This window comes from Malania oleifera, chromosome 10, assembly GCF_029873635.1.
Source record: "Malania oleifera isolate guangnan ecotype guangnan chromosome 10, ASM2987363v1, whole genome shotgun sequence".
NCBI classification, from domain to species: domain Eukaryota; kingdom Viridiplantae; phylum Streptophyta; class Magnoliopsida; order Santalales; family Ximeniaceae; genus Malania; species Malania oleifera.
Genome location: NC_080426.1, coordinates 8,254,887 through 8,326,975, shown reverse-complemented (window position 1 = coordinate 8,326,975; position 72,089 = coordinate 8,254,887). Strand labels below are relative to the sequence as shown.

Sequence of the window (72,089 nt, the reverse complement as noted above, 5' to 3'; positions counted from 1 at the left end):
TGTATATGTACTCATCATTTGCATATCACTATCATAATTTCTAAAATCCTTTCCTGAGCCTGATCAAACATATGCAAAGTATTTTACCCACGAGAATTCTTAAGGATTGGGGTGATTACCTGCCCATACAAGTAGCACCTTTCTGTTCTGATACTTTAGGCAACTAATGGTCAAAACTGAAGCATATCAAAGCACTTAACTTACTCAGTAAGCTCTCAAGTGAAAAAGTAATCTCATACTCACACAATTCATATAAAGGTTTACCAGTAAAGGCTCTTGAGAATAAGGAAAATTACTTGCCCATACAAGTAATTTCTCACTGCTCTAATACATTATGCAGCCTACTGCTACATCTGATACCTACTAGGACACTCGCCTTTCTCAACAAGCAATCGGGTGAATAGTTTTTCCCGCCCATATAAATTCATATCATACTAGCATGAATACTGATATTACAATAATACATTACTCTGTCTATCATTTATTCTGTATTTCTCATCTGTTCATGTTCTCAGCTTTGACATTTCGTAGCATTTCACTTTACGTGACTCTTTCCCATTTTACATTATTTACATTTCACATTTCATTTCCCTTTCATTTCATTTTTATTTCCATTTCATTTCCTGCATTCGTACTACAACTTCTTTTAGCTGTACATTAGTTAGTCCACATAGATATGCGCTATGCTCCTTTTAGCTGTTCATCAGTTAGTCTACAGCTTCTTTCAGCTGTTCATCTATTTCCATGGTTACTTTAACAATCACATGCAGCATAATTCATATAACATTTTCAATCTTATTCAATTTCCTATATAACCTGTATTTCATACATATAATATAATTCAATAAAAAAATTTCCATTTTACTCATGCCACACAATTTAGCAATATATATTTCAAACCTTTTTTGTAAAATAAACCAACCCTCATTTATCATTCTTATATTGAAAATATACCTTTAATTTCTTGTACAATTATCTTGAAAAATCTTTTACTTTCATCAGTCCATTTTCACATATACATATCTAATAAAATAGTCCTAGGCTCAAAATTTATAATTTAAACGATTGACATTTTAAACTCATACGAAAACATATGCATATATACATAACATAATCCATTTATTCGTTTAATTCATAAAACCTAGTTTAATATATATTCCCTCTTACCTACTTTCTTGAACTACGCCAACAAGAACCCCAAAATGATGTATGTGGCGCCCACCCAAACCCTGGATCAAAAACCCTAGTTTAATTAGATAAACCCCAAATAACCTACTATTTCAGCATTTTTCCCAACTTATAAACCTCAAATAAACATTTAAAACCCCAAAATTAAGAATCCTAACCCTTACCTCAACTTTACAGCATTTCCCGAAAAGTCCAGTTTAGAAATCTGTTTTGCTAGATATGTAGAGAATCTTCCCTAGAACACCGTTGCGGTTTTCGTTTGTCGATTTGGGTTGAATCCGAGCCAAATTTGAAGAGAGAAGGCAGAGGAAACGATTTCTACAGATAGAAAATAAAGGAAAATTGATTTCTTCGCAAAGAAGCTTCCTTGGATCCTTTTATACACGATATTGCCACGTGGCTTCGTAGACGAGAAAACAGGATTTGTCGACGAGTCACAGAAGGGACTTCGTCGACAAGAGGGTCATCGACGAAACTTAAAATCTGAAATTTGCTCACTCGAGATCTCTTTGTTGATAAGGGACTGAACTTCGTCAACGATCTCTAGAAGAACACTCGTCGACGAAGACTGGATATTCATCGATGAGATATGTTGTTCTTCCTCTTTTAAATCTTCCCTTTTCCCCTTATTCTTTATTTATCTATTCCATTTATTATTTCCCTAATTATTTAATCATTAATAATTTTTCGGGTCTTTACATTCTCCCTTCTTTAAAAAATTTTGTCCTCGAAATTTCGCTAATCATTCATTTCTCCCTTGTCAATTAGCAACATGATACTCATCTGGTGAGTATATGTTAGAAGGTTGACATTCCCTGGTGGATCTTCTTATCTGGGGTTCTGCTGCTAGAGCACCTTCAACTATTGGTTCATCATTCTAATCAACTTCCCTATTATCGCCATGCTCTTCTTGTGGCTGTGGTGGTGAATCTGGAATCAGCTCGATTGGATTCCTGAGGTCATTCTTTGGATTATCAACCTTCTCACAATCATCAATAGTTTGATCTTCAAAGAACACCACATCTCTGCTCCGGATGACTTTCATGTTCTTTGGATCCCATAATCTGTAGCCGAACTCATCAATACCATAACCGACGAAGACACACTCTTTTTTCTTTGCATCAAGTTTGGTCCTTTCATCCTGAGGAATATGGACAAAAGCTTTACAACCAAACACCTTTAAGTGTTTATAGGATACATCTTTCCCAATTCATATCCTTTCAGGAATGTCACCTATTAAAGGAACTGAAGGAGAAAGGTTGATAAGGTTAATTGCTGTCATTAACGCCTCACCTAGAAGGATTTTGGCAGCCTTGAATGAGAGAGCATGCAAATAATCTTGTTGCAGATGGTTCTATTCATTCTTTCTGCAATGCCGTTGTGTTGAGGAGCCTTGGGAACTGACTTCTCAAGCCTGATACCATGGACTCTGCAATGCTCTTCAAATGGCCCAATGTATTCACCACTGTTGTCTAAACGAACACATTTTGAGCTTTCTTCCACTTTGTCTTTCAACATTGGCCTGAAACTTCTTAAACATATTTTACACCTGGTCTTTATTTTTCAAAAGATAAGCCCATTCTTTTCTAGAGTGGTCATCAATGAATGTTACAAAATACAATGATCCACTAATACTTTTATCATTCATAAAACACACATCAGTATGAACCAGATTTAGAATATGCTTTCTCCTAAATTGGGGGTTCTTTCAAAATGCAACTCTATGTTGTTTACCAGTTAAACAATGAGTACAATTCTTTTTAGGAATTACCTGAGAAATTTGGAAGGAGCTTTTTCCCTGCAAGAATCTGGAGTCCCTTCTCATTCATATGGCCAAGTCTATTATGTTATAACTCAATGGTGACTTCATGTTCTGTAGCATTCACATCTCCTGCACAGAGTTGCTTAGCTTGAGTGTAGTATAAGTTAGCATCCTTCTTTCCTTTGTCCATCACCAAATTCCCTTTCTTGAACTTCTAGACTCCATTATCCAAATAGCTTTCATAACTCAGGTCATCAAGTTGACTTGTGAAGATTAGGTTGAGGCGAATGTCTGGGACATGTCAAGCATCCTTCAGTAATAGTTTGCATCCAACATTCATTTCTATCAACACATCTCCTTTACTAGCTACTTTGCATTTGACTTTATTTCCCATCTTAACAAATCCATAATCACCGCATTTGTAAGATGAGAAGAAGTCACTCCGTGCTGTTACATGGAATGATCCTGCAAAGTCAATTGTCCTTGTTGTGTCTTGGCAAGTGAGGTTAACGCGTCCATCTTCACACACCACGTAAGTTTCACCTTCATAAGAAGTCACAGCCGCAACTTTTGTCCTCCTTTTTCTTGTCTTCGCTGGTTTGTTTTGTCTTCCATTTCTAACAGTCCTTCTTTATATGTCCACGCTTATTACAATAAAAGCAGGTGAAGTTACCCCTTGATTTTGATCTGCCTCTGGACTTGCTTCTAGACTTGCCCATGTTCTTCTTATCACCTTGAGAATATCTACTTCTACCCCTCTCAATGATCATCGCTTTTCCTTGAGAGTGAGTGGGCAAGCCTTGCTCAGCTTTTATCTTGCCTTCTCTAGTGATGCTATCCTTCACCATACTCAAGGTTACCTTTTCGTCTGGTACTGAATTACTGAGAGCTACCACCAGTGTCTTCCAGCTATCTGACAATGAACTTAGTAGGATCAATGCTTGTGTTTCATTTGCAATAGTCAACTCCATGCTTGTCAGATTATCAATAATTTCATTGAATTTATCCAAGTGATCTGAAACATTTTGTCCATGAAATAATTTAAAATTCACAAGCCTTCTTATCATGAAGACTTTGTTCTGAGCATTCTTTGGCTCATAGATCTCTCCCAGATGTTGCCAAAGTTTATATGCATTCGTTTCTTTGGCTGTGTCACGGATTGCCCTCGGCTCAACCCACTGTCTTATAACACTGACAAGTATTCTATTGAGCTTCTTCCAATCGAACTAGCTTTTTCCGCTTGGTATGATCCCTTTGCGCTCAATAAGATGAAACAAATCTTTACAGTACAACAAATCTTCCATCATTGTCTTCTAGATGGAATAATTTGTCTCTGTAAGCTTGATTATGGAGCTGCTGCCAAGACTTGTACTTTCCTCCATTTAATATGCTCTGGTACCATACATGAACAACTATAGTAAGCAATGTTGCTACAATATAATCTCAAAAGTTAGGAACAGTTCCAGCCATGAAGGCGATATTAATACACATCAACAAAACCTACCATCTAGGTGGTATTAATACACAGCAATAAAACTTGCGATCAAGGCAGTATTAATGCATAGCGATAAAACCTACCATCAAGGTGGTATTAATACACAGAAATAAAACTTGTCATTAAGGCGGTAAACCAATAGCTCTAATACCAATTGTTGGGATATGAGTCCCACCCAAGATCAAATAACACACACACACACACAAGTAACACACAAAATTTACGTGGTTCGGCCAATTTAGCCTATGTCCATGGGAGAGGAGTAACTTCACTATATATATATATATATATATATATATATATGGGTATACAGTGAAGGAGGAGGAGGAGGATTACAAAACACTCAACTCACTCACCTTAAAGCACACTCACAACGCACACACACTTATTGTGTTTTCACTTACTCTCACTCACTTTTATTGGTGTGTATATCAATTTTACAATACTATTCTGTGTATATATTCACCACTAGAGGGCAACCATAATGAAGGAGGAGTACTCCCTTTTATAGGCGAAGAGGAGTAGAAATTATTTGCAGCAAGTCTCCTGCATCACCATACCTTCTTCCTCCTTGGAGTGTGTGCTAATCCATCAACCAAAGCCTTCCCTCCCTTTGATTTATTATTTGTTTACGTGGCTGCAGCAATCCTGTTGCCATATTTGACCACCATATGCGGTTTTCCCTCCTTTTATTATATGAGGCGAGGATTACAACACACTCAACTCACTCACTTTAATACACACTCACAATGAACTCACACTTAACAGAGGATTTTTTTTGTGTGTATCTTCACACCAGGGTGGTTTTTTTTTTTTTTATGTATTTATTCACCACCAGAGAGCAACCATAATGAAGGAGGAGTGCTCCCTTTTATAAGCGTAGAAGAGGAATCATTTGTAGCAAAAAACAAACGTCACTATTTCTTCCTTGGAGTGTGTGCCAATCAGCAACCAAAGTCTTTGCCTTTTTGATTTATTTAAGTGGCCGGTTGCAGCAATTTGGTTTGACAACCATGTGTAGCCTCCTTTTATTACATAAAGCGGGCCACAACAATTTGTTCCTCCTTGTACTTATGGGACTTTTGGAAATTATTGGAGGAGTTATAAGGTCTTCAATTCTCTATAAAGCACCATTTAGAAAATATAATCAGGTGGCAGATTTCTTAACTCGTCAAGGCGATGAAGACAACATGAGGAGATATTTTGTAGGTGATGTGCTGTCAAGTAAAATGAAAGGTCTCATTCATATGAATAAAATGAGTATTTCAAGTTTTCGTCTTTAATTGACATCATTTGATTCTCCTCTGGTTTTCCTCTGGTTTATGTTTGCTGTTGAAATCATTTTGTAGGTAATTTGTTTATGTTTGTTTTTGTTTGGTTTTGATTCCATATAGGATATTTAGATTGTTTAAGTTAGATTATGCTATTGGTTTTTTATTATTGGTTTTAATGTTTGAGATGATTTTTTTAGTTTCTTTATAAATCTCATGTGTCCTGCTTGTAACTACGGAATTCTTCCGACATAAGTAATGACTATCAATAAAATTAGGTTTCGTAAAAATAAAAAATAAAACACATTATTTTTGCAATGGCATTTGTTGATTTGACTGGTTTATGATTTTCATTTTTTGAGAACTTAAAGCATCTATGAATAGAAGAGAACCAACCAGATTGGACTGGTTTGATTTCCTTGGATACTCTTCTAGCCCCTAGCATTCTTTTTATGTCTTCAAGTGTGCAGCAAAAGTCATTCCTATATTGAAATAAATAATATATATATAAAATCAACTCAAATTTGCATCGAGGGTATTAGCCTGATAGTGCTAGGTAATGAGCAGGAACAACTCTTTAAAGGAAATTATTTTTTATGTTTTGTGATTTTCAAAATGCAAACTGAGTGGAGCTCCAGTAATATAAGGTTATTAAAAAATTCAATATTAGAGGCAACAATTAAATCCTTACTAATAGCCTTATATTACTGGAGCTCCAATGGAGCCAATGCCATGTGAAAAAAAAAAATGATGCGTTAAATCTAATAGAAAACGGAATCAAAAACCAATTTATGAAAATTAATTTTGATAAAATTGTGAATTAGTCGCGTATAATAAAATAGTAAAATTGTGATAAAATTGTTACTTATAAATTTTTATTATAAAATTCATAGTCTTTATTAATGTCAATTAAAAGAATTATAAATGAAGGTTACAAATTTAAAAAGCCAAAATACTCAAGGGACACATAAAATTTAAAATAAAAACTTAAAGTATGATAAGGATAAAATTGTCAGCCACTTTTTTTTGTCACAACATCACAACAGGATGATTGTAATACATATGTGTCTGTAGACTTTTATTTGAAACATTTAATATAAATTTCATAAATGCCTTTTTTGCTTTGATCTTGAAAATTTTCTACTTCTTGGAGTTCCAGTAAGTAACCTCTTCATTAAAAAATGTACAACTGGTATGACTGACCAAGGTTGCATAAATTTAATTTAAGTTTTAAATGTTGTGAGTGAGGTCGCAGCAACACCCTCCACCGCCATCCCCATATATTCCATTAGGTCAAACTTCTCTATCCATTAGCCTTATTATTTTTATTTCTTTAGTTGAGAAACCTAACACCCTGCATGTACAAAGAGGTCAACGTTTTTATTCCCCCGACACACATTAATGTCAATGGGAGGATGCAACGAATTAAAAGCAAACAAGAAAGTAAACACGGAAAGCAGATTTGTTGCTTGACTGCTTCAACCAAATTTTAAAATGACGTTCAAGTGGAGTTGAAATTTTGAGAAGGGATAAGCTGCGTTCACAGTTCTTCAAACCAAAAACTATATGACTGCATTTGTGTTTCAATGCATGTGTTTCAAACTCAATACATATGTAAATTCATTGTCAGGATAATAATTTGAAAACCCATGCATTTAAAAATTTTAAATTTAGAATCATAAAAAATTGCCTCACATTATAGATAATTACAATAGTAAGAATCAAGATTTCAAATTAAATTGAGAGAGAGAGAGAGAGAGAGAGCGCGCTTGGCTTTCCCATTTGGAGGAAGTAGCAGGAGGGATTTTGGCCTAACCAAGAGTGTTGCAAAGCTTGCAGCTTGTAGGAACTCCTAGGAGCTTGGACCAGTCACGAGGACATTTGGCTTGCAAATATTTTGGGATGGAAAACCCTTGGGAATAAGATTGTTATTGATTACATAGAAAGGGTCCAGCTTGGAAATTCACATCCTTCTAACTGGCCTTATGGAGCATTTTAATTATTGTAAATTCATGGTAACAGGGGGAGGAGAATGGTTGTCCATGACAGGTGGTTGTTGGGGATGTGGCTCATATTTTGAGTAGAATGCATGTATCAGAGAAAGTATTATGAAGCGAGGGACCAAGAGAGAAATGCAGCCATGAAGGCAAACCATCGACGGTTTTAGGCAGTAGCTACGAGGTGTTTCTTTTTGCTCCAAACCGTCGACGGTTTCAGTCGGCACAAGTTACGGATTTTCGAATCCGATATCAGTAGATTGGGCTAATTAGAGGGATTGCCTCCAGAGATTGCTACAGAAGTGTTCTAGATCAACTATAGGTCTTCTGTACGCATTAAATTGTTATATAATGATTATTATGTAACCCTAGATGAGATTAAGCTTGGTGTAAGTTTCATTGATAGTGAAAAATAGTTGCTGCTCCCGCGGACGTAGGCAAATTGCTGAACCACGTAAATTTCTTATGTTTTGATTGTTGCTTTTATTGATTCTCATTGTTAAGTGATTGCCTCAACGAGTGTTTGCTTGCTTGTTCCATTGATTGTTTGTGTGAGTTTGTGTGAGGTCTTCCGCTATGCACATTCAGCACTGATAATTGGTTTCTGAGGGCTGATTGTTGAGAACAACAATTGGTATCAGACCCGGGCGATTGTTGGTGTGGTGAACAACAATTGGTATTAAAGTTATTGGTTCGCAATGGCTAGGATTTCTTCTGTGAGGTTCGAGGTAGGAAAGTTCAATGGAATGGGGAATTTTGGGCTTTGGTAGAGGAGGGTAAAGGACTTCCTAGTGCAGCAAGGGATGGTGAAGGGCCTATATGGAAAGAAGCTGGAAAGCATAGACGACGTGAGTTGGAAGGAGCTAGAAGCAAAAATTGTGTTTATTATCAGATTATGTCTAGCTAATGACGTGTTGTATCACATCATTGATGAGGACTCACCGGAGGCGGTTTGGTTGAAACTGGAGCGCCGGTACATGTCCAAATCGCTTACAAACAAGTTGTATCTTAAGCAAAAGTTATATTGGCTTAAGATGGCAAAGGGTTCAAACTTGACTCAACATATCAACATATTTAATCAGATCATTAATGATCTAAGGTGAGTTGATGTGAAGTTCGAGGAGGGGGACAAAGCGTTGACGCTGCTGAATTCCCTACCTATGTTGCCTACATACAAGAATTTGGTTATAAAGCTGACTTGGGTGAAAGAAACCTTAGATTCGGAGGACATCACGAGTGCATGCTAGGGTTCCATCAAAGGAAGAAGGCTAGCGATGAGGGTTCACATGGTGAAGGGCTTGTGGCGAAGGGTAATTAGGATCGTGAGAGAGGCAAGTCCTAAAGTGAACCAAGTGGTAATAAAACTCAGTCCTAAAGGAAGAAGGACATTCAGCGTTTTAAGTGCGAGAAACAAGGGCACATCAAACCAGAAAGTCCAAAGTGGGAAAAGGGGAAGGCAAAAGCTCAAGAGGGTTCTTCCAAATCTGTGAATGTTGACTCACTTCTAAAAATGAGTAGCACTAGAGTTATCCTAAGTATAGGAGTTACGTCGTGTAATAATTAGCCCAAATAGACTAGATCGTCTCCACGGGGAATGCAGATTAGTTCTAAAGTAGTGCGAAATTGGCAAAGAAAATAAAAAAATAAATTTTACTGAACATGGTTCAGATTCTAAATCTTGAGATTTTTGAAAGTTTGTGATGGAATTGAAATGACGCAAAACCTAAACTAAAAATTTAACACGCATAAACTAACCATACAACTCACTAATTAAACAAAATTAAACTTCAACAATGACTTAAGATTAAACACCCACTCAGCACAATGATGACTTGAATGAAATATAAGGATCATGCAACATTTCAACTAAATAAAAAAAAAAAAAAAGCTAAACTAAACAATAAGTAAAGCTTAACTAAATAAATAAACTAGACCTAATAATAAATAAACTCAAGCAACTCTTAAATAAGGATAACTAGATTTAAACTAATTAAAGCTCCAAGACATTTAACATGACATTAATTAAAACAAAACGACTAAACAATCACAAAGGAAGGAGAGAGAATGAGGGAGAGACTTAAACAAATATTTAGTTTCAAAATTAACTTTAAATAAAGGCAAGGCAAACTCAATAACAAAAATACTCAACAAATATTAATTCCTACAATGACTTCAAAATAAATAAAAAAGACAAACTGAATTTAATGATATAAATAACCCAAGAAGAATTTAAATTCAACAATTACTTTAAAGAAATACTGAACTTAACAATTTAAATAATCCAAACTAGTGCTTAAATTTAAGAGAGAGAGAGAGAGAGAGAGAGAGAGAGAAATATGACTTAAACAAGCATTAATCTAATACAAAATGTTTCAACAATGAAATAAACCAACACATTAATTGACTTAAACAAATATTTAACTCCAACACTAACTTCAAATAAAAATAAACTAAGATCTTAACAATAAAAACAATTCGAATAAATGTAAAATCTAAAATAGGGAGAGAGAGAGAGAGAGAGAGAGTAGTCGTGAGTTGAAGAATCCCCTGCTGCTCCTTGCTGCCCACAGCTCTCCTGTGCAGCGCTGCCCCCTCCTCCCCAAAAAAGCTCCCACAAAACCCTATTGAAAAGCTTTCTTTTCTTTACTTTTCTTTTTCTTTCCTTTCTTTCCCTCCAGCCTCACTCTCCCAGCGCCTCACCATAAAAAAAACACGGCCAACACACCCCAATTTGCATTTTGAAAAGCCCTCCAACACACACTTGCATGGCCGGGTCACATCAAAACCCGGCCTACTTCATTTTTTTTTTCTTTTCTTGTTTCTTCTCTTTTTTTTTTTTTGTTCCACCGCTCACAAGCCCTATTTTTACCATCCTAGAGCTTGTATTTATCAAGTCTCAAAACACAAAAGTTGTATAGTACTCCCTCAGCTTTCCCCATAATTTTAAATCGTCTCAATCAGAGCTCGAACGAGAAAGTTACGCCCAAATTACGGAGTAATGCTAAAACAATCCATAAAACAGTGTATGGTAACTTCACGTCTGATTTCGACCTTGATACAATTAGTATTTCTCAAAACACAAAACATGAAAATTGTAGAGAGTTTTCTTATCTTTTTATAGCATCTTGAATAATCAGAATCGGAGGTCAGATGAGAGAGTTACGCATAGATTACAAAGCACCATCGATTTTTAGCTTCCAATAATCGTCCTGCAATAAAAAAATACCAAAAATTCATAATTTACTCAATAAAACCTAAATGTTATAAATATGACACAATGTTAATTTTTGAGATCAATTAGGAATTTAATTAAAAATATAATTCGTAATGTATAAATTAAAATACTTAATTATGCAATTTAAGCGCGCAATCAAATGTAATAGAAGAAGGGGGCTTAGGGAGCAGTGATTGTGAGATGCTTTCTGTTTCATCAGGTTCTGAATGCCTCATAGGTTCTTTGATCCTAGACTCATGATGTTCTTTTCACATGACGTCCAATAAAGCCTGGTTCACCACTTACAGATTGGTGAGTCCTGGTTCCGTTCTAATGGGAAACGATGTGGTCTACAAAGTTTTTGAAATGGGGAATATCAAGATAAAGATGTACAATAGTGTGGTAAGAACATTGTGTGGGATAAGACATGTACCTAATCTACAGAAGAACGTGATATCATTGGGTGCTTTGGATTGTAACGGGTATAGTTACAAGTCTAAAGAAAGGATGATGATGGTGTGTGATGTTGTATTGATGGTGATGAAGGGACAGAGGATAGCAGGGAATCTCTATGAACTGCTGGGTAATGCAGTTGTAGGGGGAGTTGTAGTTGAGAGATCTAAGTCAGGTAATACCGTTTTGTGTAACTTAACCACACAAAAAATGGTGGGTATTCTTAACTACATTGGTGTGGATGTTTGAAGACCGGTGAAGGCAGCATCACAGATTGGACATGGATATTTCGTGAGGTTATCACGAAAGGTCTAGGGGTATCTTATGCGGCACAAGTTGGAGATGTTTGTCAGGTGTAACTTGTGGCTGAGGTGGAGTACCAGATGGGAGGAGAGTTCCTCAATTAAGATATTATTGCTGAGTATACTAGTGTTCAAGGAGTTTTGTGAGCAAAGCATGATATATGTAGGGCTTGCAAGGGACTTCTTGGAGAAGTCAGTGAGTATAGCGTGTTTCTCGGTTAATCGATCGCTAAAGGTATCACTAGATGGGATGTAATGCCCTGGACCCACCACGTGGGGCATGTAGTGTTATGAGACCAATCATACGTCTCTGGTACCATTCACGCAGAAGGATTAATTATATAACCTCAAACAAAATACTAGACTTCTATAATTACATATGCCAACCCATAACAATTACAACCATATCCTCCATATTACATGACCAAAATAATTAAACATAAAACTATACATATACGTTCTTTTTATTTACTCACAAAACTACTCAGCCTTGGAGCTTTCTAAGCTCGATCAAGTGGAAGACCTAAAAAAATTAAATAATCGTCGGGGGTGAGACACCTCTTGGTAAGAAAGAAACAAGTTACAACAGTGCGTGACTGAAGTGTTTAATATATATAATTAAGAAATATATAAATAATCATATTTCACTATCAATAACAGCTAAGAAAAAATGCACCCTTCATCATTGTCGATTTCTTTGTCACCCAATTACATGCACACATACATCACTATTTTTACTGATAATTAGCGTCCCTGTCCTCTAGTGCTAACACCAGGGCACTCACCTTTCTCAGTAAGCCCTCGGGTTATGTATCCAGGTAAAGTCTCCAATAATAGCGAAGGTCACCCACCTATACAAGTGGCTTCCCTCTACTCTAGTATCCACAAATAATTACTAGAGTACCCACCTTCCTCAGCAAGCCCTCGGGTGGAGTATTCTACTTTACCATAAATATTTAAGTAATTAAAGTCAAACGCAACCAATAATAACCATTTCACAAAGTTCCACATGTACACACATATCACAATCAATCCACACAGGATAATTCACAATGTCTTCAATCATACCCACACAGGGTTCATATCCACATAGAATGCAACGTCCATACAAGACTATAATACACGCACAGGTTACACGGTCCACATAGGACTGGTCCACACAGGACTATTAACCACATAGGTTACACGGTTCTCACAGGGCTAATCATCACAGAGATTACAACACAAACCACTATGTTCATGGTAAATAGGTAAAACAAACTCCTCATACTACTGTCAATGTTTTACCCCCCAATATAAACGCCCATATAACAACCTCCTCATACCACTGCCAACGTTATATGACGATTATATTAGGTATGATATAACGACCTCCTCATACCACTGCCAACGCTATATCGCAATTTACATGAACCACAGCACAAATCAATAACAAACAAACCACTCAAGCACATCCACATATTTACCACAGCATACACAATCAAACAATATCCACAACCAACCAGTATTTTCAACCAAGCAGAGTTCGTAGCCCAAACAATATTCACATTCACAATAAATCATCGTTCCATAGTACTCGCAACCATTTAATTATCAAAGTTGGTTTCATGCCATACAGTTTTTCCCAATATATTATATATTCAAAAACAATATTTTCAATACCTGCATTGTTTAGAAAATTATACCTAAACAAATAGAATTTTATACCCAAAAATTAACCAGTTTAAAATTAATGAAAATCTGTTATAACGCATTTCCCCTTACTTGCTCCTCAGGATTCAGCCTAAAATCGCACAAACATGAGACCCTGTACTCCAAAAATCCTAACTTTCTCAAATCTCAGAAAAACACTCATTTAATACTTCTTAGGTTCCATATATCTCAAAATAATAATAAAACCTTAAATTATCTCACTTACCCTGGTTTTGGGATGTTTCCCAAACTTCTTAAATCAAAATTCTGCTCCGCCTATGTTACAAAGAATCTTTCAAGAGTCTCGTGGTAGCTTCCGATCATTGAACCGAGGTGAAATGGGGCTAGAAGCCTAGAGAGAAGGTGAGAGGGCCATTTTTCTAGAGAGAGAGAGAGAGGCTACATGCAGAATTCTCTCGCTGAAAATGAAAAGAATCTCTATTTATAGGCAAGGATTCATCGACGAGACACATGGACTCGTTGACGAGTTAAAGAACACCGCTCTGCCTCCCCTGACAACTTGAACGTTGCAAAGGTTACCTTCTGCTTCTTTGTGCAGTTCAGAACATCTAGGATCTTCTCGATCTCCTGGATCCAATTCTCAGCTCGAATCGGATTTACACTTCCTACGAAAACTGAATGCTTTAGTCTAGTGAACTAATCAATGGAGCATCCCATCTTAGTTGTGGGACGATCCTGCCCCTTATTCGTTCGCACCACCTCAGCCATAAGCTGCTGTGCAAAATCCCGCAATACACTCGTAGAGTCATTGCTTGCCTCATGGTCGACACCCTCACTACTACTGCCTCTCACATTGGCAGTATTGTCCTTGGATTCCATCCTGAAAAGCAATTATGAACATCCATTAGAAGATTAATGGCCTAAGTATCAACTAATACTACAATATTATAGGCTCAGTTCCCTAAATCCACATTCTTAATATTGACATACTCCAATAATTTAACATTCTCATTCTAACTTAAGTTCCGCCCTTCCACTCGGAAACAAAACCGTCAATAGATTGTTATGATTTTCTAAACCTTTCAATTGATCCAAAAAAACACAGAAGTCTGTCAATGGATTTCTGTCTCCAGGTCTACTACTAAGCAAAACTCAAATATCTTATTTCCATCCTAAACCCTGGTAAAGTCTAATCTACAGAACCTAACAACCTAAGTTCCGAGCATTTCCATAACTAGGTAATGTGAACCATATCACACTTCCGATTGGTTAAAGCTCTGATACCAACTGTAACGCCCCGACCTTTTATACAGCCCCAGAATGCTACTACACCTGTATAATACACCTATCTCTGATAAACATACATATACCACCCGCCCTGAATAGGGACATACGAGTGTTTTATACTGATATGAAATCTCATGCATAGCGGAAAACTTTAACATTCATAGGGAATCTAATAGACATAACCCGAGTTTTATAACAGTATCCTCAAAAACGTACATCCATACTTTAAACTTAATCTGTTCTTACAATCCCAAAAAAGATATTCTTAACTATGCCTGTTACATATACAAACACTTATGTAAGCTAAAAACAAAACGACCCTTCAAGTCCCTCTAGCAACTAGGACCGATGTCTTGTAGGACATGAAACAAAGGTTGTATGTTGGGGTGAGACACTTCTCAATAAGGTGGAAGATATTACATCAGTGTGTGACCATACATATTCAAACCAGTAGAAAGCAGTTACATATATAGCATATTGTCAATACTGAAATATAGAAAATATATGGATATAATCCCTACGATAGATAATTAAGTATCATTGCAAGCGAGTGTTCCCAAGATTAGGGTAGAGTACATGCCCATACACTGTACGATCCCTTCGCCTAGTACTTAAACCTGTGACTTTACCCATTTTAACTTTCAAATTATAAATATGCATATTTAGAACACTGTCCAGTTTAGATACAATAATAACAAATGCCAACACTAGCCATTGGCTTCCGGTTATGTGATTTACTATAGTCTGACTGGTACCACCTGGTCCATTAATCCACCAGTGGTCACTCCAAATCCAGCCAACTATCTCGATACCCACACTTAAAATCATATGTGTGGTTGCACTATATCCAATATATAATAAGCAACGAAACCGCGCTTAACATTGAGCTTTTTAAGGCTCTCTTATAATGGTGAGCTTTTTAGGGCTCTCATATAATGGTCAACTTTTTATGGCTCTGATAGTAACAAGCTGCGATTTCAAAAATCATATATACAATTTAAGATAAAATGAATTAACTTGTTTTAGATTCACAAATCACCTATACAATTCTATTATTTTCACAAACTCATTCAATCGTACTGTGGTATAAACCGACATACACCCTCCCGGTTTAACCTTTTTTTTTTTTTTTATATACAAAGCTCGGTATATAACTGGCACATGTTTTCTACATTTTCAAATATCAAAATGGAACTACATATCCCATAGTTCATATACGTATTTAAACAGATTCATATATTTCATTTCATATCATATGTCACACTCGTTTGGTAAAAAAACTGTTATATAGTATATAACTCGATAAATATCATTTAAATGGAAAATAAAGGGGTTCAAGCATCTCCTACGTTAACATTAATACAAACAAAGAAGTTTTTAAAAATTTGGAGATCATACGCAAAAACCCTCATTTTTACCAAAACTGTAAAATCGTAAAACCGACAATTCTACCCGATAAAACTTTGCAAATAAGCAGTCAATACGTGCATATAAACATAAGCTAACTTTTTAGTGGTTTAGTTTTCTAAAATGACTGATGTAAACAAATCCCCTTACCTATTTTCCGAATACTAAAACACAAGCTACCCGGCTCCAAAACAGCAAACTGAGCTCTCAAAACCTATAAACCGAATAATAGTAGTTCAATACAATCCTATTTACTACAGATCTACCGAACCAAAAACGAATTTAGACCCTTACCTCGATTTCAGGATGAAACCTAAAAATCCTTAAAACGAAGATCCAATTTGCTATAATCGTAGAGGTTTTCCCCCTTTATCCACGTAATAACGTCGGATCGTGGATTCGAGTGACGAACGGCGAAGGATCGAAGAGAGAGAGTTAGTTCGCCGGTTCTAGAAAGAGAGAGAGAGAGAGAGAGATCTTTTGTGATTTTTTAACCCTTAAGCAACCAAAAATGATATTTGTAGACCCCTTGACTCGGTCAAACTCGTCAACGAATGGTGCCTTCGTCGACGAGACACAGAAGGCTCTTCGTCGACGAGGAGGTTCGTCAACGAACCTTTATTCGATATTTTTCTTGTCGGTCAGGATCTCTTCATCGTCGAGGCTCTAAATTTCGGCGACAAACCGCAAAAGGGCCTTCGTCAACGAGAACCTTGGCTTCGTTGATGAAGCTTGTTAAAATTACCTTTTTACCCTTTTCCTTATTTTACGAGTTTGGGTCTTTACAGGTATGTCCAAGGCGAGGACATAGGCTGGTTTGGCCGAACCTTGATAACAAATATTGTGTGTCTCTCTCTCCCTTTACTTTCCGCACCTTAGTTTCAGTATGTGTATGCTTGTTCATGTTTTGTTATAACCATCTTGCGTGCACACATAATTAATTTAAATAAGATATGTAGCACACGTGTATGTATACACACATTGCTCACTTACTTTACATACATGTTTTATTTTGAAAGAGATATGAGATATAGTGAATCAACGTAATTGTTTAAATTAGCAAAAAAGTTTTAAATGCCCAATTCACCCCCCTCTTGGGATCACACTAATTCCAACATTTTTTCCCGTACAATTTATCAGATTATGATCGAAGCATTTAAATTGTGTGTCATGAGAATAAATGGTTATAATTGCAAAAATAAATTGGTTGGAATCTTTTGTGATATTATATAGAGAAATTGTGATTTTATGTAGAAATGTGATTTTATATAGAGTTATGATTATATGCAAAGTTGAGATTTTATACTGAGTTCTAATTACACACATTAATGTAGATTTATACCAAGTTATAAAAATGACGGTTTAATACCGAGTTATGGATATGATGTTTTGATATCGAGTTGCGAATTTGATAGTTTGATATGATCTCGTGAACGATTGGGAATTTTGGACATACTGATGTTTGTTAAAGTAATTGCAAAGAGAGGCAAAGGGGGACGGCGATACAAAACACCCTGATTCTCGAGATTTTAGCCTAAGGGCTTGCTAAATTAGGGGACGGCGATATGAAACACCTCAATCTCAATGAGTGCTTGATATGAATTGCTGAATTGGGGGACGACAACATGAAACGCCTCAATCTCAGCGAGTACTTGATATGAATTGCTGAATTGGGGGACGGCGATACGAAACGTCTCAATCTGAGCGAGTGCTTGATATGTATGGATCATGTAATTTGCAGATTTTATTTTATTTTATGAATGGGGCTTTTGAGCCAAATTATGAACTGAAAAGAAATATGTGTTGCGCAATTATATAGGTGTGAGTACAGTTTATAAATGCTATTTCATTTAAAGTTAATTAATGGATGTATTATGCTTATACTAAAGTTCTTTTACCACACACTAATAATAATTTATTCCGTCTTACTAAGAGGTGCCTAGTCCTAATAAATATTTCAACATTTCAGGATCGCCGGGAAAGCAAGCCAAGGAGTTCAGGGTCGGGGTGTAGATATTACAGATAGGGTAAGTGCTGATATGAATAAGCGTATATAAATGTTTTGAGTAATTTTTGGGTTATATTCTGTCTTGGGAAATGGTATAGTAATGGTTAGGAGGTAGTACTCCAGTATGTATAGTTTTGGAAATGTCTATTTTTGCTTCCGCGAGCAGTGGATGGATACATATGTAATATTTGAAATATTATGATATATGTTTTATGATTATTATGAAAAATGAAAAAAAAAATGGGGGCATTACAACTGTAGTATCAGAGATGTCATGTGATGATGTTATTATTATTATTATTATTATTATTATATGAGGGCATATTTTGGGGGCGTTACACATTGACTCTCCAAAAGGCACTTATCAAATAAATGTCTTTTAAAAGTAACCCTTTTCAAAAGATATAGAATTGGCTTATTCATAATAGATGTGTCTTCTAAACATTTCCTTTCATGAATGGGCGTCTCTTTGTATCTCTGTATAAAGAGATAATATTTATAATTATACTATTTTTTATTAAAAATTAAGAAATAAATAATGAAAGGATATGTATTTTGACAATAGTGTCTTTTATGTACATAAAATATTTATTATTTTTTATTAAATTAAATTTAAAATTTAAAAATTAAACCATAGAATGTGTTGCAGGGGGTGTCAAATGTTGAGTTTAAATGGTGTATCCCATTATTTAACTTGGAAATAACTTATCGAGGCTCGCTCTCTCTTCGCCCCATCCCCCCCTTCCCTATTGAACTCTGTTTCTTTTTCCCTCTTGAACTCTATTTGTCCATATCTATAGACACAAGAAATGAGAACAAAGACTCTATATATTTTGACTTGATATCTTTTCCTCATCTAATGCTTATTTGAAAGTTTATGTGATCTACTCATTTCCCAAAAGATTTAGTAACCCTTGTGAATTTATATACCAAGTAATATTCTAATCTTTCTTGTGCCTTTATTTTCCCCTTTTATTTCAATTTATTTATTTGATTCCATTGACTTTATTTTATACAGTTTGATTCTAACCAAAAAATCGTGTTTACAATTTTTTGAAGTATAATTTGTTTTATTTTTTATATTTGATTTATCATTTAAAAATAATAACATTGTGGGGAAGTTCTGAGAAATTTTTAGAGTTATAGGAAAGCATGCATGTTCCTGCATATTAAGTTCTTACCCAAACCACATCCTTGAAGATCGACAAGGTCACACCATAAACATAATCGAAAGCCTCAAATTCTCGCATCTAAAGATGGTGAAGGTAAAAATTAATGGTGACAAAGCCACGCCGAGCAATGTTGACATGGTAAAGGTATGCCAGGGCCCTTCCCCAACCTCAATTAAATTAAAAACAATAAGAGTATGAATAGTGTAAATAATTTTATAAGTATTTATTTTTATCTTTTGAAAGTAAGATATATTTTTTTTAATGGCATTTGACTTGCATTGTAACAAACATTTATTGCAATAAATATTTTTCCATAATCACTTTTTTAAGAACTATTTAAGTGAATTTTGATAAATAATATAAGATATCTTTTTGGTCACTTTTAAGTGGGATCAATTTTATAAACATAAGAAATTCAATTCTAAAATGAAGAATAAAAAAAATCTATTAATTTAAACTAATATTAAAATAAAAAATACCAATTTAATTAATAATATTAATTTGACATAAATTAAAATTAAAATTATATGTTATAAATATAAATTAAAAATAAGATTATTGTTAATCAAAAAATAATATTATATTATTTTACTTGATTAAAATATTTAAATTTTAATTAAAAATAATAGTTAACATAATTATTAATTAAAAATGAATCATTTAGTATTTTATTATGCATTATAAATTATTAATTATTAATAAAATATAATTAAATTATGGAATGAATAAAAGAATCATCTATAATGTTGACTTTTTGAGTCCGATCCCTATTTTGATTATGACAAACTACAACATCTCACATGTATACTTAGTGATTTAACAAGTTTATAATTCTATAAGTACAAGTAACGAATGCAAAATGGAAGCCAGAAGAGTACCTGATGAGCATATATCGGCGCATTCCATAAGATTGCAAAGGAGCAAAGCACGAGAACTTTATTTACTTTTCGGGTTGTAATAGTAATTAAGAATTGAATGTGCATGCATCTTACATGATTTTATTTGAAACTCAAACAAATGACCTAGATTGACCTTAGGAATCACAAACCCTTCATGAAAAGCTTTTTCACTTAAAATGATAATCTTTTACAAAAGGTTTCAAATTTGTTTTGTAATCAAAACAATGGCAAAATATCACTTTTCTTAAGGCTTAGTCGAACGACCAACTAAAGGCTAAATTAACTCAGTAGACCGACTAGTTCATTTGGCCAGATTTACATAGGCTTAGTCGACTAACCTCTTAGGGCCAGTCGATCGACCAACTAAAGGTTAAATTAACTTAGTCGACCAACTAGTTCATTTGCCCAGATTTGCATAGGCTTAGTCAACCGACCATTAGGGCCAGTCAATCAAAGCTTTGGTCAGTCGACCAAACCTCTCAGGAAATCATCCCAACGATCGGAAAACAACTATTTTTCAAAATAAAATAATATTTTTAAGGTCCCAACAACTATATAACAACTAGAAATAGTTTTTGCCTATAAATACAAGCCTTAAACACCTTGAAAATGTTAGAGAATCATGTTAGAAGATTAGTTTAATATTTTTGTGATTCTCTCCATTTTTTATACCCCATTTGAGTTTTAAATTTCTATCTTCTCCTACTCTTCTTGAAAATCCTCTTTGGAGAAAATATTTTCGAGGGTTTATTTTAAAGGGTTTGAGCATATATCATATCTCATGTGTGTATATATATATATTGCTTAAGGACCTTTCGTTATTATTTTTCAAAGATCAAATTTTTCCTCTCTTTCTTTTTGAAAACATTTTATGGAGAAATTTTTAAGGATCTCTTAAAAAGGCTTGAGCTCATATTCCATTCATATATGTTGCTTGAAGGTATTTTATTTTATTTGTATTATATTCTTCAAAGATAAAATTCCTCCTATATTCTTCATTTTTGAAAAACCATTTTGGAGGAAATTTTTTTTTTATTCAAGTAAGGTTTCAGCTTATATCTCACTTTATATATATATTGTAGTGACTCGAAGAATAATAGTATTTTAATAATAAAGAGGGAGGAAAAAGGAAATGAGAACAGAAGGAGGCAGTAGTCCGCGTTCGTTGACGACATCGCACTTTAGAGATAATGATAATTTCGAGGTATTTACGAGGGCCTCATCGACGAATACAGGGGATTCGTCGACGAGGGTACAACAGGATCTCGTCGATAAGGGCGAGTTTCGTCGATGAGAAAATACCGAGAGAAGAATTTGGGCTACTCTGAATTTCGTCGACGAAGGGTAAGGTTCTCGACGAAGGGTAAGGTTCGTCGACGAATTTCCTTAAGGACTCGTCAATGAGATGATGTGGCTCGTCGACGAATCCAGCAGTATAAATAGCCCTAAACTGATTTTAATTGCAGAAATTCGCCGTAGTCTCTCTTTCTCTCTACCCCTATGGCTCCTCCCTCTTCTTCCTTCGATTTCGGCCTCGTCAGTCGCCAGATCGACGATCTAAGACCACCACGATGTTCTTGGCGGAGTTATCTTCAAGTCTATCGGAGCGGATTGTTAGTGAAACGAAGTTGGAATTCATCCCAAATCCAAGGTAAGGTATTTCATTCAGAATTTGGCTTCCTAGCAGTTGTAAAAAATGCTATAGACGTAGAAATAGTAATGTTTTGTTCTGATATTTATGGTTTTCAGGGTGTTGAGTGGAGAACCCTACGGGTGTTGGACCCATTATAGTAGGAGATTTTTAGCAGGAAACAGGTAAAGGAAATATGCTATGCTAGGTTATTTGAGAATGTTTTCAGTATAAAATTATAAATGTTTCACCAGAATATTGTTTACAACAAAGATTTATGCAGTTTATCAAATAGGATTGATATGTTTTAAAATTACTGTGTGACTTGAGAATATAGATATAGTATAGAAACATACTTTACAGTATTTTTCAGAGATGTGTTTTACAGAATATACAGAGAATGTATTTTACAACAATTACAAAAATACCATGATTATACAGTTTTACAATACCATGACTTACAGATTCACAGTTAATTACAGCAACACAGTTAATATAGATACAGTTTTCCACAGCGTCATGGTTTATACAGTTATTACAGAATTATGGTAAAACAGATAGTTGTATATAGAGATGTATTATATAGTATCAGATCCTGTTGGACCATACAGTTACAGAGCACGATATCGCAGCTACATACAGTTTATAGAGTGCAACCACCTATTCAGATAATACGTGGTATAAAGGTCGATCGCATAGAGCCCACGAGTGGACAGGCTCCCTATTAGATATGGGTTGAGGAGGGCTAATTTGACTATGGAGTATAGTGATTTATTCCTGGTTGGCCAGTCAGGGTAAATCCTACCTACGGACCGCACAACCCTGTCATGAGAGGTTAAATCATGACACATAGTTATCCACAGGGAGGTTTACAGTTATTATTATGTTTATACAGTTTCACATAAACAAAAAATATCTATATATATTAGCAGTATTTTGAATAGAAACCTAAAGTACAGAAATGTTAAGCAACAGGTAAAAATGAAGATTATATTATTGGTATTGTGCTTTACAGATTCAGTGATACATGATTATATAGTAATAGATTTTCACAGTATTGTAACTCATTTGCCACACACTAGTAATAACATATTTTGTCTTTGTGAGCTTTGGCTCATCCCAATGTTGAATTATTTTTTAGGTGAGCTAGTTGGGTGAGCGGACCAGGCTCGCAGATAGAGGGGTCACGGTACTGCCCTATCAGAGAAAGTGAGTATCTTTTTTGGAGTATTTTTGTATAGCCCTCACCAGTTGAGGATAATTGAGGAACAGTCATATATGTATATTTTGGGAAACCTGTTAGCACTCTGGTATTGTATATAACTATATATAGATATGTTTATTTGATTTCCGCTTCTCGCTGCTTAGGTTGATGATTGGGTTTAATTCAGCGTAGTATCAGAGCATGTTAAATGTTATAGTATATATATATTTGAAAAAATAAAACCCATTTAAATAGCATGTCGTTACATATATTGCTTGAATGCCTTCTTGATTTTAATATTTCAAAAGGTTAATCATATTGAAAAAGAAATCCCTTGTTTCTCCTATTCTTTATTTGAAAATATTTTTCATGGAAAACTTTGGGTTAATCAAGTTAGCTTTGAGCATACATTCAATGATATATCTTTACTTGAAAAGCTTCTTGAAAAGGTAAGAACACATCATTTATAATATTTTGCTTGGAAGCCTTTTGGTATTTAAATTTCAAAAGGTCATTTTAGAAAAGAAATCATTTTCCATACTCTCACTGTTTTACATGAAAAATATTTTGAGAGGAAAAACCATACTCTATTGAGCTTTATTGTTTAAATCATATGAGAGTGCATTTAGATTTCAATGTGTACAACTCACCTTTTTCAGAAGCATTTTATTTGTATAAAAATTGTTTTATGTACCAGATTTGTTCAGTCTGGTGAATTGAGGTGGGGAGACTTTGTTAGGACCCTGTGAGCATCCAGATCAAAGTGACACCAAGAATTTTACGTGGTTCGGCCAATAACGACCTACGTTCACGGAGCACACACCAAAATTTACTAACTCGTCGGAAAATATTACAATTCTCTCTCTCTCTCTCTCTCTCTCTCTCCCTTCTTCCCTTCTTACTCTCTCTGAGCTTCTCTGCTCTTTATACACTCTCTCTGTGCTGTTCTGCACACACCTGTGCTATCTCTGCACTTTTGTGCTATGTAATACATCTTCCACAACCCTCCTTTTATAGGCTTTGAATGTAAATTACAATTAAGATAAGACCAATCACATTAATCATAATTGGAAGTTTATAATGAAGAGATTAATAGAGAATAAATTTCACGCGTTTTCTGACTCAGCAACGCATCATCTCTTAGCTGTCTTCTGGCTCCATCTCTAACAATCTCCCACTTGGAGATAGAGACACCTCCTCAACCAGTATCATGAATAAATGATGTGCTTATAATATATCTTCAGACATGAAGACCAACTGAAGTTGAACACAACTTCAGTTTCTCTTTAGTCACCATCTTCCTGTCTGCTCGATTCCTGCGGACTAATCTGATGGCTGTCATCTTCACAACTAGTGTAAAAATGCCGGTGTAGTCAATCCCTTCCTTCTGCTCAAAGCCTTTGACTACCAACTAAGGCTTGTACCTTCTAGAGCCGTCATGCTCCTCTTCGATTCTGTACAACCACTTGTTGTGAAGGCCTTTGGGCAACTTCCACGTTCTGTTGAAGGTGAGGGACTTCATCTCATCCTTCATCGCAAGCTCCCACTTGCTCGTATCTGCCACCTGACATGCTTCATCATAGCATTCGAGCTCTCCTCCATTTGTAGGAAGTAAGTAATCAATATACCTTCTGTCTAGTATATGGGACCGAGTAGATCTTCTAAGCTCCGAAGCTGGAGTAGGAGATGGTGGTGCGACGATCTGCTCCATTGGTTCCTCCACCTGAGGATTCTCGGTATTCTACTAATGTGTCCCAACACATTCATGGGTGTTTATCTAGAAACTAACCCTCTTCTGTTTCTTGACTATACAATCCTCACACATGTTAACCTGCACTGATTGTAGACTACTCAATTTTTCCTTTGAGTGCATCACCCTGAGTCCCTTCTCGCTCATGTGACCAAGTTGTTGGTGCTAGATGTTGCTGTCGCCATTTCCTGCAGTAACTAAAATAGACATGGAGGCATTGGAGGTTAGAAAAAGTGTTCCGCTTTTCTTACCTCGCACAAATCGTTAGTACACCCTTTGAAACTTTCCATTCATCGCCAATGAATTTCGTCGTGTATCCCTCATATGCTAGATGACCAACTGAGATCAAATTCTTTCTCAGGTTTGGAATATACCTAACATCTTTCAGCTTTCATACTGACCCGTTTATATTGATATTCACAACTCCCTTACCGGTTACGTCACAAGGTTGATCGTTGCCAAGGTACATCTTACCAAAATTACCTGGTGTGTACTCCTCTAGGCAATCTCTGCAGCATGTGGTATGAAATGAGGCTCCGGAGTTTAAGACCCAAGACTCCTTCTTACTCTCCAAAGAGCAGATCAACATCTCATCATTCTCCGAAGCAATATTTGCTTCTGTTTTTGCCCTCATCTCGAATTCTTTCTTCTGACTCCTGCACTGGTTCCTGTAATGACCAGTCTTTCCACAGTTCCAACACTCAATAATTTTAGTGCTTTGAGAACCTGTCTTGAGTACCTCTGGGATTTCCAAATTGAGACCACCTGGGCCTTGATCTGCCGCGGTTGTTTGATCGTCCATGCCTGTTTCCTCTGCCTCGACTCTCCATGTTCAAGGCTGAACTCGAATTGGAGCTATGGTTCGGCTGCATCCTTATTTCCTCCGTCAAAATCATGCTAAAGACCTCATCATATACAAGTTTTGATTTTCCTACGGAGCTACTGATGGCAATGACGACACCATTCCAATTTTTAGGCAATTGACTGAGAATCAGTAGAGCTCGAATCTTATTATCAAATGTTTTCCTGACTGAGGCAAGTTGATTAGACAACTCATTGAAGTTATTCAAATGTCTGCTGAAACTCTCACCTACAGACATGTTCATCGTAAATAGTCTTTTCATGAGATGTACCTTGTTTGCGGTTGAAGGCTGCTCGTACATATTTGAGAGCGCATCCATCAGAGACTTAGTGGATGTTACATGCTTGATATTGAACGCCACAGATTTCGACAACGTCATTCTGATGGCTCCGAGGGCTTTTCGATCAAGCAACTCCTACTTGTCCTCGTTCATGGATGTTGGCTTACCCTTCAACGATAAGTACAATTCCTTCCCAAATAAATAATCCTCTATCTACATCTTCCAAAAACCAAAATTGTTCCCGTTGAACATTTCGATTTTTGAGCTCTTTTCATTTGACATCTCGATTTGCTAATCTAAAGATGGAATTAGCTCAAATGGATAGCACAGTTGGATCCTAAAAGATCGAAAACCCTAGAAATGATTCAAGTCACTCCAAAAATGGACCCAAAACGACTTTAAAAGCTCAATCAAAGTTTGGTCAAAACTGGTCAAACTTGCTGATGTGGCACCCTGCTGACGTGGTAGAGGAGGGGCCAACTGGTGATGCGGCGCTAACATGGTAGTGTGGGGCCCACCATATGGCGTGGCAGTCTTGACTTGGCGCGTCTGGCTGGCATGGTGAACTTCTACTGACGTGGCAGATGCCGCAGCAGCGCTGACGTGGCCGGTTCTAAGTGGCGGGTCAATCAGGGGCAAGGATCGGATCTCGGGTTCACCAGGGTCTAAGTCTCTTACCGGTTCGGGTCAGGTAGTGAACCGGGTCGGGTCGAGGCGGAACAGGCGAAGAAGACTCGTGCAATGCGTGCAGCGCGTAAGGAACTGTTCGCCGACGTGTAGACGGCTCGTGGAGAGGCGTCTTGCTCCGGCAAGGCGCGTGGGGCGCGTGTAGCTTCTACAGAACTCCGTTCGAGCTCCGAATTGCACCCTTCTCTTTGTCTCAGCGAGCTGAATGCGATGGTGGCCTCAAAACACAGTTTTGATCTACTTGACAGAGTTCTGAATTTTGGGATCACTTTTGATCTCGCTTTTCTGCTCCAACCGGGCTTTGATACCACTTGTTAGGACCCTGTGAGCATCTAGATCAAAGTGACACCAAGAATTTTACGTGGTTCAGTCAATAACGACCTACATCCACGGAGCACACACCAAAATTCACTAACTCGCCGGAAAATATTACAATTCTCTCTTTCTCTCTCTCTCTCTCTCTCTCTTCTTCCCTTCTTGCTCTCTCTGCACTCTCTCTGTGCTGTTCTGCACACACCTATGCTATCTCTGCACTTTTGTGCCATGTAATACATCTTTCACAACCCTCCTTTTATAGGTTTTGAATGTAAATTACAATTAAGATAAAACCAATCAAATTAATTATAATTGGAAGTTTATAATGAAAAGATTAATAGAGAATAAATTCCACTCGTTTTCTGACTCAGCAACGCGTCATCTCCTGGCTGTCTTCTGGCTCCATCTTTAACAGACTTTACGTTGTAAGGAGAAACTAGTTTGGCTCAGCCTGATGAATTGAGCTGGGGAGACTCCGCCCCCTCTCCCTTAAGGAGGAACCAGTTTGGCTCAGCTTAGTGAATTGACCCGGGGAGACTTCGCCCCCTCTCTCGTAAGGAGGAACCAGTTTGGCTTAACCTGGTAAATTGAGCTGAGAAGACTCTACCCCCTAAGAAGGAACTAGTTTGGCTCAACCTAGGGAATTGAACTGGAGAGCCTCTGTCCTCTAAGGAGAAACAGTTTGGCTTCGCTCGTAAGTACTAAACTGAGGAGACTTCGCCCCATAAGGAAATTTGTAAACGACGTCGTTTCGCCCGGTTAAGTGAGCAAATAGTGGAATCCTTGGGTGGTTGGCCCAAGGTGGGGATGTAGGTAGGATTGACTGAATCTCGATAACAAATCTTGTGTGTGTCTTTCTCTATCTTGTTTAAATTCTCACACTTTAATTTCTGCACATGTATGTTTAATTATTTATTGTCTTGATTGTTTTACATATATGCTTTAAATATTTGTGGTATTGGTGTTTGCATAGAAAGACCTTAAGTTGTGTAATACTGACTGTGGTTTAAAATTAAACACACCTAACTTAGGAAGAAATTTTTAATACCCAATTCACCCTCCCTCTTGGAAATACACCATTCCTGTCATATAATTTAAATGAGCATTAAATAAACTAAAATTTTTTAATTTAATTATTGATATTACTTCTAATATAAATTAATGTGACAATTATATGTTATAAATATACGTTGATAACAATATTATAATTAATTAATAAATAATATTATATTATTTTAGTTAATAGAAAATATTAAAATTTTGATTATAAAATTAATGTAATTATCATTTAAAATTTTAATTATATAAATATAAATATTTTCATTTAAAATATATTTAAAAATACATATTAATTATTATAATTCAATTCTAAAGTGAACAAGAACTACTTATTGATTTAAATTAAAATTAAATTAATTAATATTTAAATTTTAATTAATAATATTATTTTTTATCATGATATCATATTATAGTAATACGCTAAATAAACATTAATAATAAGATTATTATTTATTGAAAAAAATAATCTTATATTATTTTTTTGATAATAAATATTTAAATTTATATTATAAATAATTAAAATAGTTATTAGTGGAGTTGTTAATTAAAAAACAGCAATATTTATAATTTAAATCATATAGTACCCTATAATAAAAGTAAGTATCCAAATACTTCTTATTTTAAATACAACTAAACATCACTTATAACTTTCAATACTTTTTAAATTCAACACTTATTATCAGCATTTATTAAATTCAACACTTTTTTTTTCTAAAATATACTTTTATATAAGTGGTTTCAAACGATCCCTTAGTCTCAAACATTAAGCCTTATCCATCAAAGGGAAAAAGAGAACATAAAAGAATTTCATATATTGTACAAAATCAATTAGACCAACCATTCAATAAATTATGTTCAATAGCTCATGCAGGACAAAATATAATTTAAAAAAAATTTTAATGTCATATATTCAATTATGTTTCAAATTAATGCAGAAAAAATTTACACTAATAAGTAATTTGGATATTTAATAAATAGATTACATTGTATAAAGGAAAAAAAATAATTTTTTAATAAAAAAAAATCTCAAACTCTAATTGAGATGGTTGAACTTCATAATATTCGTTCTATTTGAAATAACTTTATGTTTGGAGGGGTCTTAGATTTGAATTTATAATTGATTTAGATAAATATAATATAAAATGATATTAAAATTTGTCTAAATACACCCAAATCCAAATTTAATGACCGAAATTCATGCTCTCAAGTGAAATTCATTTACAAATCTAAATTTTTCTTTGTTTGAAGCATACAAATCAAGGAATTACAATTTTAACTAGAAAAAAATGGAGCCATTTTTTTACGAATCAAAAATGAAAAAGCTGCAAATGAGTTTTACAAAATAGAGACAAGAATTAATTTTGATTAAGTCATGTTTCAAATGTTAAAAAATATTTTGAATACATGTTTCAATGCATAAGTATACCCTGGACACATTAATTCATCTGCAAGTAAATTAAGGAATATTTTGGAATATGAATTTTGAGATTGTAGTTTAGATTTATGGGATTTGAAAAAAATAAATTCTATATTTTTATAGTACATTTTATTAAAATTTTTAAAAATTCAAATTCAAATGAATGAGTTTAACTTATTTCAACTTATGAGTGCTTTGGTTTAAGTTCAAATTAAGCCTATTAGACTATAATTGGCTTAAAGTAAGGATTATTTAGGCATAAATTTTTTAGCTTGAACACCATAACCTAAATTTAATAATAGTGTAACATCTTTTGTCTAATAAAATCTTAAGAGTTTCTTATCTTCTTCAGTAAGAAGGTTAAAAAAAATAGACATTATTTATGAGCAATGTTCAATTGATAAGAACCATTGAACTTATTATTTATATATTTAATAAGGTTGAACAAGAATACCTGAGCATACTTTGAATTTGGCTTATCTCAAATTCAATTAAGCATTTAACAGACAAACTTAAGATCGTAAAACTCGTTTGGATTCGTTTGAAACTCTGTCATGACCCAATGCAACACCATCGACATGCATACATAAAATACAAGTTTGAGTTTTGGGCTCGCGGACCACTGGACCCGAGCTAGTCTTCATTAAAGCTCTGCCCAACAATATCATGCAGATTTCTCTTTAACGGGCCCATTGGATTTGGGCCCATTTCCCCCAGCAGAAGGGTTTGTTTTCAGTGCAGGAGGAGGAGGAGGAGGAGGAGGAGGAGCAAGTGGTGGGGGTGGTGGAGGTGTGGGGAGCGCTGCAGGAGAATGAGTGGGGCGGGAGCGCCCGATTTCTTCTACAGGGAGGCTCAGCGCCTCGGTTACGTTGCTCGCTCTGCTTTCAAGGTTCCTTTTCACTTCTATTCCCTTCCTAATTTCTGCAATCCTTTTGTAATCTCTCTCTCTCTCTCTCTCTCTCTCTCATTGCAAGAACAGCTGCTTCAGATGCAGAAGCAATACAAACTCATAAAACCCGGCTCATCTGTTCTCGACCTCGGTTGTGCCCCTGGAGCCTGGCTTCAGGTTTGTTTACCCATTTTCTCCTGTTTTCTCTGTTTTATTTGTTTTGTTTTCGTGGCGCTCGCTGTTTTATAATTTCATCGCAGGTAGCTTGTCAGAGCTTAGGTCCATTAAAAAATGGTGGGGCTGTTGTGGGTATTGATTTAAAGGTGAGATTCTTGTACTCTGTTCATCTAGATCACTAGATTAGGCTTGCATGCGTTTTTTTTATTTGGTAATTGAAGTTTTTGAGGCAATGAATTCCTGGGTTGGTTTGTGAATGTGGGTTTTTGCAGAACAGAAGGTGAAGGTTCCTTCTCTTCACTGTGACGCCAGGGTTCAAACCGTTTCTGCAGATGTTATAAACCTTCCCAAGGAACAAGTTAGAGCCCTCTCTCCTCAGGTACTAAATCAATAAATTTGTTATCATCTTGAAATATTTGAAACTTTTATCTTGGTTTCTCTTCCTTGGATTGTTGGTTAATGCGGAATGGGGGGAGGTATGCTTATTTTCTTTGCTAGCAAAAGAAGAAGTTTATTAATAGATTAAGAATATGCAGCCAGGTGAATAAGATATCTCCTTAAATCTGGAAAAAAATCCAGACAAAAGCAGAAAAGAAAGCTGGAAAGCAAAAAGAACACAGCAAAACCAGCACACCTTAACAATCCAACAAATATAGCCAATATTTGCTGAATATTCCAAAAGTTCGCCCCCTTAAAGTTCCCATGACCTCTACACACCAAAGAGAAGCCAAATAATGAATCTTCTCCCAAACCAGCTAATATGACAACTTCTTCCCCGAAAATATATATGCATTGTGTACCATCCAGAGTCCCCAAAATACTGCAAAGAGAACGCATTTCCAGATCACTGCTTTTCCTGCCAAAACCAACAAAAGAAAATGCTAAAAAATCTTCCACTGTCTCTGGACAACAGTTGCTGAGAAAAACCAAATGGCTTATTCCATATGCTGTTGGGAAAAAAATTTATATACGAACAATTCCCACAAGTAAATCAATGGAGTAATGCAAATAATAAATAAAATGAGACACATGAAATTTAACTTGGTTCCCTCAAATGTTGAGGTACGTCCACTCCACGGGGCATGGTAGTCCAAATCCACTATCACCAAATTTGTACAAAGTGGGTACAAACGGCATAAGCCTTACAAATACACAAAAGGTGTATAACAAATGCAGCAAGATGAAATAAACCTTAGCAAAATATTGTGAACAAAACTCCAAACAATCAACCAAAATAGCACAACCAGAGAAATACCAATATGCTGTTAATAACACAGCCGGAGTAGAGAAGAGCAGCAGCCGGTTGCTGCAGTGGAGAAGATAACTGGCTGGCAGCAGGCGTGAGGTGCTGCAGGCGTTGGGAGCTAGTGAGGTACCGTGTGAGTGGAAATCAGAATAGAGATGCCAAACTGCTGTGCTGCACCAAAAATGCTTAGGCGGGCAGAAGGAAGATGAAGAGGCTGTAGTGACTGCGCGTGAGGCTTGGGCTGGATATTCAAGAACAGCTCCATCTTTTTGCTTTTACTGGGAAGCCAACAAACATTAAAGAGTGGAGCAACTTTCAAGCCAAGGGCCCCACAAGGAGGGACACCCAACAAATCTCCCCCTCTCGACTTATGGGGACAACTCCACCAATCTGGCCAAAACTCGATACTTCACATGCTTGTCTCTAAACAATGCTTTTGTCATCATATCTGAACCATCATCATCGGTGTGAATTTTTTCAAGTTGCAACAATTTCTTATCCAATACATCCCGAATCCAATGATATCTAGCATCAATATGTTTTAACTTTGAATGGAAGATAGAATTCTTGCTCAAATAAATTGCACTTTGGCTATCACAATAAAGAAAATATCTTTCCTGTTCCATCCCCTCTTTCAAGAATCTCTTCAATCAAAGTAATTCTTCGCAAACTTTTGTAATGGCAATAAACTCAGCTTCCGTGGTAGATAGAGTAACACATTTCTGTAATTTAGATTGTCATGCCACAGCTCCCCCTGCAAAAGTCATCAAATAACCCGAAGTTGACTTTCTATAATCAACATCACCGGCTATGTTGTCATCCGTGAATCCATGGAGCATAGATTTACCATTTCCAAAACACAAACACACCTTTGAAGTGTCTCTAAGGTATTGGAGAATCCATTTTACCGCTAACCAATGCTCTTTTCTCGGATTAGAGAGAAACCGACCAACAACTCCAACGACGTGAGTTAAATCCGGTCTTGTGCAAACCATTGCATACATTAAAGGCCCAAAGGCCGAAGCATAAGGAATTTTCTTCATCTCTTCCTTCTCTTTCTCACTTGTTGGACTTTGTTTTGTATTAAGCTTGAAGTGATTGGCAAGTGGGCAACCAACGGGTTTTGCTTTATCCATATTGAACCACTCAAACACTTTTCAATCTATCTTTCTTGAGACAACCAAGTTTGCCATTTTTCACGATTACGAACAATTCTCATGCCAAGAATTTGCTTTGTTGGTCTCAAGTCTTTCATAGCAAAAGACTTGCTCAACTCCAACTTCAACTTGTTAATCTTGGAGGAGTCTTGTTCTACAAGAAGCATATCATCAACATCGAGAAAGAGAATAATTTAAGTACCATGCAAAATTTTTTTCACAAACACACAATCATCCGAAGAGGTTTTTGAGTAACCATGATCAATCATGAAAGAATCAAATTTCTTGCACCATCTCCGTGGTGCTTGCTTCAACCCATACAAACTTTTCTTTAATATGTACACTAAATTCTCTTTCCCTTTTTGTTTGAAGCCTTCCGGTTGTTCCATGTAAATTTCATTTTCTAAGTCACCATGTAAGAAAGCAGTTTTCACTTCTAGTTGCTCAACTTCTAAATTCAAATTTGTTGCCATGCCAAGAACAACCCGAATAGATGACATTTTCATTACCGGTGAGAATATCTCATCAAAGTCAATTCCCTTTTTTAGACCAAAGCCTTTTACCACAAGCCTAACCTTGTACTGAAGATCCTTTCCATCATTTTTCAACCTAAACACTCATTTGCTTTTCAAAGCTTTCTTTCTAGGAGGAAGTTTAACCAAATCATAAGTATGATTGTCAACTATGGATTTCTTTTCCTCTTGCATAGCCTCAATCCATTCAGCTTTATTTTCATGGTTCATGGCTTTTTGATAACTTTCAGGCTCCCCTTGATCCGTTAGAGTAACATAATCACTTGTTGAATGTCTTGACTCTCTTGAAGACCTTCTCAATGGAGCTTGTTCTTGAACTTGTTGCTCCCCCTCATTTTCATCTTCAACATCACTAGGAATTTCATCATTTCCAACATTTTCAAGAGGTGGAAGAACATCTTCCATATTTTCATCATATGCCAAAGGTGGAGAAGGTAACTCTTAAGTCAACAAAATCATTCCCACTAGATTGTGGTTGCTCAATCGTGCCAAAATCTTCAATTGTTTGATCTTCAAAACAATACAACATCTCGGCTTCTAACAACTTTCTTGTCACCCGGATCCCACAATCCGTATCCAAATTCATCATGCCCATAGTTAATAAAAATACATTGCATTGTCTTGTCATCAAGTTTGAATCTTTCATCTTTTGGAATGTGAACAAATACACGACAACCAAACACTTTCAAATGATCATAAGTGACATCCTTAGCTTTCCAAATTTTTTTGGGAACTTCACCAAGTAGAGGAGTTGAAGGAGACAAATTGATCAAGTCCACAGCCGTCCTCATTGCTTCACCCCAAAATGATTTTGGCAACTTCGCGTGAGAGAGCATACATCTCATTCTCTCCAGTATGGTGCGGTTCATCCTTTCGGCAATTCCATTTTGTTGACGGGTTTTCTTGAGGGTCTTTTGATGTCTAATGCCTTGGCTGTAACAATATGCATCAAGTGGGCCAATGTACTCTCCACCATTATCTGAGCGCACACATTTCACCTTCTTTCTAGTCTCCCTTTCAACTTTAACCTGAAAATGCTTAAATACATCTAAAACTTGATCTTTAGTCTTCAAAGTGTAAGCCAAAACTTTTCTTGAACAATCATAAATAAAAGTAACAAAATAAAGTATACCACCATGAGATTTAACTTTCAAAGGACCACATACATTGGAATGTATCAAATCTAGAACATTAGATTTTTTAGTAATAAACTTTGTACGAAAAGAAGCTCTATGTTGCTTACCGTCCAAACAATGAACACAAGCTTTAAGAGGGGCACCTTTCATTCTGGGTAGGAGCTTCTTTTTGAACAAAAATTGCATTCCTTTTTCACTCATGTGCCCAAGTCGCTTATGCCACAAATCGGTGGAAGAGTGACTCTCAATGGCATTCACGACATCATTACTGATTTTACCTTGCATCATGTATAGTGTACTGGTCTTCTTGCCTTTAGCCCACCAAATTACCCTTTGTGAGCTTCCATTTTCCATCACCAAAATTGTTGTCAAACCCTTCATCATCAAGCTTTTCGGTAGATATTAAATTTAGCCGAATGTCGGGTACATGTCTCACATTTTTTAGCACCAACTTGCATCCCAGATTTGTGTCCAAACAAACATTTCCTATGCCAACAATTTTTGGCAAACCTTCATTTCCCATCCGAACAACTCCATAAATACCTTTGGAATTAGAAGTGAAGAAATCTTCTCGAGAAGTGACATGGAATAACGCACCGAAATCAATAACCCAATTAGTCTCTTGACTTGTCAAATTAATGCAATTTTCCTCACAAACAATCATAGGATTACCATCAGATGCAATTGAAGTTGTGCTTTCATGCTTTTTCTCAAATTTTTTCTCTTTGTTTTGCTTCTTGAATTTCAATTTTTTACACTCCTACTTCATATGCCCTTTTTTATGACAATAGTGACACTCAATATCCTTTTTCAAAACTGAGTTAGACCAGCCTCTTGATTTATCATTACGGTGCGAAACTATACTCTTACTTCTACCTCTCCCCAGGTTTTCTGTCACAAGTGCCTCTGAATGAGAAGAACCAACTGATTTTCTTCTAATTTTTTCATTCAACAAGCTGCTAGTTACTTGGTTCATAGTAACAATTCCATTAGGAGCCGAATTACTAACTGTCACAACCAAAGTTTCCCAACTTTCCGGCAAAGAGTTAAGAAGCATTAAGGCATGCAACTCATCATCAACAACTATTTTCATAGTAGCAAGCTGATTGATAATATTTTTCATCTCATTCAAATGCTCGGTAATAAGACCACCATTTTATATTTCAAATTCACTAATTTTTGAAAAAGAAAAGCTTTATTTGTAGCCGACTTTCTATCATAAAGACCTCCCAATTTTTTCCATAATTCATGTGCCGAAGTTTCAGTAGAAACATGATGAAAAACATTATCATCAATCCATTGTCGGATGACACCAACGGTTTTTCTATTAAGTCTATTCCACTCATCATTATTCATGTCTTTAGGCTTTTGGCTATCACCCTTAATAGGTTCATCCAAATCTTTGCAAAATAAAAGATTTTGCATTTTTGTTTTCCAAGTTACCCAATTGCTTCCATTAAAGCTAATCATACGACCAACATTACCATCCATGATTTACACAAATTTAATGAGTGCAAATAACTAGGCTTTGATACCCCTTGTTGGGAAAAAAATTTATATTCGAACAATTCCCACAAGTAAATCAATGGAGTAATGCAAATTATAAAAAAATGAGACACACGAAATTTAATGTGGTTTCCTCAAATGTTGAGGTACGTTCACGGGGCACGGTGGTCCAAATCCACTATCACCAAATTTGTACAAAGTGGATACAAAAGGCACAAGTCTTACAAATACACAAAAGGTGTATAACAAATGCAGTAAGATGAAATAAGCCTCATCAAAATATTGTGAACAAAACTTCAAACAATCAACCAAAATAGCACAACCAGAGAAATACCAATATGCTGTTAATAACACAGCCGGAGTAGAGAAGAGCAGCAGCTGGTTGCTGCAGTGGAGAAGATAACTGGCTGGCAGCAGGCGTGAGGTGCTGCAGGCGTTGGGAGCTAGTGAGGTACCGTGTGAGTGGAAATCAGAATAGAGAGTGCTGCACCAAAAATGCTTAGGCAGGCAGAAGGAAGATGAAGAGGCTGTAGTGACTGCGCGTGAGGCTTGGGCTGGATATTCAAGAACAGCTCCAGCTTTTTGCTTTTATTGGGAAGCCAACAACCATTAAAGAGTGGGGCAGCTTTCAAGCCAAGGGCCCCCATAAGGAGGGACACCCAACATATGCTCCATGCAAAATCACAATCTATAAAAAGATGCAATGCACATTCCGGACCGTTAAAACACAGCACACAAACATCTGAGAGAGAGATTTCACAATGTTCTATTTTCTTAGATCACTATTTTTTTTTTTGAATGGATTTAATTTCAGTCCCCAAAATAATATCTAATGGTCACTTGAGTCCTTGAGAAACAATATATTGTTCTTAATTGACACTTACTAGTTTAGAGCCCATCCACGATCCCATGCAAGAAGAAATGTTTATTTTATATTTTGAAGAGTTTTGCTGGTTTCAGAAAATAATTCTTTTGTATTTTAAGAAAATGAGATTTTCGGGAAAGGTGATATTTGGGGTGGAAAATAAGTTTGGATTCCTTTCCAAGTTTCTAAAGCGTAGCCATGTTGGTAGGCTATTATTCCTAAATCATATAAGTTAAGTGGCAGAAGCCTTGAGCCGGCAGGTTTAAGCCACCTGCTACCCCCTCTATTTTATTTAGTTTTGAATACTAGAAACTCAACTTCTTTAATGTGAGGATCATCACCTAGTATTTAGGTAGTAGGAAACCAATGGACCTTTATCATTTGAATCCTTGATACCTAGTGGTAGGGGCCCTCATTTGAATGATAAAAATAAAAAAATATAATAAGATAAAGGAGGTACAATCTTTTTTTTTTTTTTAAAGAAAAATAAGGGAAAAAAAACCTAATTATTATGTCTGCACTTGGGAAAGACATCCCGTGTTTGGTCTACCATCAATAAGGCATAGGATAGTACAGAGGTGGAATCTTCTTTTCTTTTATCTTTTTTTTTTTGGAGAAGAGAAAATTTTATTGAGAACCAAAACGAAGTATAAGAGAGGAGGATGAGAAGTCCTCATTGAGTTTAAAACTAATAAACAATCAATGGAAAGATTACAACAGAGCTACCATCCTATCCCTTTGAAGGTCTGACAGTAATAAATCCCATAAATAACCAAAAAAATGGACTCAAATAGAAGCTAAGAGCACCATTTTATCCCATAAGAAGTTGGGACATGTTGTGATATGGATCGAATAATTAAAATGCACAGCGGAATAAATACAACAAGTAAATGACACAACCAGAACAAGAACAACAACAAGATTTACGTGGTTCGGTAAAACCTACATCCACGGAAGCAATGAAACACAAATTTCACTATGGAAATCACAATGTACACAATACACTTCTCAAATGATCACACTCTCATTCAATATATGCCTAGAATGACATATATAATAGTTCCTCGGAGGTTTCCCTCCGTTTACCCAACCACCCAACATTCAAATATTCAAAATTCAGAAAAACTGCTCGCAGCCCAGGCACCTTTCGTTGACGAGTACAAAGCTTTGTCGACGATCCATAGAAGACCACTCGTCTACGATAACAGGCTTTCGTCGATGAATCCAGAACTCTGAGATATTCCTGCTCTTGGTATTTCCTTGACAACGATCACAGAACGTTCGTCGACGATCCCTTGCTGTATTCTCGTCGATGAACACAGGGTATTCGTCGACGATCGCTTGCTGTGCTGCCCTTTCATGTTTTTCTTTCTTCTTTCTTTGCTTAAGAAAACCAAAGTATAAGAGCCATAAACAACAATCTCCACCTTGGCTATTATATGCCCCTTAGGAGAATCCCGAAAAACACGTTTAACTACTCCACCTTGAACTTGAAAACGCTTGATTGGGTATGTCTTCCTTCTATCACTTGGAGACATGAAGTAAGTCCAAGCAATACTTGAACTTCTCTTAAGTAACTGATTTCGTCAGAATATTCGCTGCATTTTCAGACGTGTGAACTTTCTCCAACACAAGCTTACCCGAAGCAATTATATCTTGAACCCTGTGGAACCTCACATCAATGTGCTTGGTTCTAGCATGGTATATCTGATTCTTCGCCAAGTAAATGACACTCTAACTATCACAATGCAGCACCACACCATCTTTCTGTAACCCCAGCTCTCTGACCAAACCAGTAAGCCATAAGGCTTCCTTTGCAGCTTCGGCAACTGCCATATATTTCGCCTCAGTCGTGGATAATGCTACCAGAGATTGTACCATGGATCTCTAACACACCGGTCCTCCTGCAAGGGTAAACACGTATCCTGTTGTAGACCTTCTATCATCCATATCTCCAGCATAATCAGCATCAACAAATCCCATAACTGAAGGACAACCCTGTTGCTTGCCAAACATGATACCCTATCTTGATGTACCTTGTAAGTATCAAAGTATCCATTTGACAGCTTCCCAATGCTGCCTTCCTAGATTAGAAAGAAACTTACTTACCACACTCACCGCATGAGCCAAATCTGGCCTCATACACACCATGACATACATCAAACTCCCCACACCACTAACATAGGGGACCTTTGACATGTCCTGGATTTCCTCATCCGTACTTGGGCTATCTACAGTAGACAACTTGAAATGATTCGTTAGAGGTGTACACACCGGTCTTGCATCAGCCATGCTAAACCTCTCCAACACCTTTTGTACATAACCACCCTAAGATAACCATAACCTCCTTGCAGTTCTGTCACGGCGAATCTCCATCCCAAGTATTTTCTCGGCTGAACCAAGATCCTTCATGTCAAATTCCTTATACAACAGGTCTTTTAACTGATTCACCTTAGTTAAATCCTTTGCAGCTATCAACATGTCATCGACATACAATAATAAGAAAATAAGAGAACCATCCTTAAGCTTGTTCACATATACGCAGCAGTCATACTCACATCTTTTGTAGCCAATCTTGATCATGTAAGAATCAAACCGTTTATATCATTGCCTTGGAGACTATTTCAGCCCATAAAGAGATTTCTTCAACCTGCAAACAAAAATCTCTTTTCCTGGTTCAATGAATCCCTCTGGCTGTATCATGTAGATTTGTTCCTCCAAGTCACCGTGAAGAAATGCTGTCTTCACATCCATTTGTTCCAAATGAAGATCGTAATGGGCTACCAATCTCAACACAATTTTGATAGAAGTATGTTGAACCACCGGAGAAAAGATCTCATTATAATCTATCCCCTTCTTCTGTGAGTATTCTTTTACCACTAACCGTGTCTTGAATTTCTCTCCTTGCTTTTTAGAAATTGTCACCTTCTTCCTATATACCCATTTGCAACCTATTGATCTCTTCCCATCTGGAAGTTCCACCAAATCTCAAGTTTGGTTCTTATGTAGTGATTCCATCTCCTCAATCATCGCTCCCATCCACGTATCTTTCTCCTAGCTGTGTGTCACGAGCTAAGCTTGTTCAAGGCATTATGCTTGTTTGTGACCGCTTATCTCATGTGCTTGGGATATTTTCTGCTAGTGGAGTCTTTGTATGCCAAATAAGACAGTATGACTCCTCGGTCATTTTGATGTTTCCTAGTGTCAGGATGATAATTACATAAAAACCTCTTTAGGGGAGGGTGAGTGTTCATCAGTCATTGTAAAACTCACTAGCTATTGTTAACGTGTTTAGCCTACTTGCCTCCCTCGCTAAACACACAATGTCAACGAAGGTGTTGTTAATGAATTGCGTAGTTTCAATGTTTACTGCTTGTGTGTCACTGCTTTCATGAATGCTTACTGTTTCCGCTGCCATTTGATTGAATGCTAATGAAAGTGTTTTGTGGATGAATGTTGGTAAACGATAGGTTGACTAGTTAAACAAGAGTGTTTTAGCTAGCATCGCACAGCCCCTCACAAGGGTGTGAAAATAGTTGGACCGTGATACTTGGTATCAGAGCCCAAGGTTAAGTTGCTATGTGAATTCGATTGCCTTTGTTGTTGGATTTGGAAAGTTTTGGTAAGTGACCATGGCACCAAACAATGCTGAGAGGATCAGCATGCTAGAAGCACAGGTTGAGGCAACAACTAATACTGTGGCCGCAGAGGTGGCCCAGATGAGAGAACTTGTTGATGAAGTGATGGGATCACAAAAACATCAAGCAGGTTTAATAGACGACATGTCAGAGGACTTTTGCCACATAGTTGAAACTTTGCAGTCGCGGATGGCTGATCTGGATGCAAAGGTGAATCTGATGGTCCTTTCTATGGGGAACTCCAACACTCGGGGAGTTAGCAAGACCAAGGTACCAAAACTTAGAACGTATGGGGGTGCCCGAGATGCCAAGGAGTTAGAGAACTTCTTGTTTGATGTGGAGCAGTACTTTCACACTGTGAGGATGACCTCAGAACAAGTAAAGGTGAATATTGCGACCATGTACTTGGTTGGTGATGCCAAACTGTGGTGGCGTACCAAGTACCAAGAGATTGAAACTGGACTCTATGGAATCGACAATTGGGTAGACTTGAAGAGAGAGCTCAAGGCCCAATTCTTTCCTAAGAATGTTGAGTATAATGTAAGGAGAAAACTGAGAGATCTCAAGCATACAGGGTCGATCAGGGAATGTGTGAAACAATTTTCTGCTTTGATGTTGGATGTTCAGGATATGTCGGAGAAAGACAAGTTGTTCTATTTTCTAGAGGGGATGAAACCATGGGCAAGATCTGAACTTCACAGGCAAAGGGTTTAAGACTTGTCAACTGCACAAGCTGCTGCAGAACGCTTGATTGACTACGCTGGTGATGATACTGCTTCTTCCAAACGGTTTGGCGGAGAGGGAAACAGTGGAAAGTCTTTCAAGGAAGGCAAACCCAAGAGTGGGGGAGCCGACTCTAAATCATCAACCTTAAAGGAAGCTTCGTCGTCTCAAGGGTTCAACACACCCAATGGAAAGGGAAAGAGTAAAATTTCGTGCTTCTTGTGTGGTGGATCTCACAGAGTGTGTGTCAACACAAGGGATTACTCAATGCATTAACAAGCTTCCACTTCGGGAAAAGTGGTGAAAAGTAAGGAGGAAGAGGATGATGTCCCGAGGGTAGGTTCAGTGTGGCTGGTGAGCGCATTGGAAAAGCAGGCAAAGCACCGAAAGTTACATGAGCAAAAGGGTTAATGTTTGTGGACTTGAGGATCAATGGGAAGAGTACCCGCGCTATGGTGGATACGGGGCTACTCATAATTTTGTTTTGCAGTTGGAAGCATAGAGACTCAACTTATCCTTAGAGAAGGATACGGGATACATGAAAGCAGTTAACTCTGTAGCCTAGCCTACTCTGGGAGTAGCCAAACAAGTTACTGTGAAGCTTGGACAGTGGGAAAGTCATGTGAATTTCATAGCGGTGCCATTGGATGACTTTCCAGTCATTCTAGGAATGGAGTTCCTAAGGGGGACGAGGACAGTACTGATGCCTTTGGTTGGTTCCCTGTGTCTAATGGGAGATCACTCGTGCATAGTGCAAGTCGTTGCAATGAGAGGAGACGACAGATAGTCCCTCTTAGCCTTACAACTTAATGAGGGATTGGGTCAGGGTGAGCAGACATGTCTAGCCACGGTGGTGGTAGGCAAAGAAGTAGGCCAAGAGCTGGAGCCTACGACCATCCAAGCGGGGTTGAATGAGGATAAGGAGGTGTTGCCGGATAAGCTACTTCACAATTTGCCTTCACGACGGATTGTGGAGCATGAGATCGAGTTATCAGGAGTGAAACCACCTACTAAAGGGCCATGTCGGATAGCACCTCTAGAGATAGTGGAGTTGGGAAAACAACATGATGAATTGGTAGCGGGATGTGTTCGCCCTTCCAAAACACCGTTGGGAACATTGGTGTTGTTTCAGAGGAAACATGAAGAGCATCTACAGAAGGTGTTCGATAGGCTGAGGGGAAACAGTTTGGATGTGAAGAAAGAGAAGTGCTCTTTCGCTCAGTGGAGCAACAAATTCCTTGGTCATGTGGTTGAACAAGGTCGTATCCAAAGGGGTATGGAGAAGGTAAGGATAATTTAAGAACGGAAGATTCTCACGACAGTGAAGGAGTTGTGTTCCTTTCTTGGCCTTACTATATATTGCAGGAAGTTCGTTGAGGGGTATTCGCGGAGAATGACTCCAATGACAGGACTACGAGGGAGGTATTATTGGCCGCACATGTGGGATGATGTGGTTGATTATACCAAAACTTGTCTCACTTGCCAACAAGACAAGGGTGAGCGGAAGAAGTATGGTGCTTTCATGGACGTGCCAAAGTACTGTTCGACAGAGGAGACAACACAATTGTTCCTTGCGACTATTGTGAGATATTGGGGTTTTCCCCAAGTTATTGTTTGTGACCGAGACTCAATGTTCACTGAGAACTTCTTGACATAATTTTTCAGGATGTCCAAGTCACATCTTGACATCTCTTCGAGTTATTACCGACATACAGATGGACAGATGAAGGGATTCAGAGAGTTGCTAGATGAGTACTTGCATCATTTTGTCAACGACAACTAGAAGAATGACGTGCAACTACTTGATGTGGCTCCGTTTTGTGGCCATGCCCAAAGGAGCTCAACAACCAACAAAAGTACTTTTGAGCTTGTTACAGGCCAGCTGCCACTGTTACCTCACATAGTGGGCGTACAGACAAAAGAGTCCCAAGGCGTACATCTTCACCAGAGAATGGAGACAGAATGCAGAGTTTGCCTGAGCCTATTTGAAGAAAGCTTCTAAGCAAATGAAGAAGTGGGCAGATCAGGGGAGAAGACCGCAGTTTCATGTCAGCTACCTCAAGCCGTTCAACGCCAAGACCAATGACCTAAGCAAAAGTCAGTCCAACAAAACAGAGTTGAAGACAGTGCAACTTGACAGACATGACGTTGAAGAGATCCTTGCAGTCAGAAAGTTCATATCCTCAAGAAAGAAGCGGCAGAAGTTCCTAGTGAAGTGGAAATGCCTTGATGACAAAGAAATCAGCTGGATTTTTGTGGAAGATATTCAATCGTTCGTGGACAAACTTGAAGTGTACCTACTGCCAAAGTCTACGAGGATGTCGACTGCATAAGTGGGGGAAAATGTCACGAGTTAAGCTTGTTCAGGGCATTATGCTTGCCTGTGACCGCTTATCTTGTGTGCTTGAGATGAGTTTCCATCATGTAAATACTAGTGTAGGGTTATTTTCTTCTAGTAGAGTCTTTGTATGCCAAATAAGGCAGTATGACTCCTTGGTCACTTTGATGTTTCCTAGTGTCAGGATGATAATTACATAAAAACCTCTTTAGGGGAGGGTAAGTGTTCATCAATTATTGTAAAACTCACGAGCTATTGTTAACGTGTTCAGCCTACTTGCCTCCCTCGCTAAACACCCAATGTCAACGGAGGTGTTGCTAATGAATTGCGTAGTTTCAATGTTTACTGCTTGCGTACCACTGCTTTCATGAATGCTTACTGCTTTCATGAATGCTTACTGTTTCCGTTGTCATTTGATTGAATGCTAATGAAAGTGTTTCATGGATGAATGTTGGTAAACGATAGACTGGCTAGTTAAACGAGAGTGCTTTAGCTAGCGCCGCATGACCTCTCACAAGGGTGTGAAAATAGTCGGACCGTGACACTGTGCACTGCCTCTTGAAATGTAGTTGGATCATTGCAACAAGGAAAACATAAGATACTAACGCTTCAAATCCATACCTTGATGGAAGATTGATAGTGCGTCTGGATTTCCGTATAGGAATATCGTTGACTTGTTGGTTTCCCGAGTTAGAGCTCCCTACAACCATAGGACCATGATCATTTTGGTTGTCCTGAGCGTCAAACTCCACTTGCACAACATGTTCATCACTTCCCCAACTTTCTGGCTCCTGTTTGTTTTCATCATACTCTTGAGTATGCTTCATTATAGCCTTCTCATCAAAGACTGCATTCCTATTGATTATCACCTTGTTTGCTATTGGGTCCCACAACTTATACCCTTTTACAACTTCTGGATATCCTAAAAAGATGCAACGACGAGACTTCAGGTCAAGCTTAGACCTCTCCTCACTAGACACGTGGACATAGGCTGGACACCCGAATACCTTCAATCTGGAGTAGTCTACTGCATTTCCTGTCTAAACCTCTTCTGCCATTCTACCCTTTAGTGATGGTGATCGGTTTATCAAAAAACAAGCCATACTCAGTTCCTTGGCCGAGAAGTTCTTCGGTAGCCATGCATTTAATCTGAGACGCCAAGCCTTTTCAAAAAAAGTCCGGTTCATCTGTTCTGCCATGCCATTTTGGTGAGGTGTTTGGCGAATTGTAAAATGCTTCTTAATGCCCTGTTCCGCACAAAACTCCATAAATTGAGAATCAGCGTACTCGGTCCCATTATCCGACCTTAAGTATTTAATTGTCCTCCCTGTCAAGTTTTCCACTTCAGCCTTCCAAATATTAAACTTGGCAAACGTATCTGATTTGTGACGCATGAAGTAAACCCAAACCTTCCGTGAGTAATCATCAATGAAACTCACATAATACATATGTCCACCCTTTGATGCAACTCTAACCGGGTCCCAAACATTTGAATGCACATGGTCAAGAATACCTTTCGTCTTGTGAGTAGCCGATCTGAACTTTGCCCTATTCTTTTTTCCAAGAACACAAATCCTACGAAATTCCAGCTGACATGATTTCAAGCCCTTCAAAAGTTTCCTCTTGTGTAGTTCCTTCATGTTATGTTCCCCCATATGCTCAAGGCACATATGCCACAAGACGGTCTCATATGATTCAGCATTCTCAGTTGCAACTCCACCTACAACGGTAGTTCCGTGCAACGTGTAAATATTCTCATCTAGTTTCTGCCATTTCATTACAATTAGATTACTTTTTCATACCATCAAGACTCCACCTTTGGACTTGTAATTGAAGCCATTACAATCCAAAGTGCCAAGAGATATCAAATTCTTTCTCAACTTTGGTATGTCTTACATTACACAATGTTCTTACAGCACCATCAAACATTTTTATCTTTACATTTCATATACCAATGATCTTACAAGAAGCATCATTACCCATAAGAACTGATCCAGAATTTACTAACCTGTAAGTGTTGAACCATTCCTTGTTCGGAGTTATGTGATAAGAACATGCTGAGTCAAGTATCGAAGAGTCCGTTAGATTATCCGACTCCGCTAAAACTGATAGAACATCATCATTCGCTAAATCTTTTTCTTGAACAACATTCACAGATTTTGAAATCCCCTTATGCTTTTCAGCATTTCCCTTCTTCCAATCCGGACACTCCGGTTTCACATGTCCTCTTTTACTGCATTTATAACACCGGATTTTCTTCTTCTTCTTGGATTGATTTTGGGATTTCTGACTTGACCCATTCTTAAACTTTCCTTTGCCTCGCTCATTACTACCCTTTTCCACAAGTCCTTCTCTTTCTCCTTCATCACATATTTTCAATCTTTGATGAAAGTTTAGTAAAACACTTGTTACTTCTTCAAGATCAAGAGTTTCTTTTCCTCACGTAAGAGTGGTCATAAGATTTTCGTAGGTATGAGTCGATGGCAGATAATTTAACAGCATCAAAGCCTTATCATCTTCATCAAACTTCACATCAACTCTCATCAAATCACTAATAATTTGATTAAAAGCATTGATGTGTTGATCCAGATTTGATCCTTCAACCATCTTAAGCCAATATAAATGTTGCTTGAAAAAAAAAGTTTGTTATTGAGGGATTTAGACATGTACCGACTTTCTAATTTTCATCAGATAGCCGCTGGAGAATCCTCCTCCATCATCCGATAGAACTTCGTCGGCCAAACACAAGCTTATTGTAGACGCGGCCTTTGCTTTCAAATTTACCCAAGTTGCCTCATCCATTCCTTTCGGTTGAGTATCAAGCAAAGCCTTAGCCATTCTTTGTTGCAAAAGAATGTCCTTCACTCTCTTTTGTCATAAACCAAAATTTCCGGTTCCATCAAATTTGACGATGTCAAATCTTACAGAAGATGATCCCGATGCCATAACAACAATCGCTTTGATACCAATTTGTTGTGATAAGATCGAATAACTAAAATGCATAGCGGAATAAATACAACAAGTAAATAACACAACCAGAACAAGAACAACAACAAGATTTACGTTGTTCGGCAAAGCCTACGTCCATGGAAGCAATGGCACACAAATTTCACTGTAGAAATCACAATGTACTCAATACACTTCTCAAATGATCACACTCTCATTCAATATATGCCCAGAATGACATATATAATAGTTCCTCGAAGGTTTCCCTCCATTTACCCAACCACCCAATGTTCAAAAATTCAAAATTCAGAAAAACTACTCGCAACCCAGGCACCTTTCATCAACGAGTATGGAGCTTCGTCGACAATCCATAGAAGACCACTCGTCGACGATAACAGGCTTTCGTCGACAAATTCAGAACTCTGAGATATTCTTAGTCGGTATTTCCTCGACGACGATCATAGAACGTTCGTCGACGATCCCTTGCTGTATTCTTGTCGACGAACATAGGATATTCGTCGACGATCGCTTGTTGTGCTGCCCCTTCATGTTTTTCTTTCTTCTTTCTTTGCTTAAGAAAACCAAAGTATAAGAGCCACAAACAACATGACAATTTATGCGACTCTTAAAAATTCAAGATAATGAATATAGCTCCACTCCAAAGAATGCTGTTATCTCAAGTTGGGCCAGAACCCCTATATGTCATGTTCAAAAGATTGCCCACATTCCACTGTACCACCTAGTCTTCACCAAAATAAGATAAGAGACTATTCCTTAGCTGTGTTGCCACCTTACAATGCACAAACTGGCTAGCATTTGTTAACTCAGAGTCCAGACAAAAATATGAATATTCTAGAGAACCTTAGCCTTCCAAATGATGTGGATCCAAGGGAAAAAGATGGGAGAAGGAGGCCTTGAAGATTATAGAAAGAAGTATTTTTAACTGAACAACCTTGAAGGATCACCTTCCCACACTCTCTTGTCCTCCCTATTGGAAGGTGAGAGGAATAGTGTATTCCCAAGAGGGGGAGTGAATTGGGTATTAAAAAAAATTCTTCCTAGCTATTAAGGCTGGTTGGCTGGGTCTTTATGAACTGCCCAAAAACAGAGGTCGATTGACCGAACTATTAAGGCTCTGAAAGGGTCGGTTGACCGGGCTATGTTAAAATCACATTTTTGCCCTCTTTTTTCAAAAATCATTTAAACATTTTTGTATGATTTTAGTTTTTATGAAAAAGGTTTGGTCAGATTTTCTGAAACTCTATAAATAGCCCCACGTAAGCTTAATTAACAACTTTGATTAGCCAAAAACTCTCTCAAATATTTTGGGCTATTTTTAACAAAGTTTCCCCATACTTATTCTTTTGCAATATTTTTTTTGGGGGTAAATCTTTATACTCTCCTCTCTTTCTTTCTATTCATTTGAAAAATTCTTTTGGAAGAGTTCATTTTATTAGAGCATTTATTTTTACAGCATTTATGCTCACACAAGCTTTGATTTCTTAAAAACAATTTTTGAGAGTAAGCTTAAGGTTTCTCCCATATATTTTCTTGATAAACATCTTTGGGGAAGCTTGTTGTAGCTTGTGAATCTTTGCACATCTATTGCAAGGTTAAAAGCTCATATAATATTTATTGCAAACACACTTTTGAACATAAATCCTAACTTCTCTAAACATTTTTTATTGCAAATCTTTGTTGAAGAAAATATTTATTACATATTAGATCTTTGAAGCTCTTATTGCATATTTCACTTCACATTAAAGATCATATATATTGATTTTTGCAAAAATCTTCTTAAGAGAAAAACCATAGGTTCTCCAATTATTCCTTGAAAAATATTTTTGGGAGAAAATTTTTATTGGGGTCAAATCTTTGAGTAATTTATCATATACATTATTGTCAAAGATTGCAAATATTATTTTGAGAAAAATACTCATACTCTACTGAGCTTATTTCATATCATTAGATAGTGCATTGTAGAGCTTTCATGTTGTACATCCCTGCTTATGGTCCGAAATGAAAAGTAAGGTGGTAAGTTCATCTCTCTTTCATTGGGGTTACATTTGGTTTGGATGAACAGCTATTCCTTAGAATAAGATGAAATATAATGTAAAATTTGGAAGCATAGGTAATAGGTATTCCTTGTATGTTCCTTATTTTTTCATTCAACATGGAATAAGAAAGGAATAGACATTTGCATGGTGAAATTTAGGAATAGTTGTTCCTAGTCTATTCCTTATTATGGATTCATAAAAAGTTTTCCTTATTGTTATATGTTTTATTCTAATAACATAATTTTTTGTGTAACTAAATGTAACTAATATATTCCTAGTAATAGGCATTTTTTCAAAATAAACATAACTTGTGATTCTTGAAAAAAATGGAAATTCCACGAACAAGACCCCTTAAAAGAGATGAATGAACTAATAGGTGCTTTATGAAAAAAAGAGAGCTTGAACAGCGAAGGCACCTTTAGTTCCGAGGAAGTGTCCCCCACCCGAACATTCTATTTGAAGCAAACCTCATTTCGATTTCCCACTAAGTAGTGAGTAAAAGAAGGAAGAATACAGTCGCCACAGGGGAAAAAATTCCCGGGGGCATGCATGGAAGATAATGCCAGTACCTCTTGCCTCCCATCCATTACAATGGGGCCCATATTTACTTTTAAACACCTTGTGCCATGTGGGAGTTTACTTCCAAAGGAAACCTCCACAACCATTTATTGGAGATGTTTCTGGAAACCTCATTCCCAAGACTCATGCCTCTGTCAAATTTGGGTCTGCTAACAACCTCCCAACTAATGTGGTGGTCTTTCTTACCCTCCCCGTGACCCGACCAAAGGAAATTGAAAAGCATCAACTTTATTAAATTCCTAGCTACTCTCTAGGGCACTCTAAAGAGAGAGAGGAAGTAAATAGGTTGTGGCCTATGTTGGATAGGAAGGCATTGAGGGTGACACAACCCTCGAAGAGACAAAACGAAGGCGAAGAGTGCTTAGCCAAGTCTAGCCCATGAAATAAACTCAACCTTAACTAAATAACAGGAGAAGGTTGTGTTCCATAGGTAAGTCACCAGTTGTTAAACATGTTACCATGTGCACTTTGGAGATGTTCCCTTTTATAAAGCAACAACTATGTTCGTTTTATTATGCTGGTTTTTTTTTGGACATTGGGGTGTGTGTGTGTGTGTGTTGTTGGGGGGGGGGGGGGTGGTGTTGGGTGACAAGTGAGAACAGCACTGGTTAGAGTACTAAGACCCCGTGAAGATAAATTAGTCCTCTTCCAACCTTCCAATCTTCTACCCACCCTCTTGGCCACCAGTTTGCAAAAAGAAGAGGAGTTAATATTGCCACCTAGAGGAAGACCCAGATAATTTAAAGGCCAATCCAACTTACTATAATGCACTAAATTAGCAAAAGCCTCTAAATTACCACATCTGAAATTATTATCCGCGACCCCACTCTTGGACATATTGATCTTTAATCCCGAAATTTTCTCAAAGATTTTTCGCAGAATCAAAACCTTATGGAACTTCACAACATTGCCCTCAAGAAACAACAAGGTATCATCCACAAACTGAAGCTGACAAATGACAATTTCCTCCCTACCAACCTTAAGCTCCTGTATTTCATCAGACTATGGGCATTTCTCAACATACAACTCAACACATCTCCAAAAGGGGTAAAGAGAAATGGAGAGAAAGGGTCCCTTGTCTCAGCTCACAAGAAGCCTAAAACCAATCCCTCAGTTGTCCATTCACTATGACTGACATGGTTACCAAAGATAAACAACCTTTTACCCACCATCTCCAAGCTACCCCAAAGCCCTTTTTGTCCATAACATGCTCCAGAAAATTCCAACTCACCATGTCATAAGCTTTTTCAAAATCGAGCTTAAATATCACTCCATTCCCTCCCCTCCTCCTCAGTCCTCTCATCCTCCGCCACTTCATTGGCTATCAAAACAACATCTAAAAATTTGCCTATCCTTAATTAAAATGGCTTGCACCAAAGTAATTGTACCCCTAAAGCCTCTTGCAACCTTTTAGACAAAACCTTTTCCAAAATCTTATACAAACCAGTAATCAAACTAGTTGGCCGAAAATCCTTCACTTTCTTTGATCTCTCTTTTTTAGGGATGAGGGCCATAAAATGCAACTCTTTATTATTTTGGAAAGCTTGAGGTTCAGGAGTTTAAAAATCTACTCAAATAAATGTCATTCCTTTCATATAAACATGTAGTTAATATTTTCTAGCCAAATCCATGCTGAGATTCACACACCCAAAATGAGATGCAGAAGGTCTACTTTTCTACAAATGTGTAAGCCTCAATGTGTAATGTGTTGGTTTGGAATTTGGTACCAAGCCTCCGGACGTTTTAGACATGCCTCATCTTGAGGTGAGCCTTGAGCCTTTCAAAACATTAGTTTGTTTGTAGTAAATTTGCCCTTTTATATGGCTCTCCTATTTTGCAGCAGAAAGGGTTTTCGGTGATACTCTCGGATATGTGTCCCTTGGTTTCTGGAATTACAACCAAAGATGCAGCCTTGTCTGCAGAGTTGGGGATGCGAGCGATCGACTTGGCTCTTGGAGCAGCTTTCATAGATCATCCTGATGATGATGTTCAAAGGAAGAAGCAGTCTGATGGTTCTGTTTCTGCTCCAAATAACAGTGGGGTGCTGCGACAAGGGGGCAACCTTGTGATTAAGCTTTTAGAGAGTGAAGATGTTAAGGGTGGGAGTTTATATTTGAAGAGGCAGATACTTTTATTTATTATGTTGTTTCTGTAATTTTACTCACCCTCTTCTGGGGGTTTGCTTGCAGAAATTATCCAGATTTGCAAGCCACTTTTTGGGAAAGCATCATGGTTAAGGCCTAAAGCTACAAGATCTTCATCAAGAGAAATTTACTTGGTTTGCCAAGGTTTGCGGTAGTAGGTGAAGAATTGTACCTATGGTTGGTTTCAGTCCCATAATTGGGCAGCTGAAAATCCATTTTTCTTGGACGACACTCACAAGTATTCCTTGCCGTGGATTGTCCCACTGGTTGGACATCTGTGAATTGTAATATACACTCTGTTTGGGAGCTTGGATTTCAAAGTTGGAGTTTAAATTTGTATTTAACAAAATTCAGTTCAAAATTGTATTCATTTTCATCCAACCCACAAAAATTCAAATGTGCACCTGGCATCTTTGCTCTCAAATAAAACTTAAATCATTTCATTTTCTTTGGGCGTCTACCTACTTGAAAAGACAGTTTTTGTAAGTTCTACCTGCAGAATATTCCATTTTGAACTTTGGACATGACAATTAAAAACTGGGATGTCATTGTTTGATGGAACCCACTGAATAATTAAATCATTGATGGGTTTACTTCCTGTGATTAAGTTTGAGTCTTCAGGATGATGACATAATTATGTTTGCCTGCATGATTTTAATCTCAGGCCTCTGGTTTTATGCCACTTTGATTTGACTGTGTTGAGAGAACCAGTGGCAGGCCCTGGTTTGTGTTTCAAATCTAGGCCCATTGTGGCCCTCCATTTCTTAGGTTCGTGCTAGACACTTGGTTCGAAAATTACATATTTGGAGACGGAAATAGGATGTTCAAGTTATTAGTCTGGAAATTTCAAATTTTATATATATAAGCTGGAATGTTCTGTGAATATAGTTGGTATTCAGGAAATTCTAGGTGCAGTATCATGTTGCATTTTCCCGACGAATAAAACCTTGTTATTGAAGGTTTTCAACTTATATTGGTGGAATCTTCAGACATTTTCTAGGCCAAACAGATGGTCACATAAGATTTTCAAGGTTATCAATGCACATTTGTAGTAATCTTCAAAATTCCATAAACCGAGATGTTTAATTATGGTCGAGTGGGAAAGATTGTTGCAAACTAATTGCTCCATTTTGTCCTTCAAAGACAAAAAAATCACTTAATGGCATGTTTATTGTTTCATAATAAATATGTTGAATCGTTGATTAAGATAATTGTGAAATGATTCAACTCAATTAGACAACTATCATATGAAGTTTTAAAATTTAATCAATTATTAAGAATAATAAATAAAATATGACATAATTAAGCAATTTAAACAATTTTTAATTTTTTTTTTCAAGTAACCAAAAAGAAAAATGAAAGAAACCCATCACATCAAGAGTAGGTTGGGATGTCATATATAGAGAGAGAGAGAGAGAGAGTGACAAATACTAAAAGGACCAAGGAGGAAACAGAAGAAAGTCAACACCATGTGCAACTAAGGTAGCTTTGCCTTGCCTCACATGAGGTTTCAAGGAGTTGGGGATGGGGGAAGTCCATAAATAATATAAAAGGATGTGGTCCCCTCGCAAATTTGCGCACGCATAATGCAGGCTATGGTTTATCTAGGTTTATTCTAAGTCTTTGCCTTTTAAAAGAAAAGGATCATTATCACTCCCATAATCCCCACCAATAATTTGCATCCAGGCATGAAATTCAGGTCCCCTTTTTTTATGTAAATAAAAATTCGTAGGGAAGATCAGCTCCATAGGTGTAATGCACTAGCTGGGTAGGGGTGGATGCACGGGCTAACGTGTCCCTCTTTATCACTCACCTGTTGTCATATAGGCTTGTGATGGTTGTGACAAAGACCGTTTTCTTTTATTGTAGTTGAATGTTCAAGTATTTTCTTATTCTACTAGAAAGTGTTTCAAACACATTCATTAGAATGGTCTATACTTTCTGTGAAAATTTTTCATACCACATTATCTTTAAGGTAACTCTAATATTAAAGGTAATGGTGTAACTATATGTACAGCTATTAGGTCTCATAATTTGATGGCCCCCACAAAAGACCCCTCTCTAAGTTGAGATATGTTCTACTTTTAAGAATAAAATCTTTCTCCTAGACAATCCAATGATTAAAGTTTAAAGCTTTTATGTCCAAAGTCACGAGTACATGAAAGTCTCTCTTTTGAACTTTGGAAAGGAATAAGAATTGACATGGAATGAGAACTCGGATATCTTCAATTTTGTAGGACCGAGGGTGCCTCCAACATAATTTTTTTTTAAAATAGTTATCGGAAGAAAAAATTATTTAATTAGGATAATGAGGCCTTTGACAATAGTGTTGCCTAAGCACAGAGGAGTGACTCTCTGAATAATTTCTCTTCCTATTGAATCCTTTAAAATATATAAATCGAAGGAGGAGTGTTAGGGTGTGGCTCGTATTGGAGTCGGCAGCCGCACCACCCAACAACAATAGTTGACGCTGGAAACCGACAACCACTAAACAGCTGCCTACCATGTTGAATTTGCAGCCACCGTGTTTGACTTTCCCCCCTCCTATATGTGTATATATATGTGTGTAATTGTGTGTGGCAAGATAGTGAGTTGTGTGTGTGTGGGCAGCAGAGAGCTGTGTGTGTGTGGGCCGAGAGCTGTGTATGTTGTAAGAGGCATGACTGTGTTGTGTGACGCAGTGAATCTTTGTAGAGAGAGAGAGAGAGAGTGGAGTTGAGGGCAGTATCCTCCTCCTCCTCCTTGTAATTCTTTCGATTATAGTAGATTGTGTGTGCTCTTGTAGATGTAGGTCACAATAGACAAAACCACATAAATTTGGTCTTGTATTACTTTTGTTTATTTTGCTTATGCGATTGTTGCTCGTAGATCAATTCCCAACAAATGGTATTTGAGCTTTGTTGGAGCAAAATTGCCAGATCGGAACAAAATTCCCAGATTGGAGCCTCTGCTCAGTAGCTCAAAAGTCAGTTTTGAGACCACCACAACGTTCCTCTTGCTGAGACGAAGCCAACGATGGTAACCAGAGTTTGAACAAAGCTCAGTCGAAGCTGAACGTGCTCACACGGGCCAACGACGGAAATACTGCGTCGCCACGTGTTCTCACGCGCCAGTAGGAGATCGGAGGGTGGGATCACACGCTACCATGTGCCGGCGCACAAACGACATGCGTATGGAGGTTGAAGACGCTGATGTGAGCACCACATCAGCGCTGAGTCAGCAGACACGTCAGTAGGTCCACGACCACATCAGTGCTGAGTCAGCTGCACAGTCAGCAGCCACATCAGTGAGGGACCTACGCCACCTCAACAATCAGGACAGTGCCACATCAGAAGTTGGGACCCACATATACGTCAATAGGTAGACCCCACTAGAGGTGGGCCCTAGTGCCACTTTAGCATGGTGGACCCCGCAAAAGGTGGGCCCCAGTGCCATGTCAGTAAGTGGGCCCCTTAGAAGGTGGCCTAGTGCTAGTGCCACGTCAGTAGGTGGGCCCGACCATGTCAGCATACAGCCTCAAGTAACGGCATCACTAATGACATCAAGAATATTTCGTAAGTCAAAGGAACATTCCGTTAAGTTTGACCAAAAGTTTGATTAGGCTTTTCGGAGCCATTTTGGGTCGGTTTTTTGAACGACTTGAACCATTTCTAAGGTTTTTGGTTGTTTTGAAGCCATTGGTAGTGTCCATTTTGTGAGATTCGAAGCAGAATGACAGGTGTTGGTACTTTAAAGTTTGAGGTGGAGAAGTTTGATGGGCGGAACAACTTTAGTTTGTGGCAGAGCACGGTGAAGGATATTTTGGTTCATCAAGGCTTGATCAAGCCATTGATCGGGAAAAAGTCAGATGATTTCAAAGATGATGATTGGAGCGAATTGGAGATGAAGACGGTCAGCACAACCCGATTGTGTTTGGCAAATGAAGTCAAATATTTGGTGTTAGACGAAACCTCACCAATGGAGCTCTAGAAGAAATTGGAGCAAAGGTATATGTCAAAGTCCCTTACCAATAAGTTGTTTCTGAAGAAGAAACTTTATCAATTCCAAATGAACGAGGGAAGCAATCTTTTTGATCACATAAATGATTATAATAAGATTTTGTCCCAGTTGTTGAGCCTCGACATAAAAATTGATGAAGAGGATAAGGCGCTTCTACTTTTGTCATCTCCACCTGTAGAGACCCAAAAAATTATAGTAATTAAATAATAAAAGGAAGGAGAGGAAAGGAAAATTCCAAAGGGGACTTAGCAAGGTCTTGTCGACGAGTGCAGAGTGTTCATCGATGAGAAGCCTTCTTGGGCATGTAGACGTGGACACGTGTCTCGTCAACGACAATTTACCGAGAGATTTATTCTCAGGGCCTGAATTTAATCAACGAGGGCAAAGTGTTCGTCGATGAACCTCCCTCTTGGTCTCGTCGACGAGGCTCCTCGATGAGAATACGTGGACAACACTCTATATAAGGCCAAAAACATACTTTCTGCGAGGGTTTCACATGCATAACTTTCTCTCTCTCTATCTCTCTCTAAAAATTTGTCTCCCTTTCCATCTCTCTAGATTTTCGGCTTCGTTCTTCGCCGGTTCGACGATCGGAAGCCACCACGCTACTCCTGGGAAGATTCTTTACAAGTCTGCTGGAGTAGATTGTTGGTTAGGTCAACTTGGGTACCATCCCAAAATTTGAGTAAGTTGGTTATTTTAAGTTTTATAAGGTATTTTGTATTTCTAGACTGAGAAAAATGTATTAGGTAAGATACTACTGGAGTTTTGTGGGGAAAATGTGAATCTCAGGGTGTTGAGTTAGGAACACACACAGTAGCAAGTTTGGTTAATTTTGTGGGCTTCTCAATAAGTCAGGTAAGAGGATAAATTAAGTCAGCATTTTCATGAAATTATTTATTATTATACAACATTTATTTTCAGAATTTACGTATGATATAATACAATGTTTGGGAATACTGTTGTTGAACAGGGAAATGAATTTTATACATTTTAGCAGAAAACATGGTTTCAGTTCAGATTTTATATTTAGAATAATATTCACATTTGTGTGGCATGAGTATGATTTTCCATGAAAATTATGTTATATCGAAATATTATGATTTCTCAAAATAAGCATGTATTAGTTTTCAGAAAAACCATAAAAACAGTACAGGAACTATGGTTTTTAATTAATACGTTAACAGTATAGAAATATCATGATTCAGTATGTTATGTTTTATATCAGCGCAGATGCCGTGATTTATATGATATGATATGCCGGCGCAGATGCCATGATTTATGATATGCCGACGTAAATGCCGTGATTTGTATTATGATATGCCAGCATAGATGTCGTGATTTATGTCGGCGTAGATGTCGTAAATATGTATGTTATGTCAAGATTCAAGAAAATATGATCATGTTAGATATTTCTATGAAATATGAAACAGTTATGTAGCAGTATTATGAAATGTATTATATATTATTAGAACCTGGATGGTTTAGTTTAGTTTCATGAAACACGGTACTGTAGCTATATGTTCAAGATTATGTTTATATTAATGCTACCACACATCTCAGATAGAGTGTAGGAGATGGCAGTCAATGTGGCTTTATGGTAGTGCAGGTGTTCATCTGTCAATTCGGACTAGGAGGGGCAAACACATCGTACTCACAGACTTATGTTGACTTTGCGTGGTCGGCCAACCATTGCTAGGTCCTGCCTTCGGGCTGCACAACCCTGTCATGTGGGGGGGGTAAGACATGACACCAGCTAACTATCCATCTTGGGTATTATTTCTGTATTGTATAGTTATATAAGATGATTTATATGTATATAAATTTAGTATGTTATATTATGTTATTTCAAATCATGTTTTATTCAGAAACTATACAGGCAGTTTTACATGTTATACAATTAAGTACAATTCTGATCATGTCACGATAATACTCATGTTGCCACACACTGATGTTAGTTTATCTCCCTTACTGAGAGGTGTCTCACCCCAGCATTATAAACATTTTAGGAAATCTAGGTAGGAGGGCGGATATAACTCCGTAGTAGTAGAGGTTGACCGAGCTACACTATTAGAAAGGTAAGTAGTTGAGTTAGGGTCAGATGGGTTTTTGGATTGGGACCCTAGGATACTTTTTGGACTTTTTGTGGATGATTGTATATATATATATGTCAGACTCAATAGAACTCTGGTATTGTGTTTGATGTGGTATGGCATGTAGGTAATATGATGCTAAAAGTTGACATTAGCAAAGCGTATGATCGAGTGGAGTGACATGTGGTAGATCAAATTTTCCATGCTCTTGGTTTTCCAGATTATTTTTGTAAGTTGATTCAGAATTGTATTTCTACTACATGGTTTTATGTTAGGATGCATGACACTAACAGGGGTTTCTTCAAGTCAAAAAGGGGTTTAAGGTAGGGGGATTCGTTGTCCCCGTATATTTTCATCATCCTGGAAGAAGTTCTTTCTAAATTAATTCAAAAGAAGATGACTAAGAAGCAGATTTTACCGTTTACGTATCTGACTGGTGCACCTATTATATTGCATTTAATGTGCGTTGATGATATTGTGATTTTTGCTAATACTGGTAAAAAATCTATTAGTCGGTTAATGGAGGCGATCAAGGAGTATAAAAGCTGGACTGCCTAAAGGGTGAATAAAGATAAATCAACTATTTTTTCTCAAAGAAGTTGGGTGCTCAGAGGAAGGGAGAAATTCTACAAGAGATTGGTTTTAATGAAGGTAAATTTCCTTTTACGTATCTGGGAGTGCCGATCATGGATAGTAAATTGAAGGATTGTCATTTTGACCATTTAATTCAAAAAATCAGTAAGAAAATTGAGGGCTGGAAAAGTAGATTGTTGTCTCAAGGAGGTGGTCTAGTTTTGTTGAGACATGTACTTTTGAGCATGTCACTGCATCTGTTAGCTGTTCTAAATACCCCGAAGCTAGTGATAGATACAATGTATGTTTGCCTTTTTTTTCTGGGGATTTAAGAGAGGGAAATAAAAAATGAAATGGAGGGCTTGGAAGAAATTGTGTGTTCCTGTGTAGAAGGGGGACATAGGAGTAAGAGACATTTCGGAAGTGCAACGATCGTTGTTTATGAAGTTTGGTTGACAGTTATTAACACAAAATTCTTTATGGACTAGATTTTTTTAAAGTTAAATATGTTAAAGGAGGACATATTGCGCTTTGTAAGCCACATGGATTGGATTCTTCTTTTTGAAGGAAAATTCTGCTGTGTATGCCTAAGTTGTTAAGTAAATCTAAGTAGAAGGTTAAAGAGGAAGATGTAAAATTGTGGTATGATAAGTTTCTGAATTTGAGACCTTTGTTTTCAAAATTTTCAGATGGTGCACATTCACATATCAGATTAAAAGATTTGGTTATTAATAATATGTGGGATGTGGAAAATTTGCAAAGGATTCTAGGTTTTAATAAAGCGAAAGAAGTGATGGAAAGAGTTGGGAAACTTAGAAAATCTTTGGACATCCTACTATGGCTCCTAGAAAAGAATGGTTGCTTTAATACAAAGTCGGCATGGGATGCTATCAGAATTAGAGCTCCAAAGTTTGATTGAGCAAAGTGGGTTTAGAACAAATGGTTACCGAAGAAAATTGTTATATGTATGTGGAAGGCTACTTTTGAGTGCTTAAGCGTTGATGAAAAGGTGAGAAGGGTGGGGGTATCACTTGCTTTGCTTCAACATGTGATTGTTGTGAGATGAGACAATCAGAAGATATGGAACATGTTTTGAATAAGGGAGATCTTGCTGCTGATGTATGGAGGAGGGTTTTGGTGGAGGTAGGTATACCGTTCCTTAGGCACCAAAGTTGAAAAAAGAGAGTCTAAATGTGGTTTAATAGGGCTTCCAGATACTCTCAACTGGAAACATTGATGGGTTTGATTCCTTATTTAGTAGTTTGGAGGTTGTGGTGAAAGAGATGTGAGGCTAAAATGGAGGGAAAATTGGAGAGTAGTACAGATGTGTGACTGTCCATTAAGAAATGGGTGGGGGTTTTGAGTGAGAACATGACAGTTATGGCTCATTTAAATGATGCCGATGTTCTGATTTTGAAGAATCTGGAGGTGCATATTGTGAATAAAAAGAATAAAGCTATGCAAGTTGTGAGATGGCTAAAACCGAGGCAAGGGAGGTTGAAACTAAATTTGGATGGGAGCAGCTTGGGGAACCCAGGGCCGGTGGGTGGTGGTGGCATCCTTAGAGACAATACAAGTTCATTTATTTTTGATTTTTCAAAATATTTTGGTTCATGTTCTAATAATGAAGCTGAATTCAGAGCGGTGATGGAAGGAATAAAACTTTGCCAACAATTGGGTCATACCGGTATTGACATTGAATGTGATTCGAATATTGTAGTAAATTGGATAAGATCTAGTAAATGCTCTGTATGGTATTTGTGGGATTTTTGGGAGCAGCTTATTGGTGTATTGGAAGGAGTAGATTTTTCTATAAATCATTTCTATAGAGAAGGGAATAAAGTGGCAGATGCATTGGCTCAACAATGTGCCATGGGGAGGAATAGTTTGTTTACAAATAGTAGTCAACTTCTTAGAGTTATCAAAGGTTTATATATATTGGATAAGATAGGTACGACTTATATGAGGTATGTTTAGTTGGTTTCCTTTTGATATTAGTATAGTTTTCTTCTTTTGTTTGGTTTGATGCATGAGGTGTTTTTTATTTGTTTATTATGTAAGCCCCAAGTGTCCTTTTGTTTCCACAGTATTCCTTCGCCATAAGTGAGGGTTATTAATAAAATTAAGAAAGGAGGTGTCGTCCTCTTTTACTAAAAAAAAAATATATATATATGTAATTTATGTTATCAGCTGTTTAGGTATCAAAGATGTATGACAGGTATATTCCCTGTTTCCATGGGTTCGAGTCGATTATGATTAGTTAAGTTTTAGCAGATTATCAGGGTCATTATATATGCTATTATGTGGAAAAAAAAAATAGCGAAAATAGGCAGGTCATTTCAGTTTGGTATCAGAACCTAGGTTGCTAGGTTCTATAGATTCTAGAGTGCAGCGGAAATAATACCAGAGTATAGGAAAAATATTTGAGGTTGTTGACTCTATGAGTCCAATCCGGTTTTGATAATGACAAATCACTTGGTATTTGATCCGTGCATTGAGATTGTGAACAAGGACAATATTTAGCATGCATGAAAAGATAATAAGTCATGAAAGTCATGAAGATTAAAGCATACACATCTTGGAAATACATATCTTGGCACAATCCGTGGAACTCAAAGAATACAAGAATGAAGATGCAAGCAATAAGTTCAAGAACGTCATGGGAGTGGGTACTTAGAACTAATGTATTTACATTTCATATGATTTAATTTGAGGCTCAACATATACCCTAGAATGACCTTAGCACTCGTGCATTTCATGAACATCATTAGGGGATAGCTATGGACTTAGATATATTTTCAAAACCTCAGAAAATATTTTTATAAAAGAGTCAAGAAAGAAAGTAAAGCAGATTTTTAAACTAGGAAGAAAAAATCCAGGAAATAGTCACTTCGGTAGACCAAACTCAACGTTCAGTCGCCTGAAGTTGCAACTTTAGAAGACCGAAGTTAAGCTCAGCCGTCTGAAGAATTTCTTCAGAAGACCGAAGATTAAGTTCAGTCGCCTGAAGAATTTATGGTGAAACATAGAACCTGGTAGAAGCACCTCAGAAGATTGAACTCAGACTTCGATCGTCTGAACCCGACACTTCAGAAGACTAAACCCCAACTTCAGTTATCTGACCCTGTGTCGAGGTTAATTTTTTGAAGCTCTAAGGAACTTCAGTCGTCTGGACCTTTAACCTCAGTTATCTGGACCTTTAACCTCAGTCATCTGAACCTATGGGAAAGTTTAAAAATCTAATTTTTAATGAAAGAACATGCGAACTATTTTTTGATCCAACGGTTGAGATTTATCCTAAGAGCAAAATGCTTATTTATACATCATCTAAACCCTAGTGCTGAAGCTAAGACTTTTGGAAGAAAAAAGAACATCTTTTTGAAAGAGAATTGAGAAACTTGAACATATTGCTATACGATTGCCTGCACTCTAGCTCATACTCATCAAGCTTGGGCAAATCAACTCAAAAAAACAAAGGGATTTCCTATACGCTTCTTGATTTCTATTTGGTATTAAGGTTTGGTAAATCGATTTATTAATTTCAAGAGTTTCTCATCTCATCATCTGTTATTGAATATCATTAGAGAAATTGATCTTGAGTGTTCATATATATATATATAGAGATTGTTTTGACAAGATCATTACTTGAGAAAGTTTTTCTTTTGCCATTGATTAAATAGTTATCATTGAAGTGTGTCCTTAGTTAAAGACTTGATATTTTGGATACTTCAAAATCATTTGATCAAATATCCTTAGAAGTTCATAACTATATATATATTAAGTTGCATATTATAGAGATCATATTGTGATTGAAAACTTGAGAGAAATATTGTTGTGACAAAGTGTGTTTCAAATCTTTGCAATCTTCAAAGCTGTTTATGTATTCAAAGATTTTACCTAAATTCTCCAAAGCGTTGACTTATATAAATATTTTTGGGAGATTTGATAAAAGGGAAATTTAGTGAATCATATTCTTGCATATAACGATTATATCGTTACATACATACTGAGCTTCAAGTTTCAATTGTATTAGGAATTTCAATTGTACTCACTAGCTTTTTTAGAAGTAACATTGAGTGTTTTGCAGATTTGATATTATATTGTAATTAAGGTTTGGGTTGTGAACCGGGTTTGAGGAAAGAACTGTATCTCTTGTAAGCAGCGGATTAGGAGGAAACTGTACCTCTTGTAAGTAGCGGATATAAGGGAAACTCCGTCCCAATTTGAGGAGCAGAGATTTTAGTGAAATTCTTGAGTGGGTTGCTCAAGGCGAGGACATAGGCCGAGTTGGCTAAACCTCGTAAAAACTGTGTTTGCCTTCTCTATTCCCTTACTCTTTTTACTTTCCGCACTACATTTTATTACTTGTATTTCATGTGTGTTTGTTAAGCCTATTTTGTCTTGGGTACAACCATATATATAAGCATCCCATCCTCCACTCAATTTTTTTAATGTAAGACAAACTTACAAGTGGAATTCTCAAATATATATATATATATATATATATATGTTGGTGTATTTTAATATTATTATATTATTATTATATTACAATATTATTATTTTGGAAAAGAATATGTACCTTGGATTGGGTTATGGTCATTCATTCATGTATTTCATAAATGCATAAGATTAATTATATGAACGTACCTTGAATTTAGGGTTGTATCTACTTAATATATACACAACTTATTTATTTAGTACATGGAAAATGAAGGGTCATTTTGTGCCTATAAATAGACCATTTTTTGTGGAGCTTTGGACTCCTTCGTTTGTATAGAATTGGAGAGAGTCATACGATTTAAATCGGATTGTTGTATCCTTGCGGAGATAAGTCTTGAGGAGTTCTACTGCACCAGTTCGTGGGCTAAGCTAATAAATTGCAGAGGGTTTGAATCTCCTTAAAGAAAGTGAAATATTCGTGTCTTAGTCTATTTGTGAATTGTGTTTATATTTATTATTTTATTTGTGTTTAATTTTAATGCTTTATTTTTTTATTTTATTAAATTTCCTAACAATATATATATATTTTCTCACATATGTAGTCCGCACATTGCTTCAACATCTAGTTTTCTTCTCAATCTATAGATTCATAGGTACGTGCACGTTGAATATAGATCAATTAGTACTTACGACTAGTGTGTATTTGTTTTGTTGTTTCTTGTCGCTGGATTAATGCTGATGATGGGTGATAATGCATGAAGATCGAGACCATTAGAGGAAAGGCTGTGAAATCAGGAATGTTTCATTGAAGTTGATATTTTTAGGATTTGGGCGTTCTTCTTTCAATTCAGACTAGTTTTCACAGAACAAATGGCCATGGATCCAATGTTTAGAGGATATAATTATGCCATCAATGGAGGCAAACTCATTGATGATGCTCTGTCGGTTTTCTCAGACTTAAATCTTGCTAATGGGTTTGAACTTGAATATAGCTTCCCAGATAACCCCCTTCTGGATCCTCCTCTGCTTCCATTTAATCCAAGCTTTGGTAATTTAGTCCCAAGTAGTGTGATCTGCCATGAGAGGAGAGACTTGTATAGCGAGGATTGTGATCTTAATGATGCAACGCTCAACTATATTAGCCAGATTCTTATGGAAGAAGACACGGAAGCGAGGAAAGGTGTGTTAGAGGTGTCTCCTGAAGCGCTTCAAGCTGCCGAGAAATCCTTCTATGAGGTTCTTGGGGAGAAGTACCCTCCTTCGCTCAATCACCCTCACACGTCCTCTCTTGGGCAAAATGCTGAATGTCCAGACAAAAACTGTAATGGGAGTTATGGGGAATGCGATAATAATGGCTGCAATGGCAGTAGTGACTTCAGAGTTCCCAGGGGGGACTACAATTTTAGTGAATATAGGTCCTGTTATAAGCAGAATGTTCCTGTGGACTTTACTTCACAGGGTAGTGGGCTTAATATTGTAGATGGGTTTGTGGATTCTTCAGTAAGTAGCCCAAGTGTTCCTGCTAATTTTAGTCAGATAAACTCTGTCCTGCAATTTAGTAGAGAGGCTGATGAAGCGAGCAAGTTCCTTCCAAATGACGGTTGTTTGTTTGCTAATTTAAAGAGTTGTGCGTTGTTCGCTAATGATGAAATGGAAAAAACTAGAAATGTGGATGTGGTGGTGGAGGTTGGATTGAGGGGAAAGAAGAATACTTATCTGGAGGATGTGGAGTTGGATTCAGGAAGAAGTACCAAGCAATCGGCTGTTTATACTGAATCAACTGTGAGATCAGACGTGTTTGATATGATGTTGTTGTGTATTAGAGAAAAAGGTGAATCTGCGATTCGTGAAGCCTCGCATAATGAAGCAAGAAAAAATGGCCAGCAGAATGATCAGTTAAAAGGATCCAATGGTGGGAAGGGGCGTGGTAAGAAACAGGGAGTTAAGAGGGATTTGGTGGATTTGAAAGCTCTTCTAACCCGTTGTGCACAAGCTGTTGCAGCGGATCATCGAACAACTGCAAACGAGCTACTGATGCAGATCAGATTGCATTCATTTCCTAATGGAGACTCTATGCAGAGATTGGCTAGCTATTTTGCCGATGCTCTTGAGGCACGCTTGGCTGGCTCTGGATATCAGAGCCGCAGTGCCATTGTCGCCAGGCGAACACAGACTCTGGATATCTTGAAAGCTCACTGTCTATTTCTTGCTGTCTGCCCATATAAGAAGCTTTCAAACCACTTTTCAAATAAGACAATTATGAATGCAGCTAAGAAAGCTACAAAGCTCCACATTGTTGATTTCGGTACTTCCTATGGGTTTCAATGGCCTTCCTTCATAGAACAGCTCTCATCTAGACCTGGTGGATCTCCGAAGCTTCGGATTACTGGGATTGATCTTCCCCAACCAGGTTTCAGGCCAGCAGAGAGGATTGAGGAGACTGGGAAACGCTTGGCGAATTATGCTGAGAGTTTTAATGTTCCTTTTGAGTTCAATGCCATAGCGAAAAAATGGGAAACAATTCAAATGGAAGATATCAAGATCAACGATGATGAAGTGCTCATTGTGAATTGTATGTTTCAGTTTAGATACCTTCTTGATGAGACAGTTATGTTGGAAAGTCCTAGGGATACGGTTCTGAAGCTAATCAGGAAGATGAATCCAGATGTTTTTGTGCACGGGATTACAAATGGTGCCTACAGTGTTCCTTTTTTTTTAACGCGATTTCGGGAGGCTCTCTCCACCTTTTCTATGAGTTTTGATTCATTTGAGAATACTTTGCCCCGTGAGAGTCCGGAGAGGATGTTGGTTGAGAAAGAAATACTTGGGAGGGAAATAATGAATGTGATTGCATGTGAGGGCTCAGAGAGGATTGAGAGGCCAGAGACCTATAAACAATGGCAGGTCCGTAATGTGAGAGCTGGGTTTAGGCAGCTCCCCCTGAACAAGGAGATTGTCAGGAAAGCAGCGGAGTGGGTGACATCTTCAGGCTATCACAAGGATTTTTTAGTTGAAGAGGATGATCAGTGGTTACTGCAGGGATGGAAGGGGAAAATTGTATTTGCTCTTTCTTCCTGGAAGCCTGCTCTTTAGTCCAATACAGGTACATGGTTCTCTTTTCAGCTTATTGAATATTGGTTCTGAGATTTTCACTCCGCACATTCAGTTTCAGCCGTTATGAAGTGTAGTGCACTTAGCTAGGTGTCCTTTGATGACTACTTGACAGATTTGTGTACTTAAATTTCCATCTTGAGTTTTTTCTGTTTTGTTCGGGTTAAGCATGTGGGTATTCAAATTGTGTATGTACTAGGTAGGTTTTTCATCCTCAGAAATCCAGGGTGGTCAGTTTATTTGGGGGGGAACTGACATCCTTCCCGCGCGCACACAGTTCCGGTGCTTTTCATATTTGATGATTTATTGTTTAGACTTCACTTCCCAACTCCCATTTCCAATGTGGGGTACCTTTGTGATCACGGGTTTCCAAGAAATTGAAACAGCCACTCTGCATAAAAATAGAGGTAAGACTGCATGCACTTTGATGACTGCGTGGCTCCGGAAAACCTTTCCATTTTTTTTTACTTTACTTCCCATTTCCTGTCAGAAAAGTGAAGCATTTCAATACTGGTATCTTCGGCAATTTAGGTGGGGGCTGGTTTTAACGTCATGTCTTTGTTTACATTATTAGGTCAATGATCTTGAATCAGTTTTAAAATCAGCGCATATATGATGGCAAACAATGTCCAAGGAATCAGTCACACGTAATCGGTCTCTATTTTTTTTCTTTATTCCCCATGGACGGTGTTATTCTGAGGGAATTACACAGGTTGACCACGTGTTTTTGATAGGCAGAGATGGTTGGAGTTTCATTTTTTACTTGAATATACGAGGATGATCAGAGGCAGTACCAATAGAAAGAGATATTTTATAGAACACTCAAACCTCAATCATAAGGTCAACTTTTAAATGTCTTTGGTTGAATTACTACTTATTTATGTGGAATACCGCATTTAAGTTTGTTGTATTCTTTGCATGTGATGTTTGAAATTTCTTTGTGAGGTTTAACATTAAAACATGTATGCAAGCATATATATATCCATACAATTGTAGTCAACTCTACGGGTTGGAATTTTTTAAAGTTGGCTTAAAAGTACTTTTTTTTTCAACAAAAATTTCAAATTTATTGATAACTATCACTTATGGCGGAGAAATACTGTGATTATAAACAGGACATATGAAATTTGTAAATAAACTATCAAAATCATCTTAGGCATCAAAATCAATACAAGCATATTAAAACCCGTACCATTATCCAACTAAAACAATTTGACTGGTTCCTAAAAAAGGGAAGGCAACAAAAAACAAGGATATTGTCTTATCAAACTCCCAAGTCTTAGGCTATAACCTTCAAAAATACATATTTTAGGCTCTTATGTCGTGATCAACTGGTGATTAAATTCATGGTTGAGAGAACATTCCAAAACTGAGTTTGAGAAGTCTCTTTGACTGCTCCAGTAATTACTGTATGCAGGAAAACCGGAATGGTTTCTATCTCCAACCTAAACTGATCATAATGGTGCACTGCAACCGGAGGCAAGTGGTGGGATGTTGGTTTCAGCTTGAGACCAACCCTAAGACATGGGCAAAACAGAGATGGAAATCCTCTGCAACTTCCAGTTCACAGAAAATGTCTTACAAATTTGTATTGCCCCTTCCTTTTCATGTAATATTTGAAATTTAATTATTTTGTGGAGTGCAACGCTTGCAAATTCTTCTTCTTCTTCTACTTCTTCTTCTTCTAAATATATGTGTAACAAATCTATATGCTGCTATTAGCTAAACAGGATCTTCGTCATCATGATCTTCACATACATGTATAATCTATAATGCGGAAAACGTAAAATATACATACCGAAATCGTTCATGACGTATACAAACCGCTAAGAACTGTTTCTATCGCTTAACCCCGATCTCTTTCTATATATCACCAAATGTATGGGTGTAGAAACTTGAACTTGGAAAATAAAGGAAATAAATAAGAAAAGAAGAAGGGAAAAATAAAAGGGGCAAAAAGCAGGATTTGTCGACGCAGCCCTTGATTTTGTCGACGAAGGTATTTCTGTGGTTTATCGACGAAATTCAAAGCATCGTCGACAAAGAGGTCCCGAACGATTGAAATTTCAGGCTTACACTTTGTCAACGAAGACACCAACTCATCGACAAAGGTGACCGGGTCAACGGTTTATAAAATGATTTTTGTGTTGCTTAATCATTAAGAAACTTATTTTTTTTACTCTCTCTCTCTCTTCGGTTTCTTCGTCGTTCGTCTCCCGAATCGATGATAGAAACTTACCATGAGGATCAGGGGGAAATTCTCTACAAGTCTAGTGAAGTAGATTCGTGAACGGGGTCTTTCCAAGCACCACTCCAAAACCAGGGTAAGTAAGTATTTTAGAGTTTTATTGTAGTTTTGGAGTACAGGGGGCTTAGGGAGCGTTTAATGAAAAGTATTATGTGGGTTGGGATGATTAATTTGGGGAAAAAATGCATTCCCGGGTTTTGAACTTTGAACACCGTAGGGCGTGGATTAAGGGAGTTAGAAGACTTTCTAGTAGGCCAGGTAAGGGGATTAAGTTAAGTCAGAAGTTTTATTTAAGTTGAACCTAATAAAATGCTATATATGTATATTTATGTTTTCAGTTGTTATTTCGAAAACCAACCATTCAAAATGGTCTTTTCAAACCTAAGATATATGATATGGTATTTTTAGTAAAAATGAACGGTGTAAAATTCGATTTGACGTTATAAATGGAATATATTGTATACGGAAAATTGTGTGGCAGATGGATAATGTAACACCCCGACTCGACACGTGGGCCCAGGGTGTTACTTTAGTGACGTCTGTGTACCTGATACCATCTCCTCATACAAGATATGTACCGGAATAATGAAACAATCTCAACGTACTATTACCAGAGTCTAAATCAACATATATACCAAAGTTTTTTCCATACTCATATTACATCTCAATCTAATAAGTCCACCAACTTGGTCCACACGACCATAAATATAAGCCCGAAGGCATACTTCAATAACTACTCACATCCGAGTTCTTAAAGACACTCACAAAAAGTAACTAAACTAGTCTCCACCCTTTGGATCTCGCTAAACTCGATCTCTGGGATTCCCTAAAAAGATATGTTGTACAACGGGGTGAGACACCTCTCAGTAAGGAAGATTAAGTTAATGACAGTATGTGACAGCATGCTTTTTAGTGTATACTAGAATCATGCCTCTCTCTTTTACTGAACATAGTATGTATACTGTAAAAACCCCAAAAAGGGATATAGAAGATTAGTGGAATGATTCCTAAAATAATAATAATAATAATTAATTAATTAATCGGATTTAATAAAAAATAAAAAAAAGAAAAAAAATAATTAAAAATTTATTTTTATTTTATTAATAAAATATTTTATTATTAATATTAATTAAATATATTATTATTATTTCCTGAAGCCTGGAAGCTTCAGGCTTCTTCAAGATTTTTCTTCTTCTTCTTCTTCTTCTTTCTTTTCTTCTTCTTTTATTTTCTTTTTCCTACGCGTGCAGGCTCATTCTCTCTCCTCACGTTCTCTCTCCCTCTCTCCTTGATTTCATAGCGAATTTTCGCCCGATCAAAAATCCAAAGATACCACTGGACTCTATTCGCCGCTATCGTCATTTCTACTAAAGCGAATCGGTGGCAGGAGCGGCGTAAGCATATTCCCTGTGGGTAAGTTATTTTCCCCCTTTTCTTTAATTTCTTACAAAATATAAGTCCAATTGACGAACGGACACCACCACGAGAATCTAGGGATGATTCTCTACAAGTCTAGTGGGACGAAATTCTCGTGGGGGTGTCGGGCCAAAACCCCAAATTTGGGGTGCAGGGGTTATTAAGGAGTTTATTTTTAATTAATTAGCATTAATTTAGAAATGCTAAAATATTGAGTATTTTGGGTTGAAGTAGGATTTCTGAAATTTAGGGACCGGGTGAGCGCCGCGGGTGTAATTTTGGGACCCGTAGGTAAAATTTAGAAAATTAAGTGGATGTTTTAAATAATAGTTTAAATATTAATTTGGGCTATATGGAGCTTAGGGAAGGTTAGTTGAGTATTGTTTTGGAGGAAATAGATTAATTAATCTGGGGAAAATGTAAATTTGCAGAAGTTAAATTTCGGACGCCAAGGGCATGAGATTTTGGGTTCTAGCGAGACTCTCAATAAGTCAGGTAAGGGGAATAAATTATAGCAGTGTTTTTAGAATTATTATTTGAATTAATATGTGAAAATGAGCATATGATATTTTGTCTAAAAATTATTATGATATAAATATCAGATAAACTGTGTGGCATTTGAGTGATTTTAAATTGTGGTATTTTGGAGTGTAAAATATAACGATGAGTAATTTTTAATAAAATACTGAAATGAGAATTACTGATGTGATTAGTAAAAAAAGAATGTAATATGATATTATTATGTGAGTACAAATGTTTTGCCTAGAAAATGGGATTTTGTGAATTATTGATATTGGAAAATAATGAAATGTGGTATTTATTTGTAAGTGGAAATTATTTGCATGAGAAATGAGTATTTTGGGAAAATGTGAAAAATACGTGAAATATGATATATGATATTACGAGATGATAAAATGTGCACAGAAAATGATGAGAATATTTATATTGAACTGAATTGTGATATACTGGAATATAATAGATGAAATGTCAATACCGCATAATGATTGCGGGTATGCGGTGGTAAATCCTGTTAGATGGTTATGATATTGAGTACGGTACCGTTGCGAGTGGTGTTAGTGCAACCACACGGACTCTTGGAGCATGTGGCGTGACAATCGACTGTGCCATTGTGTAGGGTTGTCGGGTCCCCTGAGTCCGGATCAAGGTATTAGGCCGGCCAGTCGTACTACAGACGCGATATGTGATATGATATTTGATCTAACCGGGTCAGCCAACCGCAGTTAGATCCAGCCTTCGAGCCGCACAACTTTGACCATGGGGGGAAGCATGACATGTATAAAAAGATCCTCAGGGTGGCCATGAGTTAGAGACGTGATGTTGGCTAAAATGGAAAGTAAAGTGGAAATGACAAGTGAAAGAATGATAAAATTGGCTAAAATGAGAAATGAAAGAAAGAATGGAAATTAAGAAATAAAGAATGATAAAATTGAGAAATGGAACAGTGTAAGTTAATAATATAAATAATTAAGGTGAAGTGAAACTCTCCGCCTGAGGGCTTACTGAGTAAGGTGAGTGCCCTGATGGGTATTAGATGTGGTCATACCCCGGCTGCATAATGTGTTAGGGCAGAGGGAAGCTACCTGTATTGGCGGGTAATCTTCCCTATTCTCAGGAACTTCATGGGTAAATATGTGTTGGAAATCATTGAATTTGATAAATGATTTTAAAGCTTATAAAAGCTTGTGTTGTATATCTATATGATTATGTGTATGTGAATATCAGTGTATTTTCTCAGATGAAATGGTGATTTGAAAAGTAAAGTATATTATAATTGTACTCATTTGGCCACACACTGTAAATAATCTATTCCTTCTTATTGAGATGTGTCTCACCCAATTTATCTAAATTTTTCAGGGAACAGAGACCGGCCGGGTGATAGAGCTCTGTAATAGTAGGGAGCTGAGACCCTAATATACAGGGTGAGTTTTCGGACTAGGGGAGATGTTATTCCCCTAGAGTTGAATAGTTATTTTTAGTATGGGAAGGTAGTGTGAATATTTGTATGTATGTTGATACTCTGGGTATTGTATTCTAACTGATATATGTATATTGTCTTTCGCTGTTAGGTTGAATATAATAAAATACTTTTTACCCAGTACCCAATGTGGGTCGGGTTGTATGAATGGTAGTAGGATTGTTGACGTAGCCGATTTATGGATGTTGTGGATTTATGATGTGATTATTTATTTATTATTTTAAAAAAATTATACGAAAATCGGGGCGTCACAATGTATACTCATTTTTCATTTATCATAACATAAATCAATACTGAAAAACATTTACATCATTACATAAATATACAGATATGCATAAAAGATACACCCTGTAACTACTCGCCATGTAAAAACCCCTATGGTTAGGGTTGTGTAGCTCGAAGGTTGGACAAAAATCGGGGGATCAACCCAAGCCAAGTCAACTCACTCCCTACATTACGCCGACGATAGGCTTCCGCAAATCACTTGTGAGTCTGATTGCCCCACCACTTCCTAGAAGGATACTTCCTCTACCAAGGGCAATCGGCTAGGACCACCGAACACCACACGCTCGTAGATGTGTGCGCACGCGGTCAAATGGTGAAACTTTATCTCTAGCAATGGTACAACACTCGCAACACAAGGTTCATATGTTTCCTAAAGCATATCGTGCAATTTAGGTAATTAAAATTGTACTTAAAAATACATTTCATAAAATCCGAGCTTAATACAAACTTGACCTCGGCCCACTCATAAAGTTCCTGCAATTCCCAAAACAGATCCAGTATTTCCGCAAACAGTTTAGTATTACACAAACATACCCATCCTGGTATTTCTATCACTCTAAAAATCAGAATCACATGCCACACAATTTTTCATATTTAAAACATAGCCCATAGGCAACTACGGAAAACACTGAATAAATGGTTTGTAGGATCAAACCGAACTTTCCACTGTTCATTTTTATAC

General features: G+C 37.1%; 2 protein-coding genes across 5 annotated transcripts; both read left to right on the top strand.

Moving 5' to 3' along the window:
* The first annotated feature begins 29,985 nt into the window (after positions 1–29,985).
* On the top strand, positions 29,986–51,694 carry LOC131165301 (uncharacterized). Of its 4 annotated transcripts, none has more exons than XM_058122960.1 (6): positions 29,986–30,201; positions 30,292–30,378; positions 30,462–30,524; positions 30,656–30,757; positions 50,946–51,201; positions 51,292–51,694. In XM_058122960.1, the coding sequence occupies exons 1-6, from the start codon at positions 30,124–30,126 to the stop codon at positions 51,399–51,401; spliced, it is 696 nt and encodes a 231-aa protein (XP_057978943.1). In that variant the 5' UTR covers positions 29,986–30,123; the 3' UTR covers positions 51,402–51,694. The 4 variants fall into 4 exon arrangements, with proteins under 4 accessions (XP_057978943.1, XP_057978942.1, XP_057978944.1 ...); XM_058122959.1 differs by having other exon boundaries at positions 50,943–51,201; XM_058122961.1 differs by having other exon boundaries at positions 30,037–30,201; positions 30,301–30,378; positions 50,943–51,201.
* An 11,527-nt stretch (positions 51,695–63,221) lies between these two features.
* On the top strand, positions 63,222–65,444 carry LOC131166486 (scarecrow-like protein 33). Its single transcript, XM_058125088.1, has one exon. The coding sequence runs from the start codon at positions 63,222–63,224 to the stop codon at positions 65,442–65,444; it is 2,223 nt and encodes a 740-aa protein (XP_057981071.1).
* Positions 65,445–72,089: the final 6,645 nt, after the last annotated feature.

Excerpts from the sequence above, each read along its gene's own strand:
- LOC131166486 (XM_058125088.1), top strand. The coding sequence starts at position 63,222 with ATGGCCATGGATCCAATGTTTAGAGGATATAATTATGCCATCAATGGA.
- LOC131165301 (XM_058122959.1), top strand. The coding sequence starts at position 30,124 with ATGAGTGGGGCGGGAGCGCCCGATTTCTTCTACAGGGAGGCTCAGCGC. Across the intron at positions 30,202-30,291 it reads TTGCTCGCTCTGCTTTCAAG|CTGCTTCAGATGCAGAAGCA; the intron begins GTTCCTTTTCAC and ends TTGCAAGAACAG. Across the intron at positions 30,758-50,942 it reads TTAGAGCCCTCTCTCCTCAG|CAGAAAGGGTTTTCGGTGAT; the intron begins GTACTAAATCAA and ends CCTATTTTGCAG.